The sequence below is a fragment of the Pipistrellus kuhlii genome, unplaced genomic scaffold (genome assembly GCF_014108245.1).
Source record: "Pipistrellus kuhlii isolate mPipKuh1 unplaced genomic scaffold, mPipKuh1.p scaffold_m20_p_37, whole genome shotgun sequence".
Taxonomy (NCBI): Eukaryota; Metazoa; Chordata; class Mammalia; order Chiroptera; family Vespertilionidae; genus Pipistrellus; species Pipistrellus kuhlii.
Window position 1 is genome coordinate 3,696,254 of NW_023425537.1, and position 71,442 is coordinate 3,767,695.

The 71,442-nt window shown below is 43.4% G+C and overlaps 2 protein-coding genes, 1 long non-coding RNA gene and 1 other non-coding gene across 6 annotated transcripts; 2 read left to right on the forward strand and 2 right to left on the reverse strand.

The window, feature by feature from the left end:
- Positions 1-1,231: 1,231 nt before the first annotated feature.
- LOC118702203 lies at positions 1,232-1,335 on the reverse strand. Its single transcript, XR_004982668.1, has one exon. It is a non-coding gene; the product is annotated as a U6 spliceosomal RNA (small nuclear RNA).
- A 4,714-nt stretch (positions 1,336-6,049) lies between these two features.
- Positions 6,050-10,145, reverse strand: LOC118702138. The gene is made up of 3 exons (XR_004982639.2): positions 7,784-10,145; positions 7,508-7,602; positions 6,050-6,600 (listed from the first exon to the last, which is right to left on the reverse strand). It is a non-coding gene; the product is annotated as an uncharacterized LOC118702138 (long non-coding RNA).
- On the forward strand, positions 6,355-14,210 carry KRT222 (keratin 222). Of its 2 annotated transcripts, none has more exons than XM_036407763.2 (6): positions 6,355-6,487; positions 9,522-9,650; positions 10,468-10,688; positions 13,061-13,134; positions 13,316-13,451; positions 13,869-14,210. In XM_036407763.2, the coding sequence occupies exons 1-6, from the start codon at positions 6,392-6,394 to the stop codon at positions 14,095-14,097; spliced, it is 885 nt and encodes a 294-aa protein (XP_036263656.1). In that variant the 5' UTR covers positions 6,355-6,391; the 3' UTR covers positions 14,098-14,210. The 2 variants fall into 2 exon arrangements, with proteins under 2 accessions (XP_036263656.1, XP_045426743.1); XM_045570787.1 differs by having other exon boundaries at positions 6,433-6,569; positions 13,869-14,114.
- Positions 14,211-18,792: 4,582 nt separating this feature from the next.
- SMARCE1 (SWI/SNF related, matrix associated, actin dependent regulator of chromatin, subfamily e, member 1) lies at positions 18,793-37,004 on the forward strand. 2 transcript variants are annotated; one of them, XM_036407734.2, is made up of 11 exons: positions 18,793-18,955; positions 20,927-20,978; positions 21,158-21,201; positions 24,141-24,308; positions 28,820-28,900; positions 29,757-29,888; positions 30,160-30,331; positions 32,239-32,411; positions 33,623-33,724; positions 34,361-34,571; positions 36,729-37,004. In XM_036407734.2, exons 2-11 carry the CDS (start codon positions 20,972-20,974, stop codon positions 36,935-36,937), a joined length of 1,299 nt encoding a protein of 432 aa, XP_036263627.1. In that variant the 5' UTR covers positions 18,793-18,955; positions 20,927-20,971; the 3' UTR covers positions 36,938-37,004. The 2 variants fall into 2 exon arrangements, with proteins under 2 accessions (XP_036263627.1, XP_036263628.1); XM_036407735.2 differs by having other exon boundaries at positions 18,795-18,955; positions 24,141-24,245.
- The last annotated feature ends 34,438 nt before the right edge of the window (positions 37,005-71,442 follow it).

Sequence of the window (71,442 nt, forward strand, 5' to 3'; positions counted from 1 at the left end):
CTGAGCCACTGATGAGATGAGACATTTGAAAAAAAGTGGTTAAGAAGGAGTGGAAGCTCAAAGGATTAGTAGATGAATTTTTCTGAAAGCAATAGTGTGAAAATACCTTGTAAAAGGTATGACAGACTGTGGAATCAGGGAAGGGCAACTATGCTTACCCTACAACAGTTTTGTTTTTTATAGAGACTGAACTAAATTTCAGAAAATGTATTAATTTCCAAATGTAATTGTTTATAATTTAAGCCAAAAGACAACTTTAAATGTATTAAACTTTTAAAAAATGTTTACTGAATGGACCTGTGGTATAAGAAGCCAAAGAGAAGCAAAAATCAAATTGAGGAGGCCAAAAAAATTAAAAGGAAATAAAAAATGTTCAAAATTTTCAGAACACTTTGTACCACAGAATGAGCATTGCATTGCAGACTACAGTCTTCAAGAAATCAGCAACTGTGTTCAGCACTAAGTCAGAAAATGAATCAAGCATGCTTTTATCTTTTTAAAAATATATGTATTTTACTGACTTTTTACAAAGAGGAAGAGAGAGGGATAGAGCATTAGAAACATCAATGAGAGAGAAACATCAATCAGCTGCCTCCCGCACACTTCCTATTGGGTACGTGCCCTTGACTGGAATTGAACCTGGGACCCTTCAGTCTACAAGCCGACGCTCTATCCACTGAGCCAAACCGGTTAGGGCATGCTTTTATCTTAATACCAGATAATTTTTCATATAGGGCTCAAAACATATTGGTTGCTAATCATTTGAAGTTTTGGTTAAAAGGAAAAAAGTGATGTAGCTCAACTATCAAAGTTATCATATAGGATGTGAGGGTGAGCTGGCTGCGATATTGGTCACCCCATTGATGGCCAGGGTTGAACCAGCGGATCACCATTCCATGAGCATCCCTCCCGAAGCTGCATGCTGGCGATCTTCCTCGATAGAGGAGTGGACCAGTCTTCAGTCAAGTGGGTAATAGTATTCGATAGCTGCACTTCTCCTGCTAGGACTGCCAAACAAATCCTCAAAGCTGTCCTATAGTTGAAAGGGGGCTGGGTTTTGTTTTACTCAGTCTTTAAGACTAACAATTAGTTAGTGAGAATTTATCCAAGAGAATATAAAATGTTTTCTTAATTCTCAAAAAATACTGACTTCAACGCACGTCTCTTTTAAGACATGAATAGCTAGTCTTGTGGCTGCTTAGGGAGGGTTCAGAGGTGATTTTTTTTTTTTTTTTTTATGGGATGCTTCACAAATTTGCATGTTATTGTGCAAGGGCCCTGCTAACCTTCTCAACTTTATTCTAATATTAGTATATGTGCTGCCAAAGCAAGCACAATATTGGTTTGGGGTTTTTTTTTTATGTATTTTTATTGATTTCAGTGAGGAAGGGAGAGGGAGAGAGAGATAGAAACATGGACGAGAGAGACACAGCAGTTGGCTGCCTCCTGCATGCCCAACACGGGATCAAGCTTGCAACTTGGGCATGTGCCCTGACCAGGAATCAAACCTGGGACCTCTTGATCCATGGGACAATGCTCAATCCACTGAGCCACTCCAGCCGGGCATGATATTGGTTTTTGAAGGTAAAAACTACACACTCCAGCTTTCTCCAAATGCTCAAAACGATTCACTTTAATGGAAGTATTATATTCATGTACAAATGTTATGATCTATGCCAATGACTTTTAACCTGTGTGCTGCAAGAATTTTTAAAGCATGCAATACCTGACCATTCAGTCAAGGGAACTGAGTTCTTTTCCTTAGATTGTCAAATAAATAAATAAATGACAACAGTCAACAAAATCGCTGTCCAGTGTGAATGAATCAAAATTATACCTATTTTTCTGTCAGATCAGGAAAAAAAAAAAAATTTTGGTGTGCCACAGAATTTTAGTAATTACTTTATGTGTGCAATGAGATGAAAAGGGTTGAACATTGCTGATCTATGTAATTAAATTGTATTAAACTGAATAATTGCCAGTATGCTGAATTAGTGTCTCTAATATGAACACAGCTCCACTCCCCAACAGACAGATTAGCATGCTGACCTAATACTCACCAGTAATCCCTAAGAGAGCAACTCCTCTCCGAGTTATATAATGAGAAAGTCAAAACAAACCCAGGCTTTGCAACGAACATTTCCAGAATTCAAAACATATTTTTAAGAGAAGTCTGTCATCATCCATTTTCAAGATAAGATACAAAGTTAGTAAAAGATAGCCTCCTCTGATATTCATTTGTTTGTTCAAAGGCATTAAATAAGCGTTAAGGCTAAGGGATTAGTGGAGAAACCCAGTAAATTAGTGGGAGTTGGAGCAGGTTTCAAAGAAACATAAGACATGCGCTCTGGGCCCTTGAGACGTTCACAGTCTAGTTAAAGAGAAAACAATTACCCAGCATTTTGAACCTCACTTAAAGATTGTGGGGAAATCAAACTTTTGTTAATCTATGTATTTTAAATGCCAACCATTTAGCTGCCAAAGTTGGATTACCGCCTCTTCCAAGCCTGAGAGGAAATAAAATTTAAAAAAAAAAAATTGTACAGCTAAAAGTTCTTCTGTAAAATGTGTCTGTGAAAAACCTAAATGTGCCGCTTCTAGGACTCCATTAGAAAGGAGTCCAGGTGGATATGCAAGTGTAAGTGTGCTATGAGCTACGCACATAGTGTCTCAAAGCTATACAGCTGGCCCTAACTGGTTTGGCTCAGTGGATAGAGCATTTGCCTGCGGACTCAAGGGTCCTAGGTTCTATTCAGTCAAGGGCATGTACCTTGGTTGCAGGCACATCCCCAGATGTGAGTATGTGGGAGGCAGCTGATGATGTTTTTCTCTCATCTCATCAATGTTTCTAACTCTCTATCCCTCTCCCTTTCTCTCTGTAAAAATCAATAAAATATTTTTTTAAAAATATTTTTTAAAAAAAAGCTATATGGCTGGAAGGTGCTCAGACACTTGGAGACTGGCGGAGAAGCTGAAAGCAGGAAAGGGAGAGGAGGATGGGGAGACAGACCCAGATGCACCATAGCAGCTGCAGGGAGCTGAGTCCCGCCCAGAGGAAGCCCGGGAGCTCTTCCCTGGTGGCAGAAGCTCAGGAGGAAGGCAGAAAGGGGCATGGGATATGGAGAGTGCGCTTCTGGAAGAGGCTCATTCATCTCGCCAGTGTGGGCAATGGGATGGCTTGTTGTTGTTGTTAATTCTCACCAGAGAACATCCATTGATTCTTAGCGAGAGTAGAAGGGAGGGGGAGAGACCGAGAGAGAGAAACATCTATATAAGAGAGACACATGGATAGGTTGTCTTTCACACGCATCCTGATCAGGGCCAGGGATTGAACCTGCAACCTAGGTTCATGACCTTGACCAGAGAGAAGCATCAACGTGAGAAAGACACTGAAAATCAAACCCACAACTCTTGGGTACTTCGGCTGATGTTCTAACCACTTAGCTCACTGTCCAGGGCATAATCTGATTTGTAATACAGCGAAACTGTATACATTTGATCCTAAATTGGCCTCACCCTCTAGTAACATTCATTTTTAAGCATGAAGCATTCTTTGTGTATGTTGGGCTGCAAAGAACAAGGTAGGAAGGGGAAACAATAGGGAAGATGCCAGAGAAAATTGAACCCAAGGCAAAGTCCTTGATCAGGGAAATAGCCATACTTCTTACTTGAGTTACAGCCACAAAGAATGAATTTGGTATCTGTCCAGAACATGCCTGCATATGTACTACCGTCAACTCTGCTTAATCACTCTGTATAAAATGTCATGCATGGGACATATGGAAATGCATGTAACCATTGCTCATGCACCTTGAACATGCTGAGAAATGCTGACAACACGTTCCAACACAAATCTCTGTGTCTAATTATATGCCTAACTGACCCATGAAACTGTACCATGTAGAGGCATGCTCCTATGAGTAGTAAAATCAACAATATAACAAAAAGGGGGCAAACCAGTAAAGTAGAGGCCTATCGCTTAAAATAATATTGTGAAGTACAATTATGCAACTATAAGCCTATTACAATGCATGAGTGGCTTAAAAAGAAACTCGCAGTATTTTAAGCTGATAAATTACTTAATAAAAAATAAAAAAAAGAATACCCAGGCTCTACAGGATAATCCCCAAAATTAAAAGATCAGCTACACTGGTTGATATATCAATGCAAAGACAAAAGACTCAGAGTTACAATTGCCTGGAAGGAAAATCCATTTCATATAAACTTGCGTTGCCATCAGTTCTGTCTGATATGCTTTTTAGGATAAAAATTGATCATAACTTTATATATAGGACAGATAAAGCATTAGAGCTGCACCATTCAACACGGTAGCCACTAGCCACGTGGCTATTGAACACTTTAAATGTGGCTTGTCCAAATTGGCATGAGCTATAAAAACGCACATTGGATTTCAATGATAGTATCAAAAGGGGAGAATATAAAATACCTCATGAATATTTTATATTGACTATACGTTGAATAATAATATCTTGGATATATCAGGTTTAGTAAAACCCATTAAAATTGATGTCACTTATTTCTGTTTTTATCTCTTGATACAGCTGCTAGAAAGTTTAAAGTCACATGTGTGGTTTGCATTATTATTTTTATAGGAAAACACTGTTTTAGAATGCATAAGAAATATCGGGATTGTCAGCCCTCTGTGGATACTAGTTCCACTCTGTATTTTAGACAGAGATTAGCAGGAACTACATAAAGTAACAAGAGTATAATTCTTTACTTTCTTCCTTCTCCTCCCATTGCCAAGTGCCCGATTCTCTAAATTCTACTTTGCAATTACCAAGAAAGAGAATCAGTTTGGCCTAGATAATCGTAAGTGGCCCTCCCAAGTCAGCTTTTGTATCATTGACAACACAGGTCTCTGACCTATGGACTGGCTGTCCTTGAGTCAGGTGTTCATCCCTAGACCAATCCTTGTGAAGGGGGCATGGGTCAGGTTAAAGAGAGTATAGGAATGATCTGGAACCTCCTCTGAGCAGGGGCTGTAAATGACCAGCTTTGTTTGGAGGGGACTGTGGGAATGCACGGCACAGAGTGGGCTGGCCAGCAGTGAGTTAATTCAAAAATTGAGAGAGCGTGATGCATGCACATTCAAAGGTCCTGTGAGTGGGAGAGCCGAGGACTATTTCCTGAACGATGCTCCAGATACAATTTCAGCCAAGCCATTCTACAAAGAACAATAACAACAGATATAGTCTCAAAGACATTTCAGTCACATCTAGCAACTAGCTGGTCAGCTTAAACAAGAAATTTAGGCAGGGGGAGGGAGAATGCAGAGACAGGGAAAGCAATATATGGAACCCAACCAACCAATCAAAGTCCCAGTCCCAACCATGCCATGACATCACCACGTGACCTTGGGCAAGACACTTGAACCCTTCCTGCCTCAGTCTTTACTGGCACAAAAATGACAGGGAGATGAAGATTGGATGCAATGATAGACGGAAAAGTGCTTTTTAACGTTCGAAGAGCTACACAAATGTTATATTTATGAGCATGAGCTGTCATTAACTCCGTGTTGACTATTGAAGGAGCAACCGCACAATGAATCGGACCTCAGTGAATATCCTCTGTTGGGGAACAGCTGGTGGTACCTTTCTCAACCTTGTTGAAATGGGGCAAGCGTTAGCTCTCAGCTCTGGTACTCTGCTAGCACTTACCTCTCCTGTGGTTTCATCTGTAATGTGCCTTCAGGAATTCACATCAGCACATCAAACCCACTGTCAGGCCAGCAGCCCTACATGAGCCACACCGTATGCATCTGAGAGAAATACAATCCATCAGACCTATGGCAAATGACAACTGTCCACTGAATCTGATGGTGGCTTTCTCCAATAACTGTCAGGATCCCCAAGACTTACACCCTATCCCAATGCCCCACCACAGCACTTTTTTAGGGAATTCAAATGGTGAGCAAAACTGTAAAAGAAAATTCAGCTATCATGTTTTGGACTCAGATTTATTTCCATGCAATCTCTTGGGAAAACAAACTACAATATAATTGTCCTCCTAGTATGCCTGATTTCATTCCCATGAGATACATTACCTTTCCTTTTTTTCTCTCCCCAAAAAAGTACTCAGTTTTACAGAGAACCAGTTCAGAAATACTGAGGATGTTTTCATTTTTGTTGTTGTTGTTTTTCTGACATTTCTACTATACCAACAACAGGAGAAAAGGGTTTACCCAATATTTGCATAATTAAATAGGAACACGGGAATTTCCATGGCTTGTGAAAAAAAGGAGCTCTGTGTCTTTAAGGCTCCACTGGGCTCTGGGCTGGGAGGCAGACAGAGCAGCGCTGCTGCTGCTGCTGCAGCGACTCATCCTATCGATAAGGTTCAGTTAGCCAAGGTGGAGGATGGGAAAAGAATGGAGCTGTCCCAGCTACTCAATGAGATCAGGGCAAACTATGAACAGCTCCTCACCAGAAATCAGATAGAGACCGTGCTCTCAACAAGGATCCAGGTAATGATTTCATACAGACAGACACCCTCCAGGATAAGGAGACAATCCATGTCTAGCCAATTCCTGTCCCGGCCTCTCTGAGGTACAGTATTTCCTTTTCAATGCAGCATCTACTGGGGAAGGAATTTCGGTTTTACGGCAATGTGACGGGGACTAACAGGGGGAAATGCTGTGATTATACTGTTAAGTGACCATGAAATAAGTGTTGATTGATGCATTTCATTTTTTTATGTAAATTATGAGGTAATGATTATTAATAAACCATGGGGTCGATATACAATAAAATGGTGCACTCGAACTTCTCTTGGCATCCTCCAAGAAGGAAGCATTTCAAATATTCTTCAAAGATAATATAGAGTTATTTATAGAGATAATTTCAATGACATCGTTAAAATGACAAGCTTTGTAGTAACATTTATTAGCGTGCACACTTTGTTGAGGAAAACTAAGTAAAATATTTCTAGATATTTGTAATGAGTTCAGTTTTATTCCAGATCGTTATAAATAGAAATCATCTGGGCATTAGAACAGGGCATTCAGAACAATTCTAATATAAATTGGGACAATCAACCCCCCACTCCACCACAACCAATTGATAGATTCTCCACTTATATTATAGCTTTTTGCTTTTGTGATATAAGATGAGAATGTATATTTCCAATATTTAGGCATGCTATATTTAAGTTTTAAAAACAAGAGAGAGCCAAGTTAAATAAGGGTTAAATCCTAGTTTTACAGACTTACTTTGTTTTAAAGTGACAAACACCTTTAGCAATTAATTGGGGTCTCAAATCTTTAAACAAAGGTACAAACAAGTATTTTAGAAATCATTCAGAAATTCAAGAATTTTTTTCTCTTTTTTTTAGTTTATCTACCATATCTGAGTTCAAGTCCTATTCTGAGCACCCACATACTGTAAGAAATTTACTTAAGAATATCACAAAAAGGGGGGAAAGTATTGCTGGGAAATCATGTGACTTTACTCCATTAGCTATTCGTTTTTAGTAATATAAGTTTTACCTCTGGATAACATTGCCAGTCTTCATAAAGAATGATCGGTATCCTGGATTAAGCAGAGTCACTGGGATATTTAACTGTTGGAATAGTTCGTTCACCTTTTACAAAGAAAGGGGGGGGGGTGGCAATTAATTTTAATGACAATTTCTGAAAATTATAAACCTAATAAACAGGGTTTTTTTTGCATTAGTAAAAATACAAGTTATTTACTTTACAAGCTACAGTCAAAAAGCAAGACTTCATACAGTACATTTCGGTTAATCTTTTTAACATATCTACCTTAGGGGATTGTTTTCAAAGAATTCAGAATCAGCTAAAATAAATGCAAGAAAGCCTGTTTAATTATTACACAATAGGGAGCTACTCAGTTACTTATTACTATACAAAAACTACCCCAAAACTTAAAGAAAGCATTGTGTTCCCTCTCACGATTCTGTGGCTTGCCTAGGTTCATTGGGGGTGGCTTCAGCTGTGCGTGACATTGGCTGAGTCTGCAATCATCTTGGGGCACAACTGGGCTGGGTCATCCAAGGTGGCTCATTCATGGACCTGGCACCTCAGGGTTTTTGAAAGGCTGGCTCAGCAGAGACAAATGTTTCTCTCTCTCCATGCAGCCTCGGGGTATCTCCGTCTGGCCTCTCTATAGGATCCCTCCAACAACAGAGTATGCAGATTTCCTACATGCTGCTCCAAAAGCATAGAAGTGCAAGGTGTCAGGACTTCTTAAGGCTTAGGCCTAAAACTGACACTTCTGCTACCTTCTACGGGCATAGGTCAGCCCAGATGCAATGTGGAAGGCCACCACACAAAGACATCCATTAGGGGACGGGTGGTCCATTGCAGGCCATCTTCAGAATCTAGCTACTATCCAAGCTTCGCTGTCCATCCCAAAATCCAAAAGACCAACGAATACCATCGTTTTCATGCACTCCTAGCTCCTAAATGCTCAACACTTTCTTTCGTAGCTGCTCTGATGCTGCTTGCTTTTGCCAACAATACTGAGAACAACAAATCAAAAGAAACATATAAATGGTATATGATACTTTGCCCTAAACTTCATTACACACTTGCATGTTCTGCAGTGTTTCCTTCTTTATAAAATCTGTTGCACCATCATATTACATTTTTTTAATTTTGAAATGCATTTTTATAAAAACTTAAAAAGGTAGTAACTTTTGCTTAAAAATATTACAACCAATTTCATGCACTGCTCCTACTGCTCGTGGGGCCAAATGTTCAGAATCCAGTCAAAAGAGACTTTCATTGACTTTCAACATCAGTATAAGAACATTTAAAGCTAACTATACAATAATCCGTTTGTTATTTTGTATGAGGACATTTAGAAAACAATTTTTAAGGAAGTCATTTTTTTTGCTGCTACTGTAGATAGACAAAATTAGCATGCCTTCTAAAAGACCATATTAAAAAAGATAAATCAATGGTGGCTGAGCTTAATACTGAAATCTATTTTAGAGTTTTTAATGCCTGTGATAACTGATCTAAATTATTCATAATATACTTTCCAGCAATATTTATTACCTATCTATGTATCCAGTCCAATACTTGATTAATTTAGGTTATATAACAGTTTATCTGCTTTGATAAAGCAATCAACAAGAAAATATGGGGGAAATAGTAGCTAATTTCAATCGTTATTCCTTATTAATGCCATAAATTCTGGAAAGTTAAGAATCAGAGGCCTCAAAAGTAGGTCCTGTAAACTGTTACTCTGTATTAAATGGGTGTGTTTTTTTCCTGCATTTCATAGACTGCCACTGCAGGAAGAGATTTTTGAGGTTCGTTTACATCTGAAAAAACCGAGGCTGAGAGTGCAATGGGCTTGCTCAGACATTTAAATGATTCGTAACGAAGCACTAAAGCATACACGTACAATCCAACAACTTAAAGAAAACAATGATTCGATTCCCACGCCATTTTTCTATCATTGCTCTCAAACACCTCACTCTCAAGAGTGCCCCTTCTTTTCCTGTTATTGGTGTTGTTGGCTCTCTTCTAGCTGGAGGAAGATCTGAGCAAAAAGATGGACAAAGATGAAGAGGCTTTAAGGGCAGCTCAAGCAGAACTCAAGGAAGCCCGGCGCCAGTGGCACCACCTGCAAGTGGAAATTGAATCTCTCCATGCTGTGGTAAGCCTGGTCTCCAAAGCAACTGGCCCATGGAGTCCCCAGATGCTCCTTGATTAAGGAGGTGGCGGGGGGATGGGAGGAAGAGACGAACTCCATTACCTTACAGTGAGAAACTCACTGTGAACGAGAAATCAAGGCCACTAAATTCTACCCCAGGTCCTAGTTTAACTACCCCCTTCCCTCTTTCCCTCAAGGTTTAGTTCGCCCAGTACAAAGTGAGTGAGCCTTGCTTTTTGCCCTGTGGCTCTCTAACTGTCGGAGTGGAGGAACAGAGCTCTCGTCATTATCCAAAGTCACCACCGCGGAGAGTCCATACTTTTGAGATGTCTAATAAGAAAATATTTAAATACTTCCCTAAAATGCTTTTTCTATGCATTCTGCTTTGGCTTTGTTATTTAATAGTCTATATTTTAACACTTAAAAAAGAATGAGAAGTTCATTGCACTGCAGAATTCTTATTCTTATTCTTTCTTTAAAATTTTTTTATTGATTTCAGAGAGGAAGAGGGGTGGGGAGAGAGACAGAAACATCAATGATGAGAGAGAATCATTGATTGGCTGCCTCCTGCACACCCTCTACTGAGGATTGTGCCCGCGACTTAGGCATGTGCCCTTGACTACAGTTGGACCTGGGACCCTTCATTCCGCAGGCCGATGCTTTATCTACTAAGCCAAACTATACCTCTCATTTAAGTGCTAGAGAATTATTACAACCTTTTTTAAAAAAGAAAAAACACACGAGAATGAAGACATTGCACATCAGATTTCAGAAACGCGCTGTGTTCCACTGATCACTGATGAAGATCTATCTAAAACAGGAACGGGGCCTCGAAAACTCCCTGCAGGCCAGTGAGCAGCATTACCAGACGCAGCTGCAAGACCTGGAGGCCGTGATTGAAGGCCTGGAGAGAGAGCTGCAGGAAGTAAGGCACGGCATCGAGAAGCAGCTGCAGGAGCATGAGATGCTTCTCAACACAAAGATGAGGCTAGAACAAGAAATAGCAACATACCGCCGCCTCCTGGAAAAGGAAGAAATCAGGTACCTGGTCCCATACGATTCGTGACATGTGGTCGGGAATGCAGAGCCACGTACGTCACTGATGACGTAATCAGAGAAATTAAATCTAAAGAAATCATCTCCCTGGCAGTACCCCTGAGTTTCTACAATTCAATAGGAGTAGCACACACTGCAAAGAATATGAGTATTCCCAGCCTCCACAAATCACAGGCAAAATAACCAAAGTCAGGGACCTGAGCTACAACAGGAGCACAGGAAGACCAGAACAAAATGCAAAGAATTGCCAAGCAACACAAAAATGACCTTTCTAAACTCTCTCACTTTCCTTGCCACGCAAACCTTTAAGAAATTAGTCATTGCCTTATACGGTCCGCCCACAAAGAAAGTTTGGAAAACTCTTACTATCACCTCCCCCCACACACACAAAGGCCCACTCCACCACACATCAAACACCAACATATTACAACCGTGGAAAGCAATGGTGTTTGGAGTATATGATTTAGAAGACTCCCAGGTGTCCTGATAACAAAGGTACCCAAAAGGAATTCTTATTGATTCACACAACTTCGTAATCTGCAATCACTTATAAGGTCATATGGCTTTGAGCACAGCACAACCTCCAATTTTGCATGTTCCCATCAAAACACAACTATTCTTTCCTTTTTTTTTTTAACCCTTTGTACGCCATAAGCATTAGTGTCGTGTGGGGATGGTTTCCGTTTTGGATACGTGGCAGTTAACTGATTAAATATGTTTGTTTTTAATTTCCAAGTACCGTCAACATACAATATATTCGTTTCAGACATACAACCCAGTGATTAACATGTATATCACGTTTAAAAATCACCTAATAAATCTGACATCATGTACAGTAATTACAATATTATTGACTATATTTCCTATACTGTACTGTACATCCCGTGACTATGCTATAACTACCACTTTGTACTTCCTCATCCCGTACCTCCAGCCCTCTCACATGGGCATCCATCAAAATGTTCTCTGAATCCATGATGTGTTTCTGGTCTGCTTGTTCATTTGTTTTGCTTGTTAGATTCCACATATAAGAAATCATATGGCATTTGTCTTTTTTGCCATTTTGTCAGGTGGCAAGATTTCATTTTATTTTTATGGATGAGTAATATTTCACTGTATATAAATACCACTTCTTCTTTAAAAAAAAACCTTTATTCTTGCTTGCTTCAGAATTCTGAGACTTCTGTAAAACTAGATGAAACTGCTTTAACCTATAATGTCTTGACACTAAATCTTTGAAAAACGTAAGTTAAATTCAAAATATACCACTTACTAGCAGAGTGAAGCCAGGCAGGTTACTAAACCTCTCTGTGCATCAGTTTTCTCATCTCTAAAATGGGAACAATATTACCTACTTCATAGCATTGCTGTGAAAATTAAACAAATTAACGTTTGTAAAGGGCTTAAAATAGTATTATGTAAATATTAGAGGCCGGTGCATGAAATTCATGTACTAGGGGGGTAAAGAAGGGGCTCTCCCTCAGCCCAGTCTGCACCCTCTCCAATCAGGGACCCCTTGGGGGATGTCCGACTACCAGCAGTTGGACATCCCTCTCACAATCTGGGACTGCTGGCTCCCAACTGCTCACCTGCCTGCCTGCCTGCCTGATTGCCCCTAACCGCTTCTGCCTGCCAGCCCAATCGCCCCCAACTGCCCTCCCCTGCTGGCCATCTTGTGGTGGCCATCTTGTGACCACACGGGGGCAGCCATCTTTGTGTGAGGGTGTGACAATCAATTTGCATATTACCTCTTTATTATATAGGATATATATATTTATTATTACATAAAATAAAAGGTTGTGAATTTTAATTAATTCCTAATTCTTCAAAATATTGGTAACCTGGTCTTTAATATTTCTGTACTGTAATTTTATTATACCATATTTAATATATATAAGAAAGTATCAAGAAAGATGTAATGAACTCCCATAGTTCCATTATATCTCATCTTCCCCCAGCTCAGTGAGACATACACAATGTTGTTGAAGTCTGCTCCACTCCTCATCCCCTACACCTAAACCACATCCCCCCAATCTCATCCTCCTCCCTCAATCTAACCTGACTCCCCAATTTGATGCTTATTATAAGAATATGTCTGTATCCCTAAACAAAATATGAAATTGTTTTGCATACTATTTTAACCTTTATAAACATACTCTTTTTTTCACTCAATGTTGTACTTGGGAGATTCATCCATAAGGATACATTGTACCCTGAGTTCATTTATTTTCACAGCTAAAGAGTATTTCAGTTGGATGAATATTCTACAATGTATCCATTCTCATATCAGTGAGCATTTGTTTCCATTATCTGCTAATACTTTGTTGCTCTTATAATATACTTCTTTCCAATTTCAGATATTATGGTTGTATCCAAGGAGGAAAAAAGGAGAAAAAACCTACAAGTAGAGTTGGTTTTGTTTTACCTTCAGGTGAGTTTCTGATATAAAGTAAATTAACTTGAAAAGCAAAGTGCCATTTTGTAGGGATTATAAATTTAAAATGCTAACATAGCAAAAATGAGCAATAGTTACATAAATTTTAACATGTGAGTTGACTGTGATTGATACTTCAACATTGTAATTTAATGTTTCATAAATAAAATTTTCACAGCCATTATAAATGAAATCTCCTTTTCAACAAAAGTCCCACAAAAGTGTGAGAATGAAAAAGTGGAAAGAGTGACCAAACAGGCAATATTAAATGGAAATGTCGTGAAGGAGAGCACTGAAGCTCATGGTACTATTCAGTAAGTAAAGTAACTCTGACTTAAGAAATGAAATAAACGTGTAAAGAAATTAACTTCAATCGAATAATCTCAGTAATCTTTGAATGTTTCCAAACCTAATTTTAATTTGCTGTGATTCTTAATCTGACATGAATAAGCATATAGAAACAAAAATTCAGATAAAGGAATGCTCAATCCTTAATTCACCATTTTTTTTTTAAATATAGCAACCCAGGAGCATTCCATAAAATTCCTTGAAATTATAGTTTTGTGATTTTTTTAAATATATAAATTATCAATATCATGATGTACATTGTAAAATTTAAAATGTAAATTATAAATCATTCAAGCTTCTTGATTTCTTTTTCATATGGAATATATATTACATATTTTTTCCTATACATCTTCATATAGAAAGGTTTATTTTTATCATTTCAGGACAGAGAAAGTGGATGAAGTTATTAAAGAATGGGAAGGTTCCTTCTTTAAAGATAACCCTCGGTTAAGGAAAAAATCTGTTTCTCTTCGCTTTGATCTTCATTTAGCAGCCACGGATGAAGGGTGTTTACAGACTAAACAGGATAATCTACCAGATATAGAAGTCAGGCTTATCATGAGGAGATCATGCAGTATTCCCTCTATCAAACCTCCGTCAGCAGCTCATTAACCCAAAGACAGTATTTGACTTGATTTGAAAATGACATTAGGATGGACCAAGGTAGGCCGTGCTGATCGCCTTCTGTCCCAGATGGAAGTTTAAGTATGAATGTTATGATTGATGTGTGGAGTGGGGGATGGTAAGGGGCAAAATTTCTCTGAATTTAACTATGGATATATTTTTTGGAAAGAGAAAGTACAAATAAAATCAGAAATTCAGTATGATTTCTATTTTATTTATCCTCCAAATAATCGTTTTTGATCCCTTGAAATTTTATCAGAGATGGTAAGCGCTAGTGGCTTAGTAAAATCTTTGACTTAATGCCTGAATACTCTAAGGAAAAGGGAGTGGTTTATTTAAATGGGATTGTATTATGGTAATAATCATTCTGAGTAATTCATCATGCTTCTATGACTGGTTATAGCAACAAAGATTTTTCTAATTGAAAAAGAAAACAATGATACAACTTTTAAAGAGAACTCTCTATTCTCTTAACCAAAAATGTTCCTTTTGAGACAATCATTTGCCACTTAGAAAAGTAACAGTTGCTTTCCATGAGCAGTTCTGAGCAAAGATTTTTCTAATTGAAAAAGAAAACAATGATACAACTTTTAAAGAGAACTCTCTATTCTCTTAACCAAAAATGTTCCTTTTGAGACAATCATTTGCCACTTAGAAAAGTAACAGTTGCTTTCCATGAGCAGTTCTGAGCAAAGCATAGAACATAGCCCAGTTCTAATTTGATTAAATAAAATTAACCTTCATCTCAAAGTGTTTTGTAGTCATTATGTGATTTCCAGAAGGGTTACTTTATTCGAAGAATTTTCAATTTGTCCTCTATCAACAACAAAAACGAGGCCAGTTGCACAAAATATGAAAAGCTGATTACTACAATTTCTCGAACAATTATCCCAACCTCTCCCCATCCCAGTTGTTCCATCTGTAAAGTTAAATGTGATTAATGGGAGTATTTGGTGTATTAGGTAAAATATTACATAAAGTCTTATTAGTATTTCCTGCAATCATTTGTGTGAATTAAGATAACAGTATTGTTATCTAAGCTATGAGTATTTGCAGGATTTATGTTTTTAAATTGTTCAAAGTGTAATAAATATGGATCAAAAATATATTTATGAGTAAGTAGTGTTGCAAAGTTTTTTAAGCAACCTAATTTGTTTAATACAGGTATATTTCTTTTAAGACCTTAAATTTAAAAAGTACCTGTTTTAAACATTAGAAAGTTATAGGCTATTAATTTTTTTCTAAACAGGAAATGTGTTGAGTATCACTCACCATAACTGTACTTTTTTCCCAACTAAAGAATTATCCAAGGGCTATAGCTATGTTAGCATTTTAGTACAGCCTTTTCAACCGAAACCTCTGTCTCTCCCTCTCTCTGCATAAGTCTCTCTTTCTCTCCTTTATTTCAACAACAACAAAAAGGTATATTTTAACCAGAAGAAAATTAATCTTTAACATAATACAGGGATATAGCTAAAATTTTATTTCAGTTACTTCAGATTTCTTTAAGCGTTGCTTATTCTATTTTGTGAAAGGAATAATTTTGTTGTCAAAGATAAAATAGCATGTTAAGTGCTTATTCTTGCATAAGCATCTAACCTAAAATACATCCTATATGTAAAAGGGTTTAATTTAATATCAGTTAAAAGCTACTAACTTCATTAAAGCTTTGAAAATGCAGTCATGTAAGCTATTGTACTAAAGTTACTGTACTAAGCAACAGTAATCATAATACAATATATCTAGAGTAAGTGATATGCAGTGTAAAAACTTAATAGTGGGCATCATAAATGTAACTGCTTATAATAGTAATTCCACTATGCAGCTATTGTGTGTTGCGTATATTTTAAAATACAGTGTTTGAATTTATAACAGTTTTATTTGCTTTGGGGCATTTTAAATTGGGATATGAATTTACCAAAGTAAATGATACCACTCTAATAAAAATTATAAAACTGAAACATGAACTCTAAACCTGCATTGTGTTTGAGTTTGAGACATTGTGTTGAATTTGTTTTAAATGACAAAACAGTAACCATGGCAGAGAGAGAATTTCTTTTATAGTGTGTGTATATATATATATATATATATATATATATATATATATATATATATGTTATTTACTCCAAAAAGGGAGAGAGTGAGAGATGGCAACATCAATGATGAGAATCATTGATCGGCTACCCCCTACATGCCCCACACTGGGGATCGAGCCTGCAACCCGGGAATATACCCTGACCTCCTGGTTCATAGGTTGATGCTCAACCACTGAGCCATGCCAACCAGGCTGTAGTTGGGGGTTTTTTGTTTGTTTTTTTGTTTTTTCTTTTTAAATATGGCGCTCATTTATTTATTTTATTTATTTTTTAAATATATTTTATTGATTTTTCACAGAGAGGAAGAGAGAGGGATAGAGAGTTAGAAACATCGATGAGAGAGACTCATCGATCAGCCGCCTCTTGCACACCCCCTACTGGGGATGCGCCCGCAACCAAGGTACATGCCCTTGACCGGAATCGAACCCGGGACCTTTCAGTCCACAGGCCGACGCTCTATCCACTGAGCCAAATGGGTCTCGGCCAGGCTGTAGTTTCTTAACAAAAAAAAAAAAATATGAATAGTATATTCTAGTTAAAAAATCAAAATAATCCTATAATCCTATAACAGCCAGAATTTACAAAATGCTCACTGCTCCTCATACTGCATTCAGCGAGCTTGTACATAATCACTAATCCTTACAACGATCCTACAAGATGTATAATGTTACTGTATTTTCCGGCGTATAAGACGACCCCCTAATTTTACAGTTAAAACATAGGTTTAGGCCTATATTCAATTTTTACTAGAACACAGTGTAGCTTCGGGTACAGAACATGTATAATTTGCATTCATAAAAAGCCTGCTTGGATTGGCTGAGTTAGAGAGGCGGTCCCAGCAGCCTTGCAGTGATTGGTGCGGGATCGAGTTGGAAAATTCGTTTAGCGCGCCGGGACCTGTTTTGCTTAGTGGATAGAGCGTTGGCCTGCGGACAGAAAGGTCCCGGGTTCGATTCTGGTCAAGGGCATGTACCTTGGTTGCAGGCGCATCCCCAGGAGGGGGTGTGCAAGAGGCAGCTGATCGATGATTCTCTCTCATCGATGTTTCTAACTCTCTATCCCTCTCTCTTCCTCTCTGTGAAAAATCAAAATATATTTTTTTTTAAAAAAAAAAAAGAAAAGAAAATCCGTTTAGCGGAATATCCAGACGTTTTTCGGAATATACTCGGTGTATAAGACAACCCCCGATTTTTCGGTTGACTTTTTTTCGTTTCAAAAGTCGTCTTATCCACCGGAAAATACGGTACTCACATTTTGTAGATAAATTAATATTCTCCCATTATTTGGGCATAATTAAAATGTACGCTTTTATAACAAAATACAAAAATGAAGAATAATTCCAATTACTAACAATTGTAGTGTCCCTGCCCTGCCTGGCACTGTCACTAATTATCATGTAACCAGGAAGGAATTACTAACATTTCTTAGCCTCAATTTTCACACGGGGGGGGGGGGGGGGGGGGGGGGGGGGGAAATTGAATACACTGAGTGACCAGATTATGATCTCTGAACGTGTAATAATCTGGCCACTCAGTGTGTGTGTGTGTGTGTGTGTGTGTGTGTGTGTGTACTTTTTAGAGGCCTCTAGTATTACAAATAAACATTTTGAAAGAATGTTTATGTGCAAATCACTACAAGCCTTGTCCAGTTTCCCTCACACACTTAGACCCTCCCACCCTAAGCTAACTTTGGGCCTCACCTCCACACACATGCATTGAGCATCCAACAATGCATCAAGACTTAATAGACACTGGCAACGTGAAGATGACCCATGCAGATGCCTGGACCTTCCTCACCATGCATTAACGATGACCAACACCTTGGATCAGGTACAGACTACAACAAAGATGTCAAAGAACCAAGGAGTTGAGAGTAAGGATTATTGCCCGTGGGGCGGGAGGGCATCAGAAAGAGACGTGTGAGCTGGATCCAGAAGGACAGATGAGTTTAACCTGGAAGCGTGGGGTCGGCATTGCCGTCGATGGGAACCCAATGAGCCAAGACCTCGTTGGGCAGAGACCAGAGACCAGCGGGCACCCAACCCAGGGGATTCACACACCGCTGGGCCGCGGCTCGGAAACCGGCGGCAATCGCACCAAATTCGACCTTGGGAAAACGGGAAAAGCCCGTGTCGTTAAGGCAGGAAGCCCGAGGGGCGCCGTGGGGGCGGACACCGCGCTTCCCTCAGCTCCGCTCGCTTAGAAAATGACCTGGGGGGGAGGGGGCTGGCGGAGGTGCAGTGACTCGAGCCGGGCCCGCGCGGCCTCAGTGGTTCCGGGGCCTCAGGGGCCTCCGCCTGCCTCAGCGACCCCCGCCGTCTTCCGGCCCAGCGCGTGGAGCCGAGGCCGCGGCTCCCGCCGCCCGCCCTCCGCACCGCCTCGCACGTCCCGCCGCCCCGCCCCTTCACGCCGCCGCCCCGCCCCTTCACGCCGCCGCACGCAGGCCTCCCGGGCGGGCGTCCCCCTCCGCCTCCCGCCGTGACGAATCTGCGCCCGCCCGGAAAGGCACCACACTCGGGGGGTCCGGCGGGACAAAGAGGACCTGAAAAAAAAATCCGTGACCGCAGGAAGCCTCAGGCGTCCTCCTGAGGAGGTTTCTTTCCCCAAAGACGGCCGGCGGCGCCCGGGGAGGAATTAGGACGCGTGTGTGGAAAGTGCGGATGCGGACGCTCGCTCCGCGCGCGGGGGGCGGGGCCTGCGCGGGACAAAGGGAAGCGAGGCCGGAGCTGCGGGCGCCTCTTCTGCCCGCGGGTGAGTGTTTCCGCCCGGGCTCCTGCGGGCCGGGAGTGGGGGGCCAGCCGGGGGTCCCCGCGCGGCCGGACTGCGGGAACCCGGGGGTTGCTGGGGTGAATTCAGGCCTGGCCGCGGGGCAGAGCCTGGGGCTGGGAGCGCCCTCCCTGAGGCCTAGAGGAGCGAGGGTGGGCAGGGAGCCGTCCCGTTCGGGTTCCCTCCTTGGCGGGTCGGCTCGCCCCTGCCAGTGGCCCCGCGAAACGGGTCCCAGCAGCCATGTGTACCCCCGCGTTCGTGGGGTGGCTGGTGGCGTGCATCCTCCACCACAAGCCTGCAGGGAGCAGCCGCAGAGCAAGCCCTGGGGTTGAGCCGGGCCCGTGGGCATCGCTCCCTCTCCCCACCCACGACCCCTAGGAAGGTGGTTTCCCTGGAGTTCAGGCATCGACCTGAGGCTCTCGGTGTGGCTCCGAGTGAAGAGCGAGAGCTCTGAAGCAGATCGGCCTGGGTCGGGAACCCATCCCTGGCATTTCCTTGGCTGTGTGTGTGTTTAGGGCATGTTCCTTTATTAAAACCCACTAATCCCGTCTGTAACATGGGAATAACAGTCCCTGTCTTGTTGGTAGTTGGTGACTATAAAACGAAAGGATGTGGGTAACTAGCCTGTCCCCCAGACGGTATTCAGCAAATACCCATCCTAGTATTTTAGGTCCGGCGGTGGGGATGGATCCATGGTGGGCAGCCCGCACTTAGGGTGTATGGTGTACCCGAGGAGCTCAATCATTTAAAAGAATGAACCGTGAACGCTGTACACCCGGGGAGCTCGTGGCAGTGTTCGTCAGGGCTCCCCACAGAAGGTTGACAGCTTCCTGAACGTGAGCAGGAAGGAAATAGACACAGAGGCAGTGGTTTCCGCCTGTTCCTCAAGGAAAGAGAGACCCAGCTTAGGTCATTGAGAAAATAAGCTACATTGTTTCCTTCCCCACCGGGTCTTATTCCTCGGGCTCCAGGGGATTCCCCTAAAAGGCAAAATAGGAGCCAAAATAGATACATGTTTGTTGCACAGAGCGTTGGATGGAAGTACTCCAGGAGTCATAGAAGTTACCTGCCTTTTTTCTGACAATGAACATCGCTTTGTTTGCACCGTGTGATGTCTATTGATGTCAGGAGCAAGCTCGTGTGCATGGTCATGGCATGAGCTGGTAATACGAGGGCAGGATTTATTCAGCGTTGAGCGAGGTACTGGGACTGTAATAATGAATTAGATGGTCCCTGGTTCCAAGCTGCGCACAATCTAGCCACATGAACCGGTAAACGATACAATATACAGTATCCTAGATATATTTAAAGTGGGTAGATAAAGAAGCAAATCTGCCCAGGTCGTTTATCAAGAAAGCTCCACTAAGGAGATAATTTTGCAACAGGCTGTGAGTTTGGGGGGCGGTTTTTGTGTGTGTTTTTTATCCTGATGGATTCTTTCAAAATTTATTCCCAACAGTTATAAAGCTGTTTACCACTAAGAGGGAATATAAAGTTCATTAGCCTGCCAGTTAGTTACCTTTGGTACTGCCTCCAGGAATAAAATGCTGCTCCATCGTAAGAGAAGTTGTTGGGCTAACAGGAAAGGAAGCTGCTGGTTTGGGAGCTGTCAGTATCTGTAGGCCTCCCTTAGTGTGGGCCCTGATCATGTATCACATTCTATCGTCATTATGTTTTAATCGGTCTGATTAAATGTGTACATGGCATCAGCAAAATGTTTCCCATGCAAGGGGTGGCTCAGTAGCAGAAGAAAGACTTTTGTTTTGGTCATCTTGATTCTGATCAACACAGTGACCTAAAGAACTCGTTAAATATGCAACAGGCTTGGTTCCTAGGAGATAATGTAATTTTACTAAGAAATACCAATTACAACTACCCTAGTTAGGAAAACATTCTCTCATGCTTGCTGAGTTTTGATTCTCTTTTTTTTTCTTTTTTTTTCTTTTTTTATTTTAGTGTCTCAGATTCATTCTTAAGGAACTGAGAACTTAATCTTCCAAAATGTCAAGTAAGTTTCATTTTTTTTATATTTCTCAATCTATATAAATAAGAGACTAATGCCCTTGCAAATGGGAATTCCAAAATACTCTCATTTTTTTTTTTCTTCAAACAGGACCATTGGTAGTTTTGTTGCATAGTATTATATCTCAGTTGTTTACAAGAAGTTATTTATTTTCTTTCAAACAGAAAGACCATCTTATGCCCCACCTCCCACCCCAGCTCCTGCAACAGTAAGTTTTAATTTTCTTGTTAATGTAATAGCCAAGTCTGGCCTTGATACAAAAACCCAGATGTCTGCCAGGAAGGGTCACTCAATCATCACAGCAATAGGATGAAAAATTCAGCTAAAAAAACCCAGCACTTTCTACTAAATAAAATACCTCTTTGCACCTTACTTTGAACCAGCCCCAACATTTAAAGAGACATACTGCTGAAAAGCCAACCTCCTATGCTTTTTTTCCTTTTTTTTTTTTAAATGGGAAATAACTGACAAATTTAACACTTCTTTCTTGTTAATCTCTTATTAAAAGTCTTTAAAGTTGATACTGAGTGAATGAATGCTCATTCTGGCATTGTTACTTTCAAACCTAACCTTAAATTGGTTACATTGTTTTCTCTCCTTGTCTATATATAATTTTCATATTAAGTCAAACAATAAAGTTTCCAGTTCTCTAAAAAACATTCATTGTAAATCTTTATTTTCAAGCTGTTCAAGTAAGGATTTTATTACCTGTGGGTCAGATCCTGCTGTTGAATTTTATTCCGTTCCATATATCATTGGTTTGGAATTTGATGTGTTTCAAAGTATCCAAATAATAGTTGTGAACTGGTTTTTTCACCCAGCAAGTTCTGATCCAGCTTGGTCAGCATGTCAAATAATTGTCCAATCCATACAACAGAGTTAACAGTAACTCTTCAGACCTTGCTGAAATAGATTCCTTGTTGTTTGTTATTTTAAAAAAAGCAAAACAAAACACTATTAACCTTGGCCATACCCTACAAAAGCAATTCTTTAACAGCTGTTAGCCCTTCTTCCAAACCCCCTACCACCTAAATTTCAAGCTAGTTTACTAATTAGGTCCTCTTTGTATAACTTTGTTTTCTCCACTAGATAACCATTCTTAATTACTAATCCCTTAGATAAGTGTTTTAGTTACATTTATTAGCAATTTGGTTTTCTTCAGTAAGATGTTTTTAAAAAGAGATGCTATATCACATGTAATCAGTTCAATTTATAGTAACATATCGTCTCAAGTTACTTCCAGTAAATCTTAAAGTCCTGTGTTTGCTTTCTTAAATTAAAGAACATATCTTTCGACCATCTCCTTGGCACTCTGCTAGTGGCTATCCAGGTGGAGCTGAACAATTGACATTCCTGACCTCAAACAACTAACCATGTAATTCATTTTGGAAATGGTATAATTGTCATGTTTTAGGTTCAATTTTTTTTTAAGCTCCCCTGCTTAATTTTCTTAAATTACTGCCTCAATTTTGAAGTGTCTCATTTTTTATGCAACTTTTGAAGCTGTCATTTTTATATAAATACTGCCTCAGACAGTGTATAGTGCCTGGAACACATACTTGATTTTTTGAGATAATAAAAATAGTCCAAAACCAAGTGTTCACTTATGCCTTCTCAAATATAGAAAGGGATTTTTTTTTTAATTTTTGCCTTTCTTTAGTCATATTTATATACCATTATAGCTTCACATTGACATATAAATACAGAAGACTAGGGATTAGGACATCCAACAGAGTGGAAATTAAATGAGTTATCCTCCTTCCTTTTCCCCCCCCCCTCCCATTATTTTAACCACCACCATCACAATCATCATCACCTCCTCTACCACCTCCACCACCTAGATGTACCACTCTAAGTAATATACACTTCTTTTGTGCCTTTGATATTTCATCTGTTTTGCCTACTTTAATAAGCTTAATTTGCGTCTCTATAACTACATAGATTACAAATTGATCAGTTCGCTTCTAAAGAAGATCAAATGTTTGAATATCTTTCAGAGACTAAGGATATGTGCAGCGGCATGTTTTAAAAAATTGTGTTTATTTTATAACAGTTACAGTTTAATTGGAATGTGTAAAGTGTATTTTACATCATACAATTCAAGACTGTTGATTGCATGTTAAAATGAAATTACTGTCACTTGTTTTTATTGAATTTCATCAGGGAAAAATACCCTACTTTTAGTCTCTTTGCTATATTCTTTTTATGTATTATATCTTTATTCTCATTAACATTGGATGTCATTATATTAACCACAAGGGGACTGCTATATAAGAGCCCATTTGTAATCACATAACATATAAAAGGACTAAAGCTATCAGGAAACTAGATTTATTTTTAAAAAGAGAGAGTTTCAAGTCTGTCAACTAGAAAAATAGTTCACATTAACTAAATGCAGAAATTATTCATGACTGACTTACGGAAGATGGATCAAAGAAGAGATGGAAAAGAAAGCCTATGAAAGAATGGCTGGGTTAAAAAGATCAGACAGACAGTACCCCCAGAAAGAAATCCATGCATTTCTTACAAGTCTTTGTTTTGAAATCATGTATGTGACATCCATTGAATCTCACATATGTTCTTTTCTATTGACAACGTCTGACTTCCTGATTTGAGTCCGTTCTCATTTCTCACATATATAAAATTATTTAAAGCTGTCTTGGAAAGCAGTCCATTTCTTGTTTTTGTTTTTAGTAGACAAATACATTGGCGGCATCCACATAACTGTCAAATAAATCATGTTTTGTTTTGCATGTAAAGTGTTCTCACACTTGTAGTTGACCACATTTCAAGCTTTCCTCTCAGACATATATTGCTAAGTTGTTATATCATACTATTGACCATAAAGTAATCCTGAATGTTTGAGACACTTCACTGTATTGCTTATCCCAAAAATTCAAGCACACATTCAAATTCACACAAACACCACTGACCCCTGCAAAGAGAGAGAGGAAAACACACACACACAACACACACACACACTTGCATACTGGTTTCTCAATGAAAGAAAAAACAACTACAACACATCATTGCTTGTTTAAATTCAGGTTGCTTTTGCATGTCATATGCAGATCATTTTTCATTTCTGTGTTTTCCTCGTTTGAGCTCATTTCTCATTCGTGTTTTTGTCTCATTTGTTTCCATCAGCAAATGCCCAGCACACCAGGGTTTGTGGGATACAATCCATACAGTCATCTCGCCTACAACAACTACAGGCTGGGAGGGAACCCGGGCACCAACAGCCGGGTCACGGTAGGAGAATCAACTATTACAGCAACCGGCAACCAACTGGAATTGACCAGAAATGCCTTCAGAGATAGGTCCTTGCGAATCATCAGCACAGCCATTACATTTTTTTTTAAACCTGGCTTTTCGACTATTTTGAACATTTGTTGTATGATCTTACACTGAAAAAAATATATATATAGTGAGATCTGGATATGTATAAGAAAAAACTTCATTCTTTTTGGTGGTTGGTAGAGATAAAATCTTGGGCACTTAATGTTTGTACTATATGTAGACAAACCTAGAAGTTTTTATGGTTAAAATACTCTAATTGAGCTGAAGCGTTATCTTTCATTTAAGGTAACTAGCATTAGGTTCAAGAACTCAGGTTTCTTAGCAAATGCTGGGCTTACAGACCTGGCTTTTTTTGGCTGGCCTACTAGTTTGAATTGCTACACATAATTATTTGTCTTTTGGATTTAATAGTTGACCTTCTGAGATTCATTTGTCTTCAGTTAAAAAGAGAAAAAGACTTTTGTGTCAACATCAAAGAATTTCAGAATAAAAGTTGAAAGGAATTAATTTGAAGTACTAGACTAGATAACGACAACTAGAAGTGTGCTTATAATCCTTAGGATAAGGGATATGATTTCTGAAACTGATCAGTCTAAGACAAAAATAAATATACAAGTAAATTATAAATTTAAAATAATCAACATTGGGTGATGTACTTTTTGTTTTAGAATCATCTTAAACTCTATTCAAGGAAATTTAGGTACCAAAGGAAAAAAATAGCTGTAAAAAGGATTTATCAAAAATAAGTAAATAAATTGAATCCAAAAGTCAAATATCTGCATATACTGGATTACGGTATTTGGTGAGAATTCATACCACTCAGAATGGCTGTAAACTTCTCTACCTGATTTTCATTTGCTGTATTCATAAATAATTCGATTATGTGAATTCAAAAAAACCCTCTCATCCTGTAGTCAAGCTAGAGCAAAAAGCTTGTTACTATCAGACTATCTTGGTAAGCATATTGCTCAGCTTGATAGGTTTTGTTTGTCTAAAATTTTCATTGTTTCTGCATAATTTGTACTTCATAAGCATATCAAGTTTTATGTGCCATGCATATTTCATGGTATCTGAAAAGAATTCTGACAGAGTGTGTGTGTGCGTGTATGCATTTCACAATGCATACAATTTTTATTTGCATTGATACATGTTTTTTCTTGGCCTAAATGTGTTGTTTCATAAATGTAATGGGTGGCAAGGTTATCAAATGATAAAGAGCCTTTTAATTTAAACAAGAAACGGAATCAATTTTGGACCATTCTGTTAATGCAGAAAATTGCTCATGAGCAAGTAAACAAGAATGATTGCATTTTAATTGCTCTATACAGTCAGCTCTTGATTATCTATGTTAATGGAATAGAAATAGCGTTAACTATAATACTAGATTCATTTGTATTTTGGTCTGCGTAAGCATTTTGTTGTTAACTTGGACCTATCTGTGAGAATTCTCTTAATAAAATGAGATCATTTAATGGAGACTTAGCTAGGGAAAGGCAAGTGTGCTCTCTGTTTTGGAAGCTGGCTAAATTCTCTGTTTCTCCCCATTCCTTCTTAGGTGTGTTGGGACCACAACATTTGGAGTGGGCATTAGCTTCAGGGTAGATTTGGACAAAAAGGTTGTTGGGGGTAGAAAATTTGGTGTTTGGAACCTTTGTAGTTGTTTTCTTTGTAGTATTCTCTCAATATCAAATTAAATTATAATTAAGCTGTTGTTTAGACTTAACCTGAACGGCCTAGAAAATATGAAGGTTTTTAGCCTGTGTTCATTCCAGCCCCTTCAACTTTTAGTGACCTCTATCTTAGGTCATTGAATCATCCTCAAGAATATTAGTTAAGTCTAAAGTTTTTCACCACCTTTTTTATATATCTAACTTAAGCCATGTTAGGACTCAGTAAATCTGGTTTTGACCATTATTAAAGTGTTTTGTTTAAGTTGACCCAACTATGTATTACTTTGGCTGGATTTCGGGGTTGTCTGTCTGTGATTTGAAGGAATGATTCTGTGCATCCCTGTAGGCTCCTGTATACTTGAATAGTTTTCAGACAATAACTGTATAGCATGTTGAAACCTTTGGGAGTGCTTGTGTGATAGCTCTGCGATGGAAATCACTCCTAGTCAGGTCTTCATTCGGATGATGATTAATTTCTCTTAAGTACAGTGTGGAAAATAGGTTGAGATAAAATGTTAAGAAACAACTTATTTCTGTACTTCAGTAGAAATTCTATCCCAGGAGAAAACCCTTAATAAGATCCTACCAGAGAATTGGGAAGAAACAACAACAAACTCTTGAGTAGCCAAATAAATTTCACGAAATAATGGACTATTTTGTAGGCTATCCCAGGACCATACTCTTACGTAAGCACATTTTAACAAGCTTAGCTATTTGTTTTCCCCCAAGCATTGCCAGTTAGAAGCAGAAAACTGGAAAGAGGGAGAGTTGCTGCTAGAAATGGATTTCATGGTAACAGGAAAGAAAAAAAAGCTTAAAAAAAAAGCCTAACTACTGGGCATTGAGACATTCTAGAATGATGTCCGTCTGAGATGGTAAATGACAGGTGTTTAATGATACAAATCTTCTGTAGCCTCAAAATCAACTACTATTTAACTTGGTTAATGTTTTTTATTTTGTTTGCATATGTAAATTGGTCAATGTAATAAAATAGGGACTCTGTGTGTGAGTTATTCAGGTACCTTTCTTTGGGAGAAAGGAAGATAAATAGGCAAACCCATTAATGTCATAAATGCAGTTCTTGGAAAAACATCCAAGAGCAAATATTACTATAACTTATCCTTTAAGTGTTTTAATTCAACATATTTAAGCATAGACATTTTAGAATTTTTTACCTCTTTTTTAAAAAAAATTGTTAACAGTGACCTACCAAATTCAATTATTGGCACAATTTCAACTTTATTTGTAACTTCATGAAATTCTGAAGATTTGTGTTAACTGAGTTGGTAATGCTTTCTAGTAACTTCATGTATGAATACTCAGACTTCTATATGTCTTGCTCTGATTTTATGACATACTAGTAAGGTTAGCTTTGTAGGAATTCCTCCCTCCTTCCTTCCCTCTTGGAAGAACTCCTACAGACCCTGAGACAGGTCTTCCCTTACTCTTCATACCACCGCTGTTGACAGTTTCCATCCCCAATGGCTCACCTCCTTCCATTGCCCACTGCTGCTAAAAGCAAGGTCTGTGCCTGGGCGCCAGCATTAGATGTGGCAAGAATGTATATGAAGAGTGAGAAGAAATACTGTTTCAAAGGTGAGATGCTTACTAATCATTTTGTGTATGAAGAAAGTTACTGAAAAGCATAGAGGGGTGAAGGAGACCCTCATAGTGAAAGGAAGCATCATCTGAAAGCAGTGGAGCAGGGTGCAAACATGCTAATCTCTGAGCCCATGGATGAAAAATAAGGTTGTGATTGAGGCCCTAGCCCAGAACAGAGTTTTCCCTATGGTTTTGTCACACCAGCAATGGAAAAGCAAGGGAACCGACTGTCACTAGTTTTCTTACAAAGATATGCCAATCTCTCTCTTGGTAATTAGAATAAGTCAGCACTTCTTACCCCCTGCCTGGCAAGAATCAATAGTGGGGGTCTTCTAGAAATTGGGGGGAAATAAAAGTCATTCAGCCATGGTTTTATTCTGAGTCCTTGAGCAAATAGAGTCATACACATATATTAAGAAGAGACTAAGTTCAGAAATGGCACCCTTGGATTGGAGTTATGTGGGGTGCCCACTAGAAGTTACCTGGTATCTCTTGCATAGATATCAGCCCATAGAAAGAACCGATCTTTCTTCTTTCTCTTTCTTTTTTTAATCAAATGGAGATTCTTGATATACTTTAATGGCCATGTCTGCCATTTCTCTGTAAAGCTTGTTTGCCCCTCCACTAAGGATTAAAAAAGGCATGACTTTGTTTCACACTTCTTGATCCTCTTTATAGAAAACCACTAAATATAGAACCTTAAAATGTCTAGTAGTGATAAAGGAGATGGGGTTTTTGTTGCCTGTTTTTGAACTTAGACAATAGTTGTTGTTTATGTAGGGGTGCATTCTGAAATAATAAAGTGCCCTGTAGACAGTGTGAGTGTGGCTAAGTGCTGAAGGCATTCGGATTCTGGTGCAGATAATCAAGTGTTGACTGTATGTGTAATGGCAAATTAAGCAAAATAAAAGGGTGCCAGGTAATGTCCTGAATGTGGGACATTTGCTACGTGACCATATATTTTTGATGTATGGATTGTTCTGTAATAATTTATTTATTTTGCAGCCAGGTTGTCAAAGCAGTGGCAATAAACTATGTAAAATATTTTTTAAATTATGTGCGTAAAGTCATTTTCTTTTGATGTGAACATTTCTGAATTTGCAGTGATAGCTATTTTCAGTGGAGAAAATATAAGACTCTTGTATCCGTGGACGAGTAGAAGAAAGGCGCATTAGAATTTTTAAGGCACTCTCTTTTCATTTTACTGGGGAGCTTCTTGCAATTGAATAATGAATGCTTTTAACTCTTTTGTAGGCATCCTCTGGCATTACGATTCCAAAACCCCCAAAGCCTCCAGATAAGCCGCTGATGCCCTACATGAGGTACAGCAGGAAGGTAGGTGCTGGGCACTGTTGTCTTTGCTTCTCATTAGATTTCGGATGGGCTCAGCCAGCTTTCCTGCGCACAGTCACAGGAAAGGATAAAGAATTGCAGTTGTTAAAGAAATGACTTCTGATTTTAAAATTCCAGGGCTAAAATTCAACAAGAAGAACATGATTGAATACACTGTTAAAATCCTTAAGACATTGTTTAATAGCCAGCGTTATGTAGTCTTTTGGGGAATATTTAATGACATTAGAAAAATCTTGAATGAAAAAAGGGATATAAGACTACTGTGTGTATAAGTATCTTATTTTTATAAAAATAATAGCAACTACATGCTAGTTTGAAGGAAGAAAAAGCCAAAAGATATAGTTATCTCTAAGTAGTAAGCTATGATCATTTTTATTTTCTTTACACTACCTTGAATTTTTCCTCTTTTTTTGTTTGTGATGTAGCTACATTACTCTTAATAGGTACAGCCAGTGATACCTTTATTAAAGATAAGAGCATTTAGCTATTTCCATCACTATTTAGAATTTATTTTTATTGTTGGTCGTAATTAGATGTGTATTTGATGATGCATTGTATTGTGCAGATTAACGACTTCTGAATTTTTGTCAACTTTTAGACACAGACTCTGTTACCGAGTTAGCTTCTCTTGGTATCTGTAGTGATTGTTGAAGTCTGAGTTCTGCCTTAAAGCAGTCTGTCAGACTGGAGAGGAAATGAATTGGCCAGCTGTTCATTGTACAGCAGGCTAATGAGACTTGTTCTCTTTCCTCTGTTTTTAAATGTTCATATTAAAAAGTATTTTTAAAGCTCTGTATTTCTAGGCAAATACTGACATTTCATCTGTTTCCTTTTTAAGGTCTGGGACCAAGTGAAGGCTTCCAACCCTGACCTGAAGTTGTGGGAGATTGGCAAGATCATTGGTGGCATGTGGCGAGATCTCACCGATGAAGAAAAACAAGAATATTTAAACGAATACGAAGCAGAAAAGGTAGCGTGGGGGCTGCAGTGGGATGGACCCCCTGGGAAAGACATGAACATTTGCTTATGATTTAGAAAAGAAGCATAAGATCGAGGACAGCTGAGGCTGCACTGCGTCTTGGTCTGCCTTGATCAAGTCACCTAATTTCTCTAAGCTTCAGATTTCATGTCTGTAAAAAGGAGATAATAATGGTGTCTTTGGATATTCCTGCGAGATAATATAGGTATCATTATAACCTGATAAATGTTCATGATAAAACTGCAAAATGTTTGCATTTCAGATAGAGTACAATGAATCTATGAAGGCCTACCACAATTCCCCCGCATACCTTGCTTACATAAATGCAAAAAGTCGTGCCGAAGCCGCTTTAGAGGAAGAGAGTCGACAGAGGCAGTCTCGCATGGAGAAAGGAGAACCTTACATGAGCATCCAGCCAGCTGAAGATCCGGACGGTAAATGACAAAGACAGAGCGGGGCTTTGTTATGCTTTCTCTGAGAATTAAAATAAGACAGATCCCTTAAGTTTTTACTTCCTATCCTAAATGGAAAACAAAGCCTAATTTAAGTACCATTTCCTTATTTTGATTAACTATTTTTTGTAAGATTTGTATGTGAATTTCCCACAAGAAAAGGAAATATTCTTTTTAGTGCAGAAAGTAGCAAAAACTGTTACCCAAATCTTTGTACTCAAAATGCCTGAAAGGTTTTTGAGCCATAATCAGAAGTTTGCCTCAACTGCTTTAAAAAGATAAATGCCTCCTAGTCACCCCGTTTTCTTATTGGTTCCCTAAGCCCTGAATGAAGGACTCCTGAGAGAGAAAGTTACAGGGGGGGGGTGGGGGGAGTACTAAGAAATTTCTTTCCCAGTTAAGTGAGAAATCCAACTAGAATTTATAAATGTATCTCATGATAGCACACATAAGGGTACACAAATTTAATACACACACATCAGCTTCCTCGTTGCCATTTCATAAATAGTTTGCAGGTCTACAGATTGCGCCCTGGCCATGTGCAGCCAGGCAGAATCTGTAGCAACAAGGAGCCCCAGAGCTAGCCACCTCTAGCTGTGGGCATGTTTGTCCACGTAGCAGGCATCTTGTACATCTCTGTGTGCTGCCGTGATATGGAAAAGGTTGGAAGTTCTAACTACAAGCAACAGGAAACATCAGGATAATTTAAGACCCCATTTTAAAGTAGTGGTAGCAATGCTTATAAGAACTTTAAAGAAGATACACCATTGAGAGAGGACACAGTAATACCACCTAAAGACAAATAAACTGACATACTTAAAAGAAAAACAAAAATGCTATTTTAAAAGAATAGATTGGGATATTGGCAGATACTCTCATAAATATAGAATAGGGATATTAGTATAACGAATAGCATATGGAATAGAAACTATCAAGTATTAAACAGAATCAGATCAGGAGTGCTAAAGACACACTAGCATACATGGACCTTAACTGCTCAGAGTGAATGGTTAATGAAAAAAAAAAAAGCATGCAAAACTAAAAAAGGTATGAGGACATCCAGTCTACAAATAATTGGAAGGGTGGGGCTCAGTAGAAGAGGAAAGAAAGGCTAGCAATGTAAAAGCCATAGATAGAAAATAGTTTTCACTAGGTGAAAGGTAACAGCATGAATATTGAGACAGGTTGAAGGGATCACTCAGGAACAGTCTTTAAAAAGGGTTCCTTTTCTCTGTTTCTCAAACTTCTGCCCATTGTGTTTTTTAAGTTTAAGATAGGATCTTAGCCGAGACCGGTTTGGCTCAGTGGATAGAGCGTCGGCTTGGGGACTGAGGGGCCCCGGGTTCGATTCCGGTCAAGGGCATGTGCCTTGGTTGCGGGCATATCCCCAGTGGGGGGTGTGCAGGAGGCAGCTGATTGATGGCTCTCTCTCATCGATGTTTCTGACTCTCTGTCTCTCTCCCTTCCTCTCTGTACAAAATCAATAAAATATATTTTAAAAAAAAAGATAGGATCTTAAAGCTGCTCCAAAGAAAGGACAGGTACTACTGAGAGAGAGACATTGGCAGAATTCTAGTTTTGCTATCGCATGCAGCCTTCACGTTGATTTCCAGGCTAAAGACACGTGCTTATATCTCACTTGTGTTTCAGCCAAATCTGTCTCCGACACAGATCATCTCCTAAAGATTCTGTGAGAAAAACCAATACCTTTGCCAATGAACACAGCGTGTCCTGTGTGGTTTTTATCAAATGGCTGCCCCAGTGTTCCCATGGTGTCCTTTAGACCCACTTGTGAGAGCCATGCTCCTTGGGGATTAAGTGTGTACATTGTTCCACTCCTGTTTATGGGTACTGGTGACCTAATTTCCAGAACATCTCCTTTATTCCAGATTATGATGATGGCTTTTCAATGAAGCATACAGCCACCGCCCGTTTCCAGAGAAACCACCGCCTCATCAGTGAGATCCTCAGTGAAAGTGTGGTGCCAGACGTTCGGTCGGTTGTCACAACAGCTAGAATGCAGGTCCTCAAACGACAGGTCCAGTCCTTAATGGTTCATCAGGTAGAGTCACAAAACATTTGTTATAATAAAACGGGCTTAGCCACAGATCCCAGGTGGCCTGCTTCTATATAATGCATCAGTGCGCCTGTCAAGTATGTCTGTTCAATCTAACCTGTTCCTGACTCAGGAAAGAGACTTGAGGGAGTGGACCTCTCCCACCGATTTCATATGTTTATCCTTAAAACTGTAACATAGAGTCTTGTAATGGAAAATTTGTCCATTTAGAATTTTGAGACATCCTACCAACCTTTTACTGCCTTACTCAATATTCTAAAATTGCTCAGGCCTGAAACAGTATTTAACATCACATACTTATTAGTCAGAGTGATTTCTCTATGCTACATTTTACTTTTATTTTAAAACCTTAGCTAGACATAGTGTGTAATAAGTGACTTAAATTAAGAATTCAGGCCCTAGCTAGTTTGGCTCAATGGATAGAGCGTCGACCTGTGGACTGAAGGATCCCAAGTACGATTCTGGCCAAGGCACATGCCCAGGTTGCAGGCACAACCCCCAGAGGAGGTGTGCAGGAGGCAGCCAATCAGTGATTCACATCATTGATGCTTCTATCTCTTACCTCCCTGTCTTTTTCTCTCTGAAATCAGTAATATATATATATATATATATATATATATATATATATATATACACACACACACACACACACACACACACACCCCGTATTTTTCAGACCATAAGACACACTTTTTTTCCCCCAGAAGTGGGGGGGGAAAGTCCCTGCGTCTTATGGTCCAAATATAGCCTACACATATACTTTAAAAAAAAAGTTTTTTTACTTGCCCGGCTCTGTGTAGTCTCTGTGTGCTTGCCCGGCTCTAAAATGGTTCTAAATGCTGCTGTTTACTTTACAGGGTTGATTACATGTGTTTATGACTGTGATGTTGGGTTTTAATGCACATAAAATATTTTAGGACACTATTTGTTTCAGAATCTTTTTTTTCTTCGTTTCCCTTCTCTAAAAACTGGTGCGTCCTATGGTCCAGAGCGTCTTATGGTCCGAAAAATACGGGTGTGTGTGTGTGTGTGTGTGTGTGTGTGTGTGTATTTTTTTATTTTTTTTTTTAAGAATTCAGGACATTTGTTATAAGTGTGGACTATTAAAAAATGAGACATGTTTTCTATTTGACATTTGCTTTAAAGTAATGCAGTAATTATAAAATAATTATAAAGCGTGATCATATGTCTTACAGCGAAAACTAGAAGCTGAACTTCTTCAAATAGAGGAACGACACCAGGAAAAGAAGAGGAAATTCCTGGAAAGCACAGATTCATTCAACAATGAACTTAAGAGGGTAACAACTTAATATGTTAACTATATCATGTGTCTGTTATTTATATTTCTCATTCTTTTTTCCAAAATAGTGCTTTTGTTGAATATTTTTCACTTTGAAACGGGTAATTTCACTATAACCAGTAGATCTTTGCTTTATAAAATTATTCCCATTTTTTTTTTTGGCAAAATTGTGATAGGTTTGAAATATTTAGTATGCATACTAGGCCTATCGAGTCTAGAATCCTCTGATGTTCTAATTTAAACTCTCACGCAAGCGTGAATTATTTTCATTTCATTGAAATTTGTCAAATGTTGTCGTTAGATGTAGCTCACAGTTTGCACTTTGTATTAAAACAGGTAAATCTAGTGTTTGGTAGCCTAAAATATAAAATGGAAACTTGATATGTAATCCAGTACTTTCAGCATTGCCTCGCCAACTATTCGTAATCTTTGATGGCACATGGCTCTGCAACTTTCTTTTCCTATAGACACAGACTCTCGGGGAAGACCTGGAGCCATGCTTTTTCTCTCCCATATACATATAGTTTATAGCCAATAAATCCCATTTTTGAAGTAATTTTTTTCTCTTTGAGAGATTGTAAGAAAAGAACATTACTAAAAGGTTTTTTTGTGTTGGTCTTTTTCTGACTACTAGTTGTGTGGTTTAAAAATCGAAGTGGATATGGAAAAAATTGCAGCTGAAATTGCACAGGCAGAGGAACAGGCTCGCAAAAGGCAGGAGGAAAGGGAGAAGGAGGCAGCAGAGCAAGCCGAACGCAGTCAGAGCAGCATTGTTCCTGAGGAAGAACAAGCAGCAGATAAGACTGAAGAGAAGAAAGAAGCTGAGAACATTCCGATGGAGACAGGTAACCTCCCAGTGGACACGGTGGAAATGTTGGGTTTTACAGCTCTTTCGTTTTTATTTCTCTTTCTTGATACCTTTCAGAGGTCATGCTGTCCCTGCTACCTCTTCGGTTACTCTTTATATGACCTATCCATTTCTTTCAAATCTTAATTTCTAAAAGTAGGTTCATGTAACATGTTTGTATCAGTGCGGAACAGCAGTGGTATGTTATCTTCAGTCTTGCTCTTTGAGGTCTTAGTTATTTCCCCAGATTGAGTCAAATCATTTTCTACCTTGAGAATATCAAGTGTAACAGTGTGATGGTTAAGGAGACTGGCCCTGGAGTCAGATCAGGGTCTAACACTGCTTCACCACTGTGAACTAGCACTGTGCCCTTGGATAGTTACTTAATCTCCGTTCCTTTGTAAGTATTCTAGCACCTGCCTCAGTGGGTAAACTCAAAAATGTACTTAAAATCATTCAGTATTGGGTTTGACATGGTTTTGGCACTCAGTGTTTTAACGTTTGTTGCTAAAATTATTTAAATAAGATGTGGTTGTTGCTGTTAAAACAGATCATTTTGGTGCCCTAGGACAGGGCCAAATCCTGCCTGCCACCTGCTTTAAACCAAGTTTTGTGGGAACACAGTTCACCCATTTGTTTACATGCTGTCTGTGACTGCTTTGGGCCACAACATACAGTTGAGTGGTTGCAACAAAGACTACCTAGCCCACGTAACCTAAAATATTTCCTGCGTAGCCTCTACAGAAAAGTTTGTTGACCCCACCCTGGAAAATCCCAACTTCCAGGTGTACTCAGAATTTCTGACTGAAAGCATTCCTCAAGGCAAAAAAAAAAAAAAAAAAAAAAAGAAAGAAAGAAAAATACCATGCAAAACTTACATAAATACTGATTAAATTGGTTATTTGAAATTTTGAGATTACCCTACCCTTTGGCACAGTTTTGTCCCTAACCAATGTACTATGTAAACAGGACTAAGCAAAGGTATTATGGGAAACACAGCCAAAGGTCTCCTGGACCATCATAAGAAGGGGGAAGGGTAGTAATCATGCTTAGTACTCAGTTGATGGTCTGATAACTTCCTGTTTGACATCTGGAAAACATTTAATGGAATGTAAACGCCACCAGGTATTTCTACAAAATATAATTCAGCAGATTAACACTTCAGATAGATTTTAAGTTTCATTATTTGAGCCTTTTTCTGTTTTGTGTGAACATGTTTTTTATCTTAACAAAATTTGAACATGGGCAGATTTTTGTGGTTAATGCAAGAGTTTGAGAGCTAGAGTGTGTATGGTTCTTTGCTCATTTTGCAACTAAATGGAACACTCTGTCCTTTGCCTTTGTTTTGTCATCTATGAATAGAACATGCCTGTAGGTCTTCACTCAGATTTTTGTCCTTCTAGCCAACAGGAAAACAACAGAAGAAAACAGAACCTATTAGAGCAAAAAACCTCATGCTCTTAATTTCTGACAGAAAACAGCCCAACGTGACTTTTAATGAGATACCTAAAATACTGACCTTATATCATTTCCACACGCACTTTCTTAACTATTAAATACAAAGCACTCCACGACAGCATTGTCCAGTAGATATACACATAAGTCACTTGTGTGACTACATGTTCTACTAATGACATTTTTCAAAGTAGAGCAACACAAGGGAAATTTTAAACATACAGTACATTTAATGAACCCAGTTTATCCTAAACAGTATCATTTCAACATGTAATTCACTCCTTTTCCCAATTACAGTTGACATTCACTCTTATTTTATAGTAGAAGCCCGACGCACAGAGATTCGTGCAAGCATGGGCCTTCCTCCCCTGGCTGCCCGGAGCCGCCTCAAAGTATTGAACATTCTTTTTTCATGAAGTCTTTGGAATCTGATGTGTATTTTGTACTTACAGCACATCTACATTTGAAGCTACATTTTTAAATACAAGTCAAGAAGTATTTAGATTTCATAAATTTACAGTGAAAAAGTAGATTCTTAAACCCCAAATTATCTCAAACATGCTGGAAGTTTCTTGGTCACTCTAGCTCCGTTTAGGTGCTTAATAGCTACATGCTGGGACCGTGGAGCTCTCAGCTGTCGGCCTGATTAGAAGAGTAAGTTTCTGTCTCGGAACTAACAGTGACAAATGTGTGCTTACAGAGGAGACACACCTTGAAGAAACCACAGAAAGCCAGCAGAATGGTGAAGAAGGCACATCTACTCCGGAGGACAAGGAGAGTGGACAGGAGGGGGTGGACAGCATGGCCGAGGAAGGGACCAGTGACAGTAACACTGGCTCCGAGAGCAACAGCGCCACAGTGGAGGAGCCTCCAACAGATCCCATACCGGAAGATGAGAAAAAGGAATAAACGATGCCTTGTTTTATGTATTCTAAATCCTTTTTTAAATGAAAAAAAAAATGTTTCTGAGTTTTAATGGTGTTATGTGGTTTGTGTACTAATGTTTTCTTTGTCCATATCACGCCACCCAAAGCTTTTGGACCATATGACATCATGAGCCAAATGGCATGGTCACCTTTCTTTTTTTTTAATATATTTGTATTGATTTCAGAGAGGAAGGGAAAGGGGGAGAGAGAGAGAAACATCAACGATGAGAGAGAATCATTGATCGGCTGCCTCCTGCACACCCTTTACTGGGGATTGAGCCCACAACCTGGGCATGTGCCCTTGACCAAAATCGAACCCGGGACACTTCAGTCCACAGGCTGATGCTCAATCCACTGAGCCAAACCTGCTTGGGCCATAGTCACCTTTGTAAGTTGTTGTGATGATGGTTCTCTTCCTTAGGTCTTGTTTCTATCCTTCACTGCTGAAAGCCTCGGAATTTAAATTATTGAGAAAATACCCATTTTTGGAAAATTTTCCTTTGATGCTGCAGAATCTACTCTTACAAATGCCTTCCTACAGCTCACTGGGGTGCTTACCAAAGCCATAGCTTTAAATCTCAGTCCCATCAACAGCTTCCTGAAAGTTCCCTTTCCTGTGTACTTCCACAAAGGTAGCTTCTTGAAAACGTAATCATGTATGAGTATATGTTTGTTCACTTGCCCTTTTCATTTGTAATCAATGTCAGGTAACCAAGAGTTGTGTTAAAGTGTTGAGTGTACCTGCAACTATGCTTGGATCGTATTGATCAAGAAATAGTCTCCATAGAGTAGTCACCAGCTTATGAAATAGTCATTAAAGCAAACATGGCACATGTATACTGTCCTGCTTTTTGTTATAATTAATATTGGGTACGTTCTGGTCAATTCATCCTTATTGTACAGGGGGGGAAAATTACTTTTTTATCAAGTTTTCCAAAGACAGTAGATCACAAAAGCTTAAGGAATTGAATATTCTTGCAAGGGAGTATATAACTTCAAAATGATTGGCCCGTTCTAGAAGAAAACAGCTCGGAATTAAGTTCAATCACTTGAAATTGTTTTTACAATAATCAAAACATTCAAAACCTCAAGGCTCAGGATCCCGTAGATCAGAGCCTACCTTTTTGATAAACTTAGTTAAGTTTTAGCGAGTAGAAACGAGATGGTTTGTGACACATATGCTTCCTAAAAACTAGACTAGATTTTTACTAAATAGTGGAATATCTGATGGTATATGTTTCTTAAAGGTCCAAATGTAATAAATAAAAGCAAAAAGAAAACAGTCTCGGTGTTTTTAATGCATTCAATGTTTATATGCCAAGCAAGCAAATGATTTTGTTACTGGAACACATTGACCATGTGGAGTGGTCACTCAGCCATTATAAACCACATTCTCACAGTCTTCTCTCACCCCACTGCTGCACTAGCAAGTTCATGTGTACAAGACACTGAACATGTACATAGGGAGGCTGGTCTGTATCTACATTTACATATGAGCAATATGAAAAAGTTTATGACAGTTTAGTTCTCTCTGTGGAAAATGTGGCTCAATCGATGTAAGCAATCTGCTTACATAGAACTTCTCTATAGAGGCAAGACTTCATTTTTAGTGAATTTACCGACCATGTAGGATTCCATTTGACGTTCAGCCTCCTGAGGAAGAGGAGGAAAAGGAAGCTCAACGTTGGGTGGAAACAACCTGTTTTTCTAAATGGCACATGGGATCTTTCTCCCGTTTCTTTTAGAATCCAAGAACTAGTGCATTGGATAATCTCTTTGATATATTGGGCTTTGTGGGGCTAAGAACTTAAGCCATCTCATTCCCTGCAAATTGAATGTGTTCTGATTCACTCCCTAATAGTCAAACCAGGCAGAGAAGTTAAATAATATGAATGGAGCCCAGCTGGTATGGCTCAGTGGTCGAGCATCGACCTATGAAGCAGGAGGTCATAGTTCAATTCCCAGTTGCTGGCTTGATCCCCAACAGGAAACATGCAGGAGGCAGCCAATCAATGATGTTTCTATCTCTATTCCTCCCCCTCTGGAATCAATAAAAATGTCCTATATATTAATAATAAAAGGCTAATATGTAAATTGACAGCTGTGATGTGTACTGACCACCAGGGGGCAGATGCTCAATGCAGGAGCTCCCTCCTGGTGGTCAGTGCACTCCCACAGGGGAGCACTGCTCAGCCAGAAGCCAGAATTATAGCTGGCAGGTGCATTAGTGATGGCAGGAGCATCTCCCACTTCCATAGCAGGGAGCAGGCCTAAGCCATTAGTCAGACAATCCCCCAAGTGCTCCTGGACTGCAAGAGGGCACAAGCTGGACTGAGAGGCCCCTCCAAATGCATGAATTTTGTGCACTGGGCCTCTATATTTATAAAACCCTAAAATGCAAGTGGACCAAATGGCAAAACAAACAACTGGCCGCTATGATGTCCTCTGATGACCAGGGCCAGAGCATGGAAGATGACTAGTGTTAGCGATAGTGGGATGGTGGAGCAGGTAAGCAGGGGTGCCAGACCAAGATGGGGAGCCGGTTGCTGTCATTGGGGAAAACCTCTGGTGGTTACTGGAAATTCTTTGCTCCTACACGCCACAGTCCTGCCCAGCGCTCACACTTGCACAGGCACCCAGCACCAGTCCCAGCGGTAGCTGCTGGCCCCAATCACCCCTGAGGGCATCTCCACCTCCCCTCTTGAGTAGCGATTGGGGCAACAACCACCACTCACATCCACTGCTGGCACCATCCTCAATGGCTCCACACCATCAGCGGGTGTGAGCAGGGCCAGCACCATCAGTGTGCAGGGGCGGCGGCAGCGGTGGGAGCAGGGCTGCTGGCAGACAGGGGACCAGGGCTGCAGGGGGAAGGGCTTGGCTGGGGCACAGAGAATGGGCTGAGACCAGCCTCTGTGCCTACCCCAGCCTCACGACCCACAGTTCCTTTCAAGATGCACGAATTAGTGCACTGGGCCCCTAGTATTAAAATAATATAGATGGAAAACAGTGCCAGAGCAAAATGTCAGGTTATCTATGGCATTGAAGTCTCAGTGGGTGAAACTGGCTCCTTTGCTAAGCTGGAGTTGGCACTCAAAACAAGCATATCTGCCTTCAACAATGCTGTGGCAGTGGCTGAAGGACAAATTTAAATCAGACGGGATCTGACAGCTCATAACAGGCAGTGGAAGGTGGTGATTAAAATTCCCTCTTGTCAGAGCAATGTACGTAGACACCACCTGTGTTTTAGTTGTCTCCTAGTTTCTTTGAGCATGTGGATATAATCAAGATCTTCAGTTTTCCCCTTTCCCCGTAGGCACTGGGCAAGTCACTTAAACTCTGAGCCTGTTTCAACTATAAAATGGATTGAACTACTTTCTGTCTCAGTCCCTGACTGCTTCCAATAGCCATGATTTTTAGTGCATTTATTTTTTAAAATGTTTTATTGATTTTTTTACAGAGAGGAAGGAAGAGGGATAAAGAGTTAGAAACATCGATGAGAGAGAAACATCCATCAGCTGCATCCTGCACAGCCCCTACTGGGGATATGCCCGCAACCAAGGAACATGCCCTTGACTAGAATCAAACCTGAGATCCTTTAGTCCACAGGCCGACGCTCTATCCACTGAGCCAAAGCAGTGAGGGCTAGTGCATTTATTTTTAATATGAACACATAACATTTGAGGGCTTCAATTTATATTAATTTTTTAAAGATAAAACCTTTTTTATAATATATAAATATATATATATTTAGAGAGAGGAAGGTGGGAAGGAGGGAGAGAGGAAAGGAGGGAGGGAGAGAGAGGGAGAGAGAGAGAGAGAGAGAGAGAGAGAGAGAGAGAGAGAGAGAGAGAGAGAGAGAGAGATCAGTTGCCTCCAGCATACACCCTGATGGGGATCAAACCAAAACCTGGACATGCACCCTGAGCAGAAATCAAACTCACCACCTATTCGCCCAACCAACTGAGCCACCCTTGCCAGGGTTATATTAATTTTTAACAAATAGGAGAGAGGGGAACCCCCACAGTCCCCCAGTTTTCTTACAGGAGTTCCAATTTCATATTTTCACCATCTCAACAAGCGTGTCTAAGCGGCTCTCCTGCAACCCCAAAAATGATGTACCCTGCCAAGCAGAGCTTCGGGGAATGGCTGCTAGGAGCTCTCTCATTTCACAGGATATTGGGAAAGTCCTATGAAAAAGACATGATGCTTGCTTCACTGTATTTGAAAAGAGAATCTGACGTTTCATGGATGCCCTCCCAATGGTTCGTTTGGGTCCTTCCCGTTGAGGCCCTAGCTTGGGATTTTAGACAGTTGGTGCTGTCAGCGTGAAACTCCTGTTGCCTGCAGTTAAATGAGCTTTGGTTTCTCATGTGAACAGGCGGTGACGCTGGGATTATACTTGGTTAAATCCTCATTTCATAAATAGCTCCCTTCCCCCCCCAAGCACTGCCACACACGCTCCCCACCTGGTTTCAGGAGCGGTTTTCACCTCGGGGCAAACCTGGCAGAAACAATGGCCCTCTCAGTGATTTGCACATGAAAGGGCTTAAGTTATTTACCAATGAAAAGCCCACGGTGTAATAAGCTCCCGTCAACTTGGAGCCTTCTTAGAAGAAATCGTGATTTGGCTGATGGTCATGATGTTTAAAGAAAACTCAAGCTTTTCGTAGAAAGCGATGCTCAATGTGTTAGCAATTATAAAACTTAATGTCTTTTTTAAAAAATATATATTTTATTGATTTTTGTACAGAGAGGAAGGGAGAGAGATAGAGAGTTAGAAACATCGATGAGAGAGAGTCATCGATCAGCTGCCTCTTGCACACCCCCTACTGGGGATATGCCTGCAACCAAGGCACATGCCCTTGACCGGAATCGAACCCGGGGCCCCTCAGTCCCCAAGCCGACGCTCTATCCATTGAGCCAAACCGATCTTGGCTAAAACTTAATGTCTTAATATTAGGTTGGACCATATGATATTGCCAATGCAGATGTTTTTAAAAATATATATTTTATTGATTTTTTTTTTTTACAGAGAGGAAGGGAGAGGGATAGAGAGATAAAAACATTGATGGGAGAGAAACATTGATCAGCTGCCTCTTGCACACCTCCTACTGGGGATGTGCCCACAACCAAGGTACATGCCCTTGACCGGAATCGAACCTGGGACCTTTCAGTCCTCAGGCGATGCTCTATCCACTGAGCCAAACCAGTTAGGGCGCCAATGTAAGTTTTTATCTATAAAATGATAGTTTCACCTGCTTCAACCTAATTCTTCATTTTTTTTTAGTCCAAATTATGAACTCTTAGCAGCTTTCTGAGTGTGAAACAGTGGAACTTTTGATTTGTCAGACTGGCCTTATACTTCTCTAGTAATCACTGCATATTGTTCAACAAAACCCTGATTAAAATGCAAATCCCAGACTATTAAGTATTAAAATATTATAGGGTGTCCCTCAAAATGTATAATCACTTGGAATGATTACAGAGTCAGTGTTTATTAACATACAGTTCATTTTCAAAATTTAAAAGAATCTGCAGAAAAAAGTAATTTTTAAAATTTATTTTATTATTATTATTATTTTTTGTCCATGCCTGGTTTCAAACAAATGACCGTTCTAGTCTGGGCACTGCTGATAACACAAAGCAATGAAATTGCAAACATTAAGAATCATTTCCTTAAGTATTTTGTGTGCCCTCCATTCGTTAGCTGTTGCCAGTTTTGTACTGTAAACTTTACTATGCGTTCCCATAAAAAAGTTTGGAATAAATTATCTTTGTTCAAAGCTTAGTCTGGCTTCACCCAATATTTCAAATCAGTTAAATCATGAAAAGGGGTGAAAATTAAGTGAATTATAAACTGTTAAAGTATGTGTACAGTTAACTAGCTGGCTTATGTTCACATCTTTTCTCACAAAAAAAAAAAAAAAAAAAAAGCTTCTCACAATCTTTTGCATGCATTCCGGAGTAAAAAGTGTTGTGTGGGGAGGGGAAATTCCCGATTGCTATAATTGCTTCTTTACATGAAACTGAGACCAGAACTGCAGATCATGGGCCCCTACGAAGAGCCATTTGAAAGGCATGGAAAGCCACTTCAGACTCCGTGACATTCAGGGCTGAATAACTAAGATGTTCCCTCTCGTTGGCTAAGCGCTGTCTTCCTTTCCTTCCAACCCCCAGCCCTGCTTCCTCGCCTCCAAATCAGAGAGAACAAGTTGAATCCTCTTCCAAGGGAAAGACGCTGGCATCCAGCTGGTTGGGAGCTGGTTGGGAGACCAGCTCTCCCAACATCGCTCTGGTGAACTGGAGGGAAGGGTCGTCCCTGGCCTGCGGGGGCGGTCTAGGCTGGTAGAAAGCCCTGAGGTTTTGTCTGACACCGGAGTAAAGTCTAGCTCTTCCGCAATGCACTGCCCTTAATCAGGGCCCATCTCCAGACCTCAGAAACCACCCGTCTAAAGGAAGGAGCGTCGTTTCTGTGATGACCTCAAGGTCTTGTCGAACACAGACATGTCGTGGCCGTGCGATCCATGCAAACTCCGTAAAAGACGTGGTCACCAGGAGAAAAACGGGGAGCGAGCAGGCTCAGGCCGGCGTGCAGTGCTGCTCCAGCTCTCGGTCGTTTGCATGCCACCGCCACGATTGTCACCATTGCTAGGTACCACCTGTATCAGTCTTACCTAACAGCTTTCTTCGAATCTACTTATTGATTCCACTTTAATCATTCATTTTAAAAGGAAACTTTATATCAGCACAAATGCAAAAACGGTTGTCTTTGTCATGAAAAGAAGACTCTTCGACAGATATTTTACTGATTATGTTTATAGTACTTAAATACATCCTATATGAAAGAACATTATTTTCAAAGGTCTGAATACCATCAAAACCATCTGAAGGATCCCCCCACAGCAGCCTGGATAAAGCTGGGGCCTGGCGGGGGGCGCACTAAAGGGAAGGTACATTCCTGGCTATCTCAAACTTCTTCTTTTTTAAGATTTTTTCTATTGATTTTTTTTTAGAGGGAGAGAGAGAAACATCAATGTGAGAATGACCCGGGATCAAGCCTGCAACCCAGGCATATGCCCTGACAACGCCCAACCAACTGAGCCACGCCAGCCAAGGCAGGAACCTTGTTTTCTCAGAAGCCACCCCCGAGCCAACAGCATTGAGAAATCAAGGACAAATAGTGAAAGCTAATCCCGTGATCACCTGATAAACATAAAAGCCAACGTCTGCCGAGGACTTACTATATGCCCGTGGGCTTTTCATCTTCTTAGGTCATGTTTTCTAATGTCTGAAATTAATATTAGAGTTCATAGGAATCCCTTCACCAAGGAGCTCTATTTAATCTTGGGCCAGAGTTATCAATCAGCTCCTACAAATCATTTTTCTTGGGGAGGGGGTGGGGAGAGGGGAGCCTCAGGCTGTAACACAAGGTCCTAAGTGATGTGGAGATTGAAAATGTGTCCTAAGGATTTTATCGCTTGGATCAAGAATTCAAAAGACTGAAGACAAAAGACTCTACAAGGAGATCAGTATTCTTAGAATGGGAGGGTCCCCTTTGAATCCACACCCCCTTCCCTCCAGGGTTCTCCATACCACCAAGACGAAAACACACACACACACACACACACACACACACACACACCACAGAGAGAGAGAGATGTAAAACATATGACCTACAAACTTTCCACAATACAAGTTATTGTGCTGCACGGAGAGCTGGCCTCGTGTCTCGTAGGGCGTGTTATGTTTGCATTTTACCCCTGTTGTGGTTTCCTGTCAATCTGTGAGTCTTGGGGGACCTTTTCAGAGACCTGGCTGAGCCTCTCGGAAATTTCAGGAAGTGCCCCACGATCAGAAGGCTGTGGTGCAGAGCTCCTTACTCTCTGAACTTGACCCACCTCTTCCTGTGTGTGCGCTTTGGATGGGCCTTCCTCCTCCTCCTTCAGAAACCCCCCACGAGATCTAGGCCGTGAGCTTTAAAAGCCAAGGTCGCTCACAATCCAGGGGGACGGTTCTCACAATCATGGGGTGTCAGGCTCTCCCCTGGGGGGCCGCCTGCAGAATTAGAGGTCAGCCGGGTGGGGCCTAGGAATCTCCCACGTGGAAGTTTGGAGAACCACCCATTGGGCTTGACCCCCCTCATCTTCCAACAGGGGAAACTGAGGCCCAGAGATGAGAATGGCTCACCTAATACCCACCTCTCTCCGAGCCTGGACTAGAACTGCTCTTCGCAGTAAAGAGAGCAGAACCTCGGGGTATTGAAAACATGTCCCAACCTAGTGGGACTGAACCTTGCCAAGACACCCTTCCCCGTGCAGTATTTTTAAGTGATTCCCACAGGCCTGTGTACTGAGGCCCGGAGCACTTTCCTCGCAATGAAATCCTTCCACTTCTCTCCCCGAGGCACCAGGCGGTGGCGCCACAAGCTGTCCTATCTCTGCCAGCACGCCAGACACCCAAAAGCTGTAGGAGCAGCACCCAGGGACCTAGGGTTCGATGTGCTTCCCCAACGCACAACTTGTAAAACCCAACTCAGAAAGGATGAGGTTAGGCACGTGAAGCGAGGCGCTGCGGAGTGCTAATTAAGAACAAAGGCTTGCCCTGGCCGGTTCTGCTCAATGGTTAGAGCGTTGGCCTGTGGACCAAAGGTTCTCTGGTTCGATTCCCAGTCAAAGGCACGTACCTTGGTTGCAAGTTCTCCAGCCCTGGTAGGGGTGGGTGCGGGAAGCAACCCAGCGATGTGTCTCTCTCACAATGATGTTTCTCTCTCTCTCACTCCCATCGTCAGAGCTAAGTGCTTTACTCTATTATCTCACTTAACCCTTATAACAACCCAATGAGAGTCTACTACAAACATCATCCTTGTCTTAAAGATAGAGAAACGGAGGTTTAGAGAAGATAAATAACTTGCCAAAAATCACACAACCAATTCCTGGTGGAGACAGGATCTCCACCCAGACACCTCCACCTGTGAGACACAAGCTCGGACTCACTGCCACTTGGCCCTCTCTCTTCCGCAGCTCTCTAAAAACACCAACTCTCACCAAAACCGGTTTGGCTCAATGGATAGAGCGTCGGCTTGGGGACTGAAAGGTCCTGGGTTCGATTCCAGTCAAGGGCATGAACCTTGGTTGCAGGCATATCCCCCACTAGGGGGTGTGCAAGAGGCAGCTGGTCGATGACTCTCATTGGTTTCTAACTCTCTATATCTCTCCCTTCCTCTCTGTGCAAAATCAATAAAATATATTTTAAAAAATAAAATAAAATAAAATAAAAACACCAACTCTGCCCTTGCTGGTTTGGCTCAGTGGATAGAGCATCGGCCTGCAGACTGGAGGATCCTGGGTTCGATTCCGGTCAAGGGCATATCCCCGAGTTGCAGGCTCGATCCCCAGCAGAGAGCATGCAGGAGGCAGCTGGTCAATGATTCTCTCTCATCATTGATGTTTCTGTCTATCCTCCCCTCTCTTTTCCTCTCTGAAATAAATAAAAATGTATTTTAAAAAATAAAAACACCCACACTTTTCTCATAACCCCTTCGGTTTTTTAAATGGCTTTTTAAGAAGGAGGAGAGCTTAGAAAGAAATCACTTCTCTTTACAGAACGCAGAGGCCGGCATGCTACAGTCAGTGCCTGACATTTGTGCAATGGAAACACCCGCTCTGATGCCACCCCCCAGTATAAGTAGCAGCTTGGGTGTCCGTCATTTTCTGGGTGTTTTCGGCCAGGCCCTCCTTACAGAATACTTAGCCACTGTCATTGTCGCCCAAGTATGTCGTTAAACAACCACGGGTGAGCAAGCAGGAGAGTGGGGACCATATCTGTCCTGGACCCCTTGCAGCCCAGGGGAGCAGGTAACAAGAACGCTCCCCCTGCACCAGCACAGGGAGCTGAGGCGTGGGAAGCGCCAGACACCAGAGCGGGTCAGAGGAGCTGTCTTGCTGTCGGCTGCAGCCACGCTGAAGCCCAAACCAGGATTGTGTGCCTCCCCTCTCTTCCTAGAATCGCTGTAGCAAGATTGTGTTTTCATTATCACCACCTCCTTTGTGTTTTTCTTTCTTTTTTCAAATATATATTTTATTGATTTTTACAGAGAGGAAGGGAGAGGGATAGAGAGCCAGAAACATGGATGAGAGAGAAACATCGATCAGCCGCCTCCTGCACAACACCCACGGGGGAGGCATCCACAACCAAGGCACATGCCCTTGACGGGAATCGAACCTGGGACCCCTCAGTCCACAAGGCCAACGCTTCATCCACTGAGCCAAACCGACTTCAGCTCCTTTGGGTTTTTCTTTCATCTTTATTGTTGAAAGTATTACGTATGTCCACTTTTTCCCTCCTTGACCCCTTGTAGCCCGCCCCCGCCCCTGCCCCCCTTTCACCACCCACTTTGCACGTAAATTTGATGATTTCCCATGTAATTTCTCAAGATAGTTCTGTAAACCAGGAGAAGGTGGATAGTTGATATACAATTGGGGTGGGCGGGGGGGAACAAACAAACAAAAAAAAACAAAGCAAGCCATCCAAGTACTAAGTACCAACCAGGCCCGACCCTGCCTGGCTCCCGAGATTAGACGGGTTGGGGCGCGCTCAGGGTGGCATGCCAACCTGCCCTGCTGTGGCCGGAGGTGCCAGGCTGTCAGCGCAGTGACAGCTGGAACACGCTGGGCAGCCTGACAGCCCGAAACGAGCCACAGCTGATTTATCCGTGATGCGCCTTCTCGGCATCCAGAAGCGGAGAGAGTTCCGGCTCATCTCCCAAGATCACTCTCCCGGCTCCAAAAGGCGTCAGTGCCCCGGGAGGGGCGTCTCCTCTGGGGGACAGGCTGTTCTGTGACTCCCAGGCAGAGGGGGATGTGGCCGCCTGCCTGGGAGAGCAGCGAAGGCTCTGTCCCCAAGCACCTGCCTCCTGGGTGTGCCTCTGGCGCCCTCTACGGGTCACTGGTAAGAATTGGACTCAGGGAACTAGGACAAAGCTGTCCCCCCTCAACCCTGAGACTGAGTGGAGACTTTCGGTGCTCAAGCTGGGAAAGTCCCAGGCAGGCTGAGACAAGCCGGCCACCCCATTACATACAGGGCGACCTCAAGTGGCGTGGAGCAGGACCCTGCCCTATTAATCCGTCACAGCTTTGTGGTTGAAGTGGGGGTGGGGAGCACCGAGACCAGGATTCCCAGGAAGGAGGTGCCTGGCCCACCTCGGGGAGAGAAGGAGGCTGTTGAATAAAGAGGCCCTTGGCCCCGAGTCAAACCCACCGGGCTCCGGCCCCTACACAGAGCCATGTGCCAGGTGGCTGTCCAGGTTAGGGAAAGGGCAGGGGTGGTGACTACATGATTCCTTGTGAGTCATTGTTTTGACTTTCATTCTCTCAACAAACCATGAGGGAGCCTTCATGCTATGCTAAGAACCCTTCCAAACACCAGGAACAAAGATCTGGGATGGCCCTGGCCGGTTTGGCTCAGTGGATGGAGCATCGGCCTGCAGACTCAATGGTCCCAGGTTCGATTCCGGTCAAGGGCATGTGCCTTGGTTGTGAGCACATCCCCCGTGGGGTATGTGCAGGGGGTGGCTAATCGATGTTTCTCTCTCATTGATGTTTATAGCTCTCTGTCCCTCTCCCTTCCTCTCTGTGGAAAATCAATAAAATATATATTTTTTAAAAAGATCTGGGATGACTTGGTCCCTGCTGCTCGTTTTATGACGGAGATGTCTGCAAAAGAGGTCAGGGTCCGGGGAGGAAGTGCCCGCACGAGTGAACAACTGTGCGCAGGTGCACACACGTGGAAGGCAGCTCTCGTTCACCATTCACGGGCACCTGAGCACGGCAGGCACCGGGGGGCAGAAGTCAGGCCCGGGGCACGTGAGGGGAGCAGAGGACGATGAGGTTGGTTCTCAGGCACCCCCACCGTCTCCCTGCCTGGCCCCAGGGTCTGACAGGCCCCAGGAAGGACCCCTTGGTTCCAAGGGTGACAGAGCAATTCCATTTCCCACCGCAGGAGGCGGGTTGAGAAGGTCATGATCCTCAGTGGGCATTGTGTATATGAAAGGTTGTGTAGCAACAGGGGGAAGGCACGCACCGGCAGGTTAGGGTCTCCCGAAAGGTAACTGTGCACCGGGACAATGGACTGCGGACAAGCACGCTGCACGCCGGTGGAGCCTGGAAGGGAAGACACAGAAATTGGACCCAGTGGATTTGGTCCGCCTTTTGTTCTTCTCTTTTCGAGGCTGGGTTTAAGATAGCACGTCAGCCCCAGCTGACATTGCTCAGGGGGTTCAGCATTGTCCCCTGCTTCGAGAGGCCACTGGTTTGATTTCCCCCCTGATTTCAGGTTTGGTCCCCGATCAGGGTGCATCCGGGCAGCAACCGATTGATGTTTCTCTCTCTCTCTCCCACTCCTCTCTCTCATCCTCTCCCTCCCTCTTTTCCTCTCTAAAATCAATCAAGACATAGGTATTTTTAAAAATATTCATATAGCTCGTTATTTTATAATACACAAGGAAAAATACCTTTAACGTTATAAAGCTCACACACCCTACACTCTAATGGAAAAATACAATTAAAATGAAACACTTCTGCTTTAGATTAAACCTGCTACAAAAGGAAAAAAAGAATAATCCTAGATTAATACATTTGAAGCTGCCCAGGAAGAGAAGAAACAAGAGTTGATACTGGGATGTTCCGTCCACCTTCCAACTCATGGGGCTTAATTATTCTGTCCAGCTTCCCACCCGACCGGAGCCAGAGGTGGTGTGGGACCACCCAGGCCAGGAGTGGGAACCCTGGCCAGAGAAGGCGGGTTCACGGAGCTGCCCCAGGTGGGCAGATGTCATGAGAGGCCGGTGTCCTCCCCAGAGGTGATCTTGGGAGGACAGCACACCGGGCTGCCATGGAAATGAAGAGCTGGAGGCTGATTCCAGGCTGCGCTGATGGCGGCTTTCTGCAGCACTCGGGTGTGTGCGGGTGACTGGGGGGGCAGAGGGGGTGGCGAGGGGCCACCGGGACAGGTTCCCAGCTGCTGAGGGCCCAGCTGTTCCCTCCCTCACGGCCCCTCACACGCACCACCTCCCCACTCCATGGGCTCCAGAGAAGCCCCATCACATTCAGTTCTCACCCCAGTGCTAGCCTGTGTGGTTCAGTGGATAGAGCACATGTGTCAAACACAAGGCCCGCGGGCCAAATCCGTCCCGCCAGGCCTTGCAATGTGGCCCGCACCGCGTTGTCATCACTGCACTCCGCTGCGTTTCCATCACAATGACAGTTTATGACTGTTCAGTAAACCATTCGGCCCGCGATTTAGGCTGGATTTTAGATTTTGGCCCCTTCTCTGATTGAGTTCGACACCCCTAGGATAGAGCGTCAGCCTGCGGACTGAAGGGTCCCGAGTTCGATTCCAATCAAGGGCACATGCTGGGGCTGTGGGCTCAGTCCCACAGGATTGAGTGCAGGAGGCAGCCGATCAATGATTCTCGCTCATCATTGATATTTCTATCTCTCTCTCCCTCTCCTTTCCTCTCAGGAATCAATTAAAAAATTTTTTTTTAAAGTTCTCATCCCAGTACCTATCCCAGGTCCCAAGGCCTCTCCCTGGGGAAGCCTGGGCGGAGGAGCAGAAAGCAGGTGAACAGTTCTTGGATCAAACCTGAGCGTTAGCCATTTGGAAACACGGTTCTGAGGTCAAAGGTGGGCACCCTCCCACCTTCATTCCCTGTCAGTCACCTCACGCTGGAGAGCCAGAAGGAGCCGGAATAGACCTCCGGGCCTCACCTGAAAACTGACCCCCTGCCAAGCCTGCAGGCTGGGCAAATCCCTACGATGCGGTGTTGGCCAAGATTTCCACCCCCTTCCTCCTGCCTCAGCCCAGAAAGCTGCTGTCATTCCTCATCGCCCCGGCTGTGAGGCCCCAGAGCCTCAATCCTGACCTCAATCCCGACCCCAAGGAGGTTTCAGCTCTCCTAGGTGCCTGAACGCCCCTGCCCCGCTCTCTCCCCAACCTCTTCCTCAGACACAGACGAACACACCGCCTCTTCTCCAGAAGATGGTAGACAGAGGCCGAGGGGCCAGCAATGGATCTTTCTAATGTTCATTCAGTATTAGAGAGAGCTTCATGTCAGAGATGGGGTATGCAGAGAGGAGGAAGACCAGGGCCCAGGCCCAAAGAATCTCAGAGACAGGAGAGAAATGCAGGTGGTGACTCAAGGCGGGGGACCCAGGCCCTGTCCTCCGCACCAGGTGCCTCCCAGGGGCCAGGCAGCGCAGACTCCGCTCACAGGGCCCCTTCTCCCCCAAGCCCGTGACCAGCTCTCCCGGAGACACTCAGCAACCCCAGCGCCTCTCCAGAACGGCTCGGAAGAACTCTTCCTTCTCCTGGGAAAGCCGGACCCCAGCCCTTGCCTCCGAGTACCAATGAGAGCAAAACCAGGGCCGCTCCGAGTCCTGCCTCCCACCTCGGGGAGCTCCGAGAACCAGGGGAGGCGATCCGGGGAAGGGGACCCGCTGCCAAAAAGTACGAGGTGCCGCTCGGCCCCGAGGGGGTTTTTGGCTGCCGCCTGCGGGGCAAGAGGTGCTAAGAGCAAATTCTCCCCTCCTGCTCTCACTTCCTCTTCTCTGTCTCCACCCTGGGAAGGGGAAAATCCTGCCCAGAATGGCAGCTGAGGCCTCAGAGAACACAAAACAACCTTTACCATGATCATCGCCTGGCAGCAGCCACGTGTCTGGGCTGTGACGTTCCCAGGCTGAGGCCTGAGAGCATGACTAGATCAAAACAGACGGTGCGGCTGGAAATACCCTCTGGTCCCATGCGCCACCCGAGCACCCTGGCAGAGGCCTCCGTCCTGGGCACGATGCTTCCACCATGAGGGCGAGTGCCATTGCCGCTGAGGACACCGTCTTTGCATTATCCTAAGGCAACATGGGCCTGCCACCCACGGGTCCTGGGGGGAAGCGGGCAGGTCTCTCAGTGCCCGGCATGCCCTCACCCTGCCCAGCCTCCCACCACAGCGCCCCAGGATGCGCATTTGTTAAAGGCTGGAAGGGAGTGGCCGCTTCCCAGATTCACTTTCCCGGTGTCCTCTCCTGCCCACAGACTAAGAGGGCTGTCAGTGCAGCCCGGCCCGGGCTGGTTCTCCATTGCGGGGAGTCCCAAGGACGGTGCTGTGGAGCAGAAACGATGTACGCTCCCCTTTTATACTTAATCGGCAGCATCCTCTTCATTCTCTTCCTGTTTCCGCAGGAAAAAATGGCTCGGCAGGCCTGCCTTTGGCCTTATAATGCCCACTGACAAAATCGCTTCCAAAGTGCCTCTAAGAAGGAACTGCGGGAGATGGCCCCCCTGCCCTGCAGAGGGGGAGGGAACGTGCCACTCTCCATCAAAAATTCAGTTCAAAAAGAAAATTTAGAAAATCCAGTTCAGCACAGCCAGCATGGCTCAGTGGTGAGTGTTGACCTATGAACCAAGAGGTCACGGTCCGATTTCCAGTTAGGGCACATGCCCCGATTGCAGACTCAGTGCCCAGAGTGGGGCATGCAGGAGGCAGCTATCTCATCATTGATGTTTATCTCTATCTTTCCCTGCCTCTCCTTTCCTCTCTGAAATCAATAAACATACATTTCTAAAAATCCAGTTTCAAAGGATAGATTTGACATGGTGATTGGTTGAAGATTTTTATCAGAATACTAGAACCCCTTTGCATGAAGATTCGTGCAACAGACCTTCCTTCCCCTGAACTTGCCTTTTGGATCCTTCAAAATCTGAAGTGTGAAATGAGACAAATCGTTGTCATCAACTAAATCCATGTCTCATGGCTTGGTTTTACCAAAGACTTCTCCTCATCGGGGATGGAATTGGGGATGGAATTGAGGACGGAAAGAAGGGAGTGAGAGACGAGGAAAGCAACCATCACTAATCCCTAAAAGTCACTTGCACAAAAGCAGCATCTCAGTTAAAACTATTACGTGTGCATCAAGTTCCGTCTCACCCTACAGAGTCAAATGTTGACTTTCAGTGGCTCTGCAGGGACTCATAGAGATCCCGACTCATCAGACAGAAATTCTACAGCTGCCTTATTCTGAGGACCCTTCAGGACTTCCCAGAAGCACTGTAGCATCCACGGTCCCTTCTTACACGCAGACAAAACACTGTACATTGTTATAAGTGTCATGTACCCGATTCTGAGAAATCTTTGTCCGATTCCAATTTGCTGAAGTGCAACCAAGTACTTTGCTCTGGGAACTCATGTTAGTCCCTCCCATAGGCTATTTCTTCTCCACCCCAGTCTTGGCTAATCAAAATCTCAGCATCCAGCGACTGGATATATCCTTACAATAAACTGGTACGCAGCCATGAAACGTGGCATTGTGGAAGAATCGTTCATGACAAAGAGGAAAGTTTGTGATACATTTATCAAGTGAAAAGAGCAGTTACAAGACAGCAGGTCTATAAATATAGTCTTTTTCAAAGGTATATATCCGTTTTTTTAAAAGATTGAGCAGAGATGGTTATCTCTTAAGTAGTTTTATTTTCCGTTTTGTGCTTTTCAACATTTCACATTTTTAGGAGTACTTTTGTAATTGAACAAATGTGAAGTTCCTGGCTGGGTAGCTTAGTGGGTTAGACAATCACCCGATATGTGAAGGTTGAGGGTTCAATTTCTGGTCAAGGCACACACAAGAATCAATCAATGGATGCATAAATAAGTGGGTACAATAAATTGATCTCTCTCTCTTTCTCTCTCTCTCTCTCTCTCTCTCTCTCTCTCTCTCCTCTATTTAAAAAAAAAAAAATTAATAAACAAATGTAAAAAAAAAAAATCCCCTGACCAGGTGGCTCAGTTGGTTGGAGCATCATCACATACACACACACACACACACACACACAAGAATGGGGGGGTATGTGTGTTTGATTCTTGGTCAGGGCACATACCTAGTTTTCTGGTTTGATCCCCAGTTAGGGCACATACAGAGAGCAACCGATTAATGTTTCTCTCTCACATCAATGTTTTTCTATCTCTCTCTCTTTCTCTCTCTCTCTCTCTCTCTCTCTCTCTCTCCCCCCCCCCTTTCCTCTATCTCTAAAATCAATAAACATATCCTCGGGCGAGTATTAAAAAATCCAACTTATTATAGGTTAAAATGTGTTTCCCTGAAAAAAAAAATTAATAGATTCAAGTTCCAACCCCCCAGTACCTCAGAATGTATTTCAGATAGGGCCTTTCAAGAGGTAACTAACATCCAATTAGGTGATATGGGTAGGCCCTAATGGAATATGACTAGTGTCCTTATAAGAAGACTAAGGAGATGAATTTCAGAAGAAATCAACCCTCCCTAACCAGTGGATAGAGCATTGGCCTGTGGACTGAAGGGTCCCAGGTTTGATTCTGATCAAGGGCATGTACCTTGCTTGCAGGCACATCCCCAGTAGGGGGTGTGCAGGAGGCAGCTGATTGATGTTTCTCTCTCATCGATATTTCTAACTCTCTATTCCTCTTCCTTCCTCTCTGTAAAAAAATCAATTATATATATTATTCTTCTTAAAGAAGAAGAAAAAGAAGAAGAAGAAGAAGAAGAAGAAGAAGAAGAAGAAGAAGAAGAAATAATCAACTCTGCCAACACCTTGATCTCTCTTCTAGCCTCCAGAACTGTGAGAAAATAAATTTCTGATGCGTACACCACCCAGTCTGGGGTATTTTGTTAAGGCAGCCAAGCAAAGTAATACACTACCCATCTTTCAAAGACCAGTTCAAATGCCAATCCGGCCATGAAACCTCCTCTCACTTCTAAATGTCCCCTCCTTCAGTCCTTCTGTTGCTCCTTCTCTTGTGTAGTTCAGCCTCGTTTAGCATAACATGTGCTCACACTTCTCCCTGCCATGCTGTAAACTTCTTGAGGATGAAGTCCTTGTCTCATTCCTTTTTTTTCCACTCCATCACTTTTCACTCAGATGGCCTGCAGGACTCAATGAGTGGTTATTGAAATAACCAAAAATAAATAAACTTCCCTAGAATGCCAGTAGGGGTCAGACTACCTAGATGTTTCCTGGTGGTGGTGGTGTGTGCATGTGCACGTGTGTGCTTGTGTGTGTGTGTGTGTGTGTGTGTGTGTGTGTTTTGTTGGTAGGTGTGGTTGTTCCAGGAGGGCAACACCTCTTACTAACTGTGTGACCTTGGGGGCAGTCACACTTCACACCCAAACCTTGAGAATTTACAAAGCATTTTTATATGTATTCTCGCATTTGGTTGTCATAACAATCCTCCAAGATTGCATATTATTTCCTCTGGTTCACAGGTGAGGTCACCATCCTTAAAGAAGGCGCAAAAACAAAACACGTTAGCTGTGGAAACGTGAGAATAATAACGCACTAAGTGCCTGGCACCACACCAAACATTTTGCATGACTTATCTCAATGAACCGTCACCACCAGCCTAGAAGGAAGGATATCTTACCAGACCTGTTTTGCAAATAAGGACAGTAAGGTTCAGAGGAGTCACCTGAGATCACACATCTAGAAAATGGTGGGGCTGGGACTTAATTTATACCCATATACTCAGACAGGAATTGCACCAAAATTCAGAGACTAAGTTGGTCTGAAAAGTCTTCTTAACTATGGTGAGAGTTGAGCTATGTCGTTTTGGACATAGTTGAGTGGAGAGGATGGGGTGGGGCAGTCTGCCTCAATGCTGTTTACGGCTAAGAGTCTTGAAAGTCAGATTTAACCACCCCATTCAATGCCCACGCCCATCTGTGCCCCCAGTAGGTGCCAATCAATGGTCTTGGAGGTGCAAGGGTACAGTGGAGGTCCCTGCCCATGAGTAGCTCCATCTTCTGAGCAAGCAGATTGTGCCCACTAATAGCAATCCAAGGAGATATGAATGGATTGCATTGCCATGGCTTTAAGGCCCTATCCAGGGCTTTGAGGGGAAAACCGTGGTCCCAATGCTGTCAGTAATTTTCTGTGAGACTTGAGGCATATCACAGCCCATCCTGTGGCCTCAACTTCTGGGAAATGGAGTCACTGAATATGTTTTGGTGAATCACTCCCATGGGCTAACTTCAATGGTTTACATGCAACGTCCATTCTCTCTCACTCTTGATGTTGTTGTCCATGTGAGTTTAGTGTTAAGGAGAGAGGTCAAAGCAAAGAAATACGTTTCAAAGTCAACAATATATAGATAAAAATCATGGGAGCAGATGGACACTTAAGTAGAGATGTTTGTTAAAATGAAAAATTAATTAACCCATTCTCCCAGGCCCAGCTCATGATTCCACACAACCCAAAGCTTTAACCCTGGCAATTAAAAAATTTGAAAGCGGTTATTTGTTGAAGGAGGGGATAGAAACAGCACCAATGGCCAGTTTACAGGCCTCTGGGCTGGATAATTCGGAAGAGTTGGTGTGAATGCACTAACCACACAGGTCCCTGGGAAATCCAGAGAGAAAGGCCTGGGCCTGTAGCAATAATGTGGTACCAACAGCAGCACCTGTCCTCACCCAGAGCTGGAACTTGGGGGTGGCCTCTGTTAACTTCTGCCTCTTGCTGGACCCTCTCCGAGTGGAACAGGCCCCACAGGCAGTGAAGGCACACCTCTCATTGGCTGGTTTCTCATAAGACTCAAGAGACAAGAGGGTGTAGATGAATGTTTCTAAACCTTGAATAAGCATATAAAGTATGAACTGGAAATAATTAATAAATTTGATCATAATAATTGAAAAAAAAAAAAAAAAAGAGACAAGAGGGGTTAAAGAGTTGGTTTGACAACATTTTCTTAAGTACCCAAGTTGAATAAATGGGAACACTTCCATGGCCGAGTCCAATTGATCAACGTGAAGTCACTTTGGATTCAATCTTGAGCACATTTAGCTCCTCAGTATGTATCTGATTTATTTTTCTTTGCATTTTTTAATATACTTTTATTGATTTCAGAGAGGAAAAGGAGAGGGAGAGAGAGATAGAAACATCAACGATGAGAGAGAATCATTGATCAGCTACCTTCTGCATGACCCCCACTGGGAATTGAGTGTCTACAACTCAGGTATGTGCCCCTGACAGGAATTGAACCCGGGACCCTTCAGTCCGCAGGCTGACACTCTATCCACTGAGCCAAACCAGAGAGGGCCTTCCTTTTTTAATTACAGGACAAAAACCATCTGCAGAGGCACTCCTTCACCTGTACATTGAGCCCTTCCCTCTCTCATTCCAGTCTCCAAGTCTAGCTATCCAGACACAGTTTTAGGAACATATGCTACCACGAGGTGATCCTCCCTCTGGAAGGTCAAGAAGAGAAGGCTCTCTTCTCTCTGGGGGTGTCCCATTCTACAATCTCGGGGCTGCCTCCGTGGTATGGGGCCTCTGCAGATTGCTCTGAGTTGGCTTTCTACAACCAACCTCTTCCCCTCCCGCATGGCAAGGGGTCAAGCTCTGTCAGAAAACCTCGTTCTTCCTGAGCTGCTGCAGAACCTGAGAAGATGAAAGAGAACCATTTCCCAGTAACTGCACCCGCAGGCTCAGGGCCTTCACAAGCTGGAGCCGTGCCAGGAGGCTCTCCTACCTGAGGGCCAAGCAGGTCGAGCCATCAGCGCTGCTCTTCATTCTACCCACTAAGGCCCTGATCTGTAAACTGCGGCCAGCGAGCCACATGCAGCTCTTTGGCCCCTTGAGTGTGTCTCTTCCACAAAATACCACGGCCTGGGCAAGTCTATTTTGAAGAAGTGGCATTAGAAGAAGTTTTAAAAATTTGGCTCTCAAAAGAAATCTCAATCATTGTGCTGTTGGTATATGGCTCTGTTGACTCATGAGTTTGCCGACCACTGCACTCAGGCAATACACCCGAGTCACCTTCATTCATTGATCTGATCAACATGATGATGCCGGCATCTCTCTGCCAGGCACCCTATTCTGTCCTGGGGATCCAACAATGAGAAGACAAGGTTTCTGCCTCCAGGAACTCAGGGGCCACAAAGAAGTCTCCATTCCTTCTTCCTCACCCGCCACCCCCACCCCAGCCCTGTAGTCCTGATATCGGGAGGTGAGACAAGATGGGTTGAGTCAAGTTGGAAAAACTGTTGGGTTGGGCTGTTGACTACCGCGTTGGCTAAGAACCCAGTAGAATCTGAGAAGGTTAGAATTTGCAACAATTATGACCGTCTCAGAGGACCTTCTATGTAGCACTGTTGGGGGGGAGGGGGGGAGAGAAATAGTCTAGGCTCTTAGTAAGGGACAAGCTATAAAAAGAAGTTAAAACAGTCATAAAGCTGCATATACTGCCAACTCCTCTAGAGAAAGGAAAGGTGCAGACAGCAGAGATTTAGACTGGGACAGGCAGCCAAACAGAGATAGTATGAACCCAGATCTCCATGCAAGGGCCCTGAGGCCCAGGCCCGGGGCTGGGGGTGTGGGGAGGGGGACTGTTACCACCTGCCCTTTTCTGGCTGGAGAAGTATAAAAGGCAAGCAGAGAGGTACATAAGTAGACTAAACTCACCCAAACCCCATCCCACCCCTTTCCCTGCCAACAACTTAGTGCCAAGAGGCTGGGTCTGGTTGCACCTGGTTGGGTCTGGTCAGATCTAGTCAGGCATGGAGCTCAAATACTACCCAAGCCCTTACGTGAACTAGTGGTCGACACAGAGACCTGAGTTCAAGTCCCAGCATTGCAAGTCTCTTGCCTTGCTTCCAAAACCTCTGACTCTCTTTAAGCTTCAGCTTCCTCATGTACAAACTGGGGACCATTATCAGTACTTACCATGGGGTGCTGTGAGGACTAAATAACTAGCATAAAGCACTTAAAGAGGGCCCAGCAGAAGAGGAGGCTCACTATTTGTTAACCATCATTATCAGCTACATGGAGTCTCCCCCAAGCCTCCCAATAAAAGTGGCCTCTGCTTCACCTTGAACTTGCATCACAGTCTGGCTTTATCTTTCCATTTCTGCCCTTGATGGAAAGACCCCTGTTTCATTCACACCCACAGCCTCCAGTAAGAATTCAAACGATGAGTGAGAATTCAAAGGAGAGAGGGGAGAAAAAGAAAGAACTTAGAAGGATGTCTATTGGCAGAAGACACAGTTACCGCTAGCTACCAAAACACATTTTTGCTAGAGGTTGCGGTAGAGCTTGCTGGTGAGAGTGATGTGAACTTTAAAAACAGACTTATCCACGTGTGGTCCCTGAGCACCACCGAGACCTAAGGAATAAGACTCTGAGTTTTAACCTGGGGACACCTTTGCACCCTAATCTTGAGAAGCGCTACATAGACCAGTACTTCTCAGTCTTTGTCACACACAGGAATCATCGAAGGAGCTTTTAAAAATCCCGATGCCACATTGTAAACCAGAACAATTAGAGTTTTGTTTACTTTTAAAGCAGCTCAGTTGGTTAGTCCAATACACAGCCCAGGTGAGAACCATTGGGTTGGGATAGACCAGCGATTTTCAACTCTTTTCATCTCATGGCACATGAACTCATGACTAAAATCCTGTGGCACACACACACACACACACACACACACACATATGTGTGTGTGTGTGTGTGTGTGTGTGTGTGTGTGTGTATTTTGACGATCTGACCACAAAATCGGTATAATTTTGACTCATTCGCACTCGATGGCTATTGTGGTGGCTGTTGCCATTGTTTTTGAGTCTAAGGCATGGTCGGCAAACTGCTGCCTCTCGAGCCGCATGCGGCTCTTTGGCCCCTTCAGGGTGACTCTCCCACAAAATACCACAGCCTGGGCGAGTCTATGTTGAAGAAGTGGTGCTAGAAGTTTAAGTTTTAAAAATGTGGCTCTCCAAAGAAATGTCAATCGTTGTCCTGTTGCTATTTGGCTCTGTGGACTCATGAGTTTGCCGATCACTGGTCTAAGGGCAGAGAGGTCAGTGCTCCTGGCTACATAGCCAGGTATTGCATGTTTTAAAAATTCTTGCAGCGCACCGGTTGAAAATGACTGGTCTGGACCAACCCTCCAATTTACAAGTCAAGAAACAACAGTCCAGAGGAATCAGCAGGCCTGCCCAGAGTCACACAGCAAGAAAGGGGCCAGCCCTCCGACCCCCAGGCTCGCTTCCCCGCAGCAGCGTCTGGGAAATGGGGTGAGGTGAGGGAGCCCCGGGCTTCCCTTTCTGGCTTGGCGTCTTCATGATTGGGTGCTGAGGAGGCACCTCCTGGACACGAGTGGCCGTGGGCCTTTGAGGTCCCTGGGGCACTGTGTCCGTGGGGGCCCCATTCCCTCCACCAGCCCCCCTCCTTCCCAGAGACACAGCCACCCAGGGACTGTCCCGCCACCCGGCTGGCACCGTTCTCAGAACTCAGGTGAGGTTTCTGAGCCCCCACAGCCCCAGCTCCCACCTCCTCGCAGAACTGGGACAGGCCCGTTCTCAAGTCAGCAACCACCACAGACAGTCTCGAAACCATCGGGGCCAGAGGCTCCCCAGGGACTTGTTTTTGCTCTCTCGTTAGACCTCCGATGGGCTTCGGTTTCTGACTTTTTCTGGGGTGTTTTGAAGTGGCTTTTTGTTATTCTGCCTCGGCTCACTCACCTTTCTCAGCCTCCCCGCCACGTGGAAAACACTCAGCCCTGCTCTGCCGGCCGCCGCGCCTGGATTCCATGTCAACAGCTCGCCGGTGGCCTGCCCAGGCTCCCAGCCCGTGGAAGGAATTCTGTGGAGCAAAGCTTGCCCAAGTTCAAGGAGGAGGACAGGGTAGGCCAAGGAAGCAGAGCAGCTTTCTAGGCACAGTCACCGATGGCCGGGCAGCTCTGTTCCAGGCTCACAGGGACTGCAGGCCCGGAGCAGGTCAGCACAGGGTCCCTCTCCTTCCACGAGCATCATGCCTGCTCTATGGAGGGCACACGCCTGCCAGGTGCCTCTCTGGTCTCACCTCTGCTGAAAACGGAGGGCTAGATCTAGAGCTATCCTGTCTAGCAGGCAGCCCCTAACCCCACAAGGCTCTGGAGCACTGACCATGTGGCTAGGAGGACTAAGCAACTGGATTTTTCACCTCATTTTCTCTTATTTGATGCCAATTAAACATAAATAGCTACTTGTGGACAGCAGTGGTCCTCACAGTAGAATCACCTGGGGAGATGGAAGGCCTGGGATGCCCTGACCCATCCTGGACATTTCCGTTCATTGGCATCAGGTGCGGACCGAGTGGACCATCGCTGGTGTGAGGCTGGAAAGCTGAACAGGTGACTCTAACACGCAGCCCAGTTTGAGCCCCTCTGGCCCACAGGACTCCCAGCAGCTCTCCTGACTCTGTCTTCCTGGATTTTGATTTGGTTTCTACAGTTTTCTAAATTTGAGGGCCAAGGAGCCCATGAGCTAAGCAGAATATATGTTCCTTGCAGAACATTCAAAGAAGGAAAAAAGTAACGTTAAAATCCCACCTCCCAAATAAAAGGTTAAACATTCAGGCGTAAACACTTCCAGGAGTTTCCCCGTGGATATATTCTTACGGTTTCTGCAAGGTTGGAATCACACTTTCTATTTTATAATCGGCTTTTGTCATTTTGCTTCTTTTGGTTAACAAGTATTCATATATCATCCACTGGAATGGCTACATGATATTCTAATATATATATCAACCACAATTTAAACAAATCCATATTAATATTAGTCCCAACTTCGCTATTATTTAAAAAAAACACACATTGCTATGAATATAATAATAGCAATATCTTTATGCAAAGCCATTCACTAACCCCTTAGGAAGAAAAGAAAGGAGAGGGGTGGAGAGGGGAAGAAAAATAAAAAATAAAATAACATACTCAAAACACATACAAAATTCTAAGTAATTCAAATTACTCTTCAGAAAAGTTGAACCTTGTTACATTCCTACCAACAGGAGGTGAGAGTACCTGCTTTTATGCATGCTGACTTTGGAGACTGAGATTTTCGAATTTAACACGTTTTTTAAAAACCCAAGGACTCCTTGTTGTGAAGTTCAGCACATCCTTCGTGAGCACCATGAGCCAGAAGCTGCCTGAGGTCCTGGTGACAGGGGTGGGACTGCATCGCAGCTCTCTGAGATCTCAGGGAGAGGGGGAGTTCAAGGGCTTGGCTTTAAGTCAAGAAGAACAACATGGGTGCTCACTGGGGGTGCCAGAGTCACACTGTGGAGCAGAGAAGAACAGTCGTGATTCCCCGTGGCAATGCTGGCAAGTCTGCGGGGAGGCACTTGAGCTGGCTCCAGAAGGTGGGCACAGGCTCTGGTGAACAAGACTGACATATCCGGCAAACTCTGCAAGGTGCTGGGTGCTCAGCGGTCTGCAAGGGTGTTACAGCCCTACATTTATTAACCCCCTACAGCCAGGAAGCTTGTCCTTCTATCTATCCCACAGCCCCACAGGGCAGCTGAAATCCCTTCCCTCTGGCTGTTTGCAGGGGGAGCAGTAAACAACTGTTTTCATTCTCCACAAAGTCTCCTTCAGAGTCTTCTAGATCAGTACAAATACCAAGAAGGATAGACTGTGTTTCTGTTAGATTTGTCACTCTTTTAAAAAATATATATATTAGCAATAACAACCATGCTTGGCCAGTATGGCTCTGTGGATGAGCATCAACCTATGAACCAGGAGGTCACAGTTCAATTCCCGGCTGGGGCAAATGTCCAGGTTGTAGAATGCATTAAAAATAACAATAATAAGAATAACCTGTGACTCAAGTTAGCCAGCCTCTTGCCTTCTATTTTCATGAGTGTCTATAACCCACCACAGACACACACACACACACACACACACACACACACACACACACAGACACCCTTTATGCCAAGTCTCTGACGTACTAGCATTTCAGGAATAAGGCTTGGCCTTTCTTCAGAAGTTCACTGAAAATGAATTAAGGAACTTGCTCAGCTGTGACTCGGAGCAGGGAGGTAAAAAGGGTATGGCAATCCTGGAACCTTTGAGTCTTGGGTCTCGTTTTCCATCTGTTGACGGACAGTCCCCCTTTCCCTAATTCTGCCCCATTACGTCGTCAGGGACAGAATCAAATTTCCCACCGGCCATGCCTTCACCTTCCTCTTCTCCTCCCAGCTCTGTGACACATGTCCCCGGAGAGTCCCCACATCATCACAGAACAAAAACAAAAACAGCAAAGAAAAACTACCCAACCTCCCCCTTCCCGCCCCCGCCACTCCACGGGGGGGACGCCCACATGATGCGGGTTCTTCAACTCAAGTTTCAAATGCCTAGAAATGAAAAGGCCCTTTTTTTATTTTTCACTTCTGCTATTTACACATAAATACCTACCAGGGACCTCTACGCTCAACCCACCATAATTCAAGCCTATTTTTAGGTTTCTCAGCTGAAGAAACCTACAAAATGCTCAAAATGGGCTCCGGCGATTCAGTCAACAAGAAGAAGGAGGAGAAGGGGAGACAGGAGCGCAGTTGAGAACCTGCTGGGGGGATGGGGGGGAGGGGGGAAGGGCAAGCACCGCCCCCTCACCCCCGATTCCACTTCATTTCATCCTCACAGGGACTCAGAGAAAAAACCCTGCGATCCATCACTCATTGTCGGATAGTGAAACTGAGGTCTGGGGAGTTAAGCGACTCTTCAGTGGTAGGACCTGGAGCTGAAACCAGAACTTACTCAAAAGCCAACGATCTTTGTACTGAACACTCCCCCTCTCCATCTTCCTCCAGTTCCAAAGCAGAGAGACCTTCTTTACCTGCGTGTTCACACTCCTCCTGCCTTAGGTGCCCGCACCTTGCCCTTTTCTGCTTCGGAACAAAGATAGGATCAGCCAGAGAGAAGGTTCTGGAAACATAAGGGTCCACACATTCCAAAGCAGTGGCATAGGCTTCATTCTGACCCACGTCAGTAATAGGCTCCTTGCTCCCTGTGGATCCTGGTGGGGGCAAAGCAGAAGCGAGTTGGAGCTCACGGACAGCAGCATGGGAGACCGCTAGGTTTGGAGCTACGCAGATCTGCGGTGGAATCCCAGCCTGAACACTAAGGCACTTCCATGTCACTAAGCCTCTCCTCCTCATCTATACATCGGCAAGAAAATGCCCATGGCAGGGTAATTGAGACACCCAAATGAGACTATCTGAGAGAAAGGGCCCAGGCCGGATTTGGGCACATGGGCATCATCTTTAATGTTTCCTTCTCTTCCTCTCTCACCTCCTCAAGAGAGGGGTACAGGGCTGCCACCAGGGAGCCTGGCCTGCAGGGAACTCTGGTGCCTACCTCTGATAAGGCTCAATAGACTCATGTAGGCCTGGCAAGAGTACCCATAGAGACCTACATACCATATGCCCAGATATTTATATGCCAACCAAGCTAATAAACTGTTCAATAAAATGGGTTCTATCCCATTTTGAAAATATATATTTTCCATAATGAAAAATATATCTCATAATGATCTAGATCACATGTGTCAAACACAAGGCCCGCGGGCCAAATCCGTCCCGCCAGGCCTTGCAATGTGGCCCGCACCGCGCTGTCATCACTGCACTCCACTGCGTTTCCATCACAATGACAGTTTATGACTGTTCAGTAAACCATTCGGCCCGCGATTTAGGCTGGATTTTAGATTTTGGCCCCTTCTCTGATTGAGTTTGACACCCCTAATCTAGATGGCCATGTTCAAATTTAGAATTCTCGGACTCCTGGCCCCCAGCCTGGGCTTGTAGCTCATTTCCCTTCTCTTCCTAGCCCCCGGGCTGTCAGCTAAGCTCTGTCTACGACCTCACCCTCCTAAACAGCCACTTTGGGCCACTTTTTACTTTGAGGCTTTCACTGGTTGTGAAGCTAAGTTCCTGGTCACCAACTAGTGTTGTGGCAGGGAAAGAGGAGGGAGAGGGGAGTTCCATTCCTTGTTCTCTGCCTCTGACTGAGCCTCCTTCGGGGGAACTTCTGAACTTCTCCGAGTCTCTGTTTCCTCATTTGTAGAATGGACATCACAGTGCTTACCTCACAGAATGGTTGTGGGATTACATGAGTCAATTCAAGGCCTCACCGACAGCAGGTACTGAACGAGTATTAGCTCCTGTCGTTCCTCAAACAATAGATGATCCTGGAAATTGGCAATCTGCCTCATCAGCCTGGGCTCTTCCCCAGAACCCATGAGCTTTACACAAAAGCCAAAGTTGGCACTAACCTTTGGAGAGCATGGGCAGATGGCCATGCAGATAGCAAGAGATATTCCTAGTAAGCATCCCTCTTCTGCCCAACTCCTCCCTAGCTGTCCCAAGGAGTGACCACTCTTTCATGAGCTCTAGGTAGAGCTTGTTGGTGGTCAAACCAATAGATACATGCTTCAGTTTAATAGAATGCCCCCTGGTTGAGCACCAAGTCCATGCCAGTTGCTATGTTAAACACCTAAGAAATAAGTAAGGTGCCACTTAATGGTAACCTGATGGAGGGAGAAAGATGGATACATGCCTCTGATACAAATTAGACCGAGAGATGCTATCATGGCATTATGAACAGCATGCTGTGGGCACGCGGTGTCGGGAATTCTTCCGGGGGTGGGGCTCTTTGAGCTAGGTCTTAAGTGATGAGTTAGAATCTAACAGGGGGAGATCCGGGAGCCAGAGACGTCTTAGCCTGCGAGAAGAGCATGTGGAAAAGCCCAGGTGAATTAAAGCACTCGGTGCCTTGCAGGGAGCCCACAGCTGGCCCAGAATGGTTGGAATACACAGTGGATACATGTGGGAAGTCAGAGATTGAGGCCAGAGCTAGTGAATGGGCTGGGTTGAAAAGGGCTTTGATTGCCACGAAGAGGGCCCAGAGGAGGGAGAGCAGCGTGAGCTCCTTCAACCATTGTGAGAAGGAGCAGGATGGTTTTAGGACTCCCCCGAGCTGTCCTTTCTGACCAGAGCTCTACTGGGATTTCCTAAATGCACAACCTACACTTCTCTACAGCCCCTCCGGGAGATGCTCAATGGGATCTCCAAATATGTGGCCAGAGAGGACATCCAACATCATCTGGCTCAACCCCCAGGGAAGGAAACAAGAGAGGAGGGGCTTTTGGATGCTTGGCTGGCTGAGCTGAAACTGGGACCCCACACTCTTCCACCCAAACCAACAGTCTCAAGCTAAGCAAGCATCAAGACACCTGGGCTTTCTAATAACGAAAATGCAGAAACTCCATAGTTAAATATGCAGGATTGGCCCAGAGATGGGCTCAATCAGGGGGTGGGGCAGGAGTGGGCATTTGATTTCTCACTTCTCATTCATCACTTGCCACGAGACCAACGTCATCATTTCTTGCCCCTGCTTTCACTACACAGGCTATTTCAGGCAAAGTTTTCCATTGCCCTTGCCACCTTGCTTTCGAAGTCAACACCAGTTTCACTGAGGGACAAAGAGAACCATGGGGACTCTGTGCAACCCTCAACCCTCAGTAAAAAGTCTCTGGCTTGGAGCTACTGAGGACAGTAGGACATTGTGGTCAAGCCGCCCCTCCTTCCTCACTTCCCCCCAATTAGCAGAAACTAGAATGGCATGAGGTTTTGCTAAGCAATTCTGGAAGAATAACTTGCTCCCTTTTACCTGCCTGCAGACCCCCATCCTCACTTGTCCCCACCCCTTCCCTCAGGGAGCTTGGCGACATGAAAAACACAGACCCATAAACCCTGTCTCTCAATGCCCACAGAGCAAAACAGGAAGCATCTTCTTGTCAAGGCAAGCTCATTGTGTTCTCTGTGCACGCGCAGACAAGTGGCAGGAAACCGCCACCGGGCCGTGGCAACAGGTGCGAGGGTGACCTGAGGCTTCTCGCCAACCTGTGCCCAGGCATCCTTCCCTTTTCTTCGTCCTGGCGAGCTCATGTTGGTTCTTTCCTTCTTGGTGGCCCAAGATCTGAACAAGACTTTAAAAGATTGTAAACTCTAAAAAAAGTATAGCCTCTCTCTAGATATAATTCCTAATACCAGCCAGCATAAAATATACACACATATGCTGAACTTCAAAGAGCTTCTTTTCTAGATTGTTCTGATGACAAAAATTCTAGGTAAGTCCAAAGCAGAACCTTCCTTATCCCTTTGGAGCATCCCTGTAGGGCCGGGGCCCTAACTCCAGGCCAAATCTGCCTGTTGGGTTGCCCAGTCACTTTCCTTGGCATCACATGGGAATAGATTGTACCCAAGTGAAATAAAACAGGGTTAGAGGGAGAGGGAGGGGTTAAGAGGTGTGATCTTAGACTTTGCCCATTGAATTACAAGCCCAGAGAGACTGGGAGCCATAGGACATTCTAGGTAGAGCCCAGAAATGGGCACTTTGACCAGAGCTCCATGTGCAGGAAAGGCAGGACTGGGTTTCTGGGTCTGCTTCCTTCTTTGGATCTTTTCAGATCGGAGACCTTCTCTAGAAGGTCTTTGTTCTTTCTGGCCCTGTTTTGTCTTAGGATAACAGGAGGCTGAGTTTATGGAAGACTAAATCATGTGCCTGTTTTCCTCCTAAGAGACCAAGTGGTCACAGTTGGACTGAATGACTCTGAAGGTTTCTCCCGGGTTCTGATTACTACTCCTTCTCAGAAACCTTTGCTCAGGAGCAGGACTTCCCCAAACACAGTGCGCATGTTCTCAGAGAACACGGAGCCTCTCCTGAGGGCATCTTTTCCAGGCGGGGACAGAACAGCCAGGGCCTGAGCCCTTCAGGTCATGCCTAGCGTCAGCCTGGCATGGCGGGAAAAGTCCCTGAGCTTGAAGTCAAAGGTCAAGCCACTTCTTCTCTTCCAAGTCTCTGTTTCCTCAATCAGAAAATTGAAACCTACCGAATAGCAACTCTGTGGGTTAAATGAGATAAGATATAAGAATGTACTTAGAAATGTGGAAGCCCCATGCACACGTGGAGACATTGTTTTCTGTGAGTTGGCATGCTCTCTGGCCAGTAGTTGACCAAGGCTTATTGCAAGGAGGCCAAGTTTAACAGGGTGGCTCTCCCTGGCTCCTGAACTCTCAAACTGAGTGATTCTGAGAAAATAGGCAAACTGCCCAATGTCTGCCTTGACACTTGCTAGTGACCACTCACAATACCCTCCTCTCTCTGCCTGGGTCCCTCCTACATCCCATAAACGCCACTTTTCCACCGTCTTCCCAATTCCCCTCCTATGTGCTCCTATGGTGAGCTGGGCTTTGCCAGTCCCCCAACATTCGCTCTTACTACATTGTTCTATAATTTTGTTTTCCACTATTTTTATTTTTATTTTAAATATATATTTTATTGATTTTTTTTTACAGAGAGGAAGGGAGAGGAATAGAGAGTTAGAAACATCAATGAGAGAGAAGCATCGATCAGCTGCCTCTTGCACACTCCCTACTGGAGATGTGCCCGCAACCAAGGTGCATGCCCTTGACCGGAATGGAACCTGGGACCCTTCAGTCCGCAGGCTGACGCTCTATCCACTGAGCCAAACCATTTAGGGCAACTATTTTTAAACATTATGAATTATTTAATACATAAAGTTTCAAAGAACACAGGGAGACCTTTGTCCACCACAAAGCTTTATCAGCATAATTGACACTCCTGGATTTTCTTTTCCATTTGCATCCTCCTCTTCCCCCATCCTGAATTTAATGCTCACCTTCCCATGCATGTTTTTATTCTGAGTAATTGCTTCTTTATTTTTCTATCTCCCCCGCTGTTATGGAATGAATGTTTGTGTCCCCTGAAATTCACACGTTGAAACCCTAACACCCAGGGTTTACCTTTCCAGATGGAACCCCTAAGAAAGTTATTAAGCTGAGTAAGGTGATAAGAGTGGGGCCCTGGCTCAACAGGATGGATGTTCTTAGAAGAGACACCGGTGAGCTCACTTTTTCTTTCTGTCTCAACCCTTGCACATGTGCAGAAAGGCCATGTAAGGACAGGTGAGAAGGTAGCCACCTACAAGCCAGGAAAAAAGACTGACCCAGCTGGACCTTCATCTGGGATTTCCAAGCTTCAGAACTGTGAGAAAATCAATTTTTGTTGTGTAAGCCAATCGGCCTGTGGCATTTTATTATGGCAGCCGAACTGACTAACACACCCACCATGCTCAATGTGAACTTGGTGAGCCAGGAAGCATGGGTGTTCATCTCTGTGTCTGTAGATTCTCGCGCTGTGCTTGCCACATGAGAGCTCATCAAATACTTGTTGAAGGAAGTCACTGCAGAAGCAAAACAGGTGTCCTAGGGCCCATTCCCCGAGAGCAGGCTGTTCTCTGCTGTGCCATGATGCAGGTCCTCTTCAAGCTGCTGCCGAGACCAGGATCTGCAGGCAGCTCCCAACAAAGGAAATTGAGAAGGAAGAGAAAGGCGTTCCAGAGAAAGTGGTGGCATCTTAGGAAAAAGTTGAAGTCACTTCATCAATCAATCAAATGTGTACCGAGCACCTACTTGGTAGGCATCCAGTGTTGAACAGCCTCCATTTCCGGAAGGCAATCAAAATGGAACAAAAGCCAGGGGGTCCAGAGATGCTCCAGGAATGAGCAAGCACGATGTATTGGCCTCTGTAATGGGCATGTCCTTGGTTCAGACACGTGGGAGGATCCATGGTGCTTCAATCGGAGAACAGGAAACTGAGAGCATGCCTTTCCTTATAAAACAAAGCGCATAAACCCTTGTGCATCGATAAGGGACTTCCCTTCTCAAGTCCCTGCTCTGACTTTTAAGGTTCTCCAGGGTCAGGAGGCAGCAGTCTCAAGGAGTCGGCTTCTAGTCCCTTGCTAGGCATGCAACACACGCTCTCAACAGGATGGATGAGACAGAACCTTCTGTGACAGAGGATATCACCCATCATTGAACTATGCCAAATTACATTTTTTAAAATCTGTTTTTAAAATCACAGCACTCATTGGGGGCAATGAAAAGACTACCCTAAAAGTACATGGCACCCTCTTGTTTTTAAGAAGCACAAAGATCATTCTAGGATATAAAGCAGTTTACATACCATCGCTGTACATGCCAGTGTGGCCGTCGCTGAAGTTAAATGCTGTGGGAGTTCAGAGGAGGGAGCACAGGGAAAGTAGGCCTGCCTGGGCCTACAAGTTGGGATGGGGTTTGACAAGTCTTACTGGGTTCCTCTCACACTGGCCTTCTCACAGAGAGTGGATTCACAGCCACTAATTGCACCTGAACAGACAGAGGGGGAGCTCCCAGTCAGTGTTGAGAAGCATTAGAGAATCCCCATTGTCCACCTCAGAGACCAGCTCAGAAACGAAAACTAAACACCAAAGTGTGCAGTGTCCATGCAACCAGAGTTGGAGGGGTTGGGAAGGACAGTAAGAGGAGGAAAAGGGTCTGAGTTAGGCACCACCACTTGGCATCCAGCTAGGACTGCTGAGATTAGAATCAGGAGCAGCCCTTTATCCCCCTGACAACACGGTGCATCTACCATAAAGCCCCCCGGTCTTGCCCCGGATACTGTGGACACTCTTGACATGGAACCTTCCATAAGGGCCTCTACCAGCTGGAGAACCAAGAAAATCCTTGAGGACAATAAGGAATATCCGGAGAAGAAAGCCTGGAGCTTACATGGTCCAATCCCACTACTTTTCAGATAGGCATCCAAGAACCTAGGAGAGAAAGGGACTTGCCCAGGGTCACATAGTCAGTTATAGCAGAGGAAAAGCTGAAACACGGGTCTTCTGTGTTTTCTGAAAAAGGGCTCCAGGAGGAAGCTTCTGGAATAGTTCCAAACTGAAGTTGCTCTTCTCCTCCTGACCGACACCCTGCCCAGATATAACCCATAAAAGTCCTTCTCACCTAGTTCAAGAGATTGCTGGATTCCTAAAAGCCCGGGGCTAAGGGGAGGTTCAGTGAGGCTTCTCCTGTCCCTGTCAGGGAATTTGGAATAACAGAGAGTGGTTAAGCAGTGGTCAGGATGCCACGAGAAAGTCCTGCACTTCACACTCTCTGATGCCAAAGTTTAGATCTCTCCTAGGTCCATGGTCGACAAACTGCGACTCGCAAGCCACATGCGGCTCTGTGGCCCCTTGAGTGTGGCTCTTCCACAAACTACCATGACCTGGGTGAGTCTATGTTGAAGAAGTGGCGTTAGAAGAAGTTTAAGTTTAAAAAATTTTGGCTCTCAAAAGAAATGTCAATCGTTGTACTATTGATATTTGGCTCTGTTGACTAATGAGTTTGCCGATCACTGGACTCGGTGGTCCAATCTCTTCACTTTACATCTATAGAATACTTCACCCAACATTAGCAGAATGCACATCTTCTCAGGTGTACATAGAACATTTTACAGGATAGACCATATGTTGGGACATAAAATAAATCTCAATACATTTTTGAAAATTGGGATCATACAAAGCACTTTTTTTTTTTATCACAATCAATAAAAGGAGGAAATTTGAAGAGTTCACAACACACTCACTCCTAAATAATCAATGGGTCAAAGAAGACTCACAAGGGAAATTAGAAAATACTTTGAGATGAATGAAGATGAAAACACAACATATCAAAACCTATGAGATGTAGCTAAAGCAGTGCTTAGAGAGAAATCTAGAGCTATAAATGCCTATATTAATGGGGGGAAAAAGAAAGGTCTCAATA

Excerpts from the sequence above, each read along its gene's own strand:
- KRT222 (XM_036407763.2), top strand. The coding sequence starts at position 6,392 with ATGGAGCTGTCCCAGCTACTCAATGAGATCAGGGCAAACTATGAACAG. Across the intron at positions 9,651-10,467 it reads TTGAATCTCTCCATGCTGTG|GAACGGGGCCTCGAAAACTC; the intron begins GTAAGCCTGGTC and ends TATCTAAAACAG. Across the intron at positions 13,452-13,868 it reads GAAGCTCATGGTACTATTCA|GACAGAGAAAGTGGATGAAG; the intron begins GTAAGTAAAGTA and ends TTATCATTTCAG.
- SMARCE1 (XM_036407734.2), top strand. Across the intron at positions 24,309-28,819 it reads TGACCAGAAATGCCTTCAGA|GCATCCTCTGGCATTACGAT; the intron begins GATAGGTCCTTG and ends ACTCTTTTGTAG. Across the intron at positions 32,412-33,622 it reads AGTCCTTAATGGTTCATCAG|CGAAAACTAGAAGCTGAACT; the intron begins GTAGAGTCACAA and ends TATGTCTTACAG.